Genomic DNA, 69,004 nt, shown 5'->3' on the forward strand with positions numbered 1-69,004 from the left:
AGACCTCAGATCTCATGACTAAAGCAATAAAAGCTAATTTCCCAATTGACCAGCCCTTTGATGATGATCTATGAAACACAGCTGGGTTGGACTTCAGATAACAAACAGGCCTATACTTAAAAGCCTTATTGGCAGGGCTTTCTAGAGTTTGCCAATAGCCCTTCTGAGTGCCAAGGTCCTCTTGTGTCTGTCTACATGCTCAAGAAAAAAGGGAAGGACTCAGAAGTCGTTTTCAATGATGCCGTCTCTGCCCACATGACAATTACAGTTTAGCAGTCCTTTGGCATAGTTTACTCCTAAGACCTCAGGCAGTTTTCAGCAAAGTACATGACTTGCCCAGGGCATACATAATACAACAAACACAGATGCTCAGGGAAAGTCATTCAGAAAACACCCCTGTTCTCTTTCTCTGACTGACACAAACACAAAGACACAAAGACTTGACTGGCTTTTTCTTCTTTCTGTCAAGACAACTGACTCTAGCTGCATTAGAAGGACCAGTTAAGAAATACTTTCCAGAATGTCACCTAGACCATGGCTAAGAGACTCTGCTTTTACATACTAACTCTAGGTTATCCTCAGAGTAGGAGAAAGTAGATGCCTCCTTTAAGACTATACACTTCATGCTTCCATAGTTTAGTTGCTTTGTCTCTCATATTATTGTGGTACCATCTAGAGTCCAGATTTTAAGCTTGACCTAGAAGAGGAAAAATCACCAACACAGGAGGAATTCGAGTGAGATGTGTATAATAACAATTTAAAATCTCAGTATAGGAATGTGGGACCAGAGAAAAGATGTTCAATTAAAAGTAGAAAATTACACAAAGGCCCTGGTGGAATTTTGTGAGGAACTAAAAAAGTTCTGGTGTATTATTTCATAGAAGGCTTCATAGGTTCCCATTATACACCCAAGAATGCCCAGGGTGCTGATAAAGATGTCCTTAATTATGGTGAAGGTGCTTAAACCATCCAAGGAATAGGTACAGATCTCGAGGAGAGGTGGGATGATCAGAGCCAGGACACTACAACTTGCAGAGCCCAGCAGTGCAATGACCAGCTCCATTTCAGGGATCAGCATGGCAAAGATATCTGGAAGAGGAGAATTGCAGAGGCTCAATTGCTGGTGCCAAAGAAAACAGCTACCTAAAGCATACAGTCGTCATCTATGAGTTGGCTGATAAGAATTGGCTGTTGCCATCTTCCTCCCACCTTTTTCTTGCCATTGAAGAATGCCACCAAGAAATGGACTCATTCAATAGACAGAAGATTGTGCCCTTTCCCAGGAAGAGAGGCTGTTGATTTCTATTCCACAACAATGACCACATAACCAGATGATAATTCTTGAAGGGAAGACTCCATCAACAAGGGAACAATGATAGATGCATATGTTCCACCTAGGGTGGAGCAATCAGTGCTTTGGTCCAGGGTATCAAGTTTTAGAGGCCACAAAAATTAAACACATGCACTTATGTGTTCATTCATCAGGAACAACTGAGCTTTAAGAAAAACAACTAGTTAGCAAAAAGAGTTGGCCAACTGATAATAACACATTGTTCTGTGAGCCACTAATATAACTGATTTCCCCTCTTACTTAAGTGAATTTGTTTCCTTGTATTATTTTCACATCATGAATTAAAAGGTTGATATGACTTTTACTTTTTTTACATTTTATTTAAATTTTTTTCTAATCACATGTAAATATATTTTTTTGAGTTCATTTTTTTCTCCCACACTCCCTTCCCTCCCCCTTCCTGAGGCTAGCAAGCAATCTGATATAGGTTATACATTACAATCATGTTAAACATATTTCTACATTAGGACCTGAATGATTTTTGTACTGCTTGCCTGGGGGACCAAAATAAAATTGCTCCAACTCTTTCTAAAGGTGGTAGTTCTGTTATTCACCTCACCAACCATAATCTATGTACTGTTCATTTATTACCAAATGTAAAGTGAGAGTGTGAGGCCAGGTGCTCTCTTAGGTCCTTTTTTGTTCTGCTCTTTCAGACTGTTTTAAGAAGTTCTACCAGTTATGGTTTATGGTCTAAGATCCACTTCCACCTACAACAGCCTTTGAGCTATGCGCTTCTCTAAAATTAGCCCATAAGTAGGAAGAGATTACAGTTCTGCCCCCTTGCATTTCTTCCCCATTTAATACCTATCAGCCTTTCTTGCAGGGACTACTATTGAGCCTGGAATGGGTTCATAACTCTAAATATCTGATTTTTTGAGGAAAAGGGGATCCACTGAACTAATTGTCCTCTACTGATAAAGAGCTAAATAGATTGGTGTAATGCTACCCTACTTCCCCAACTGCAGGGCAGTGCCAAGTGAAAAGGGAAATAGAGAAAAGACAAGTGCTTTCCAGTCCCCATAACAAAGGATCTTTTTGATCCACTATATGGACCTTCAGTTCAATTTTCAAAAAGGTCATCACCTATACTTTCAGCCTCTCCCCTCTACTGGTTCCTTCCCCAGTGTTTATAAACATGCTCAAGTCTTCCTATCCTTAAAAAGAAAAATTTCACTCAACTCTATCAAGCTGTCAAGCTGTCATACTATATCTCCCCTCCCTTTTACTGCTAAGTTCCTGGAAACTATGGTCTATACTTACTGACTCCATTTCCTTACTACCTACTCACTCTTCAGCTTCTCGTAATCGACTTTCTAATCTGACCACTCAGCTGAAACCACTTTCTTAAAGATTTTCTTGACTGCTGAATTAGATGGCTCTCTCTTTCTTCTTTATTTCTCTCTCTCTTTTTTCTCTTTCTTTCTTTCTTTCTTTCTTTCTTTCTTTCTTTCTTTCTTTCTTTCTTTCTTTCTTTCTTTCTTTCTTTCTTTCTTTCTTTCTTTCTTTCTTTCTTTCTTTCTTTCTTTCTTTCTTCCTTCCTTCCTTCCTTCCTTCCTTCCTTCCTTCCTTCCTTCCTTTCTTTCTTTCAATTGGGGTTAAGTGACTTGCCCAGGGTCACACAGCTAGTAATTGTTAGGTGTCTGAGGCCGGATTTAAACTCAGGTCCTCCTGAATCCAGGGTCAGTGCTCTATCCATGGCACCACCTAGCTGCCTTAGATGGCCTTTTTCTTAGTCCCCATCCTCTGACCTTTTTGCTGCTTTTGATATGAGTGATTGACCCCTTCCAATACCCTTTTCTTTGTCTCTCATGACAAGGTTCACTATTTTTCTCTATACATCTGTTTGTCACTCTCCTACACTGGATCATCATCCATATGCCACCATTTGAATGTGATTGCCTGGGCAGCTAGGTGACAGAGTGGATAGTGCCGGGGTCTGGAGTTAGGAAGATTTATCTTCTTGAGTTCAAATCTGGCCTCAGACACTTATCATCTGGATGACTTATTAGCAAATCACTTAATCCTGTTTGCCTCAGTTTCCTCATCTATAAAATGAGCTGGAGCAGGAAATGGCAAACCAATCCAGTATCTTTGCCAAGAAAATTCCATATGAGGTCATGAAGAGTTGGACATGACTGAACAACAAAAAGTATGATTGCTTTCCAAGGCTCTGAACCCATTTCTTTATTTTCTTGCTATATATATTTCTTATCTTTATGCAAAGATAACTACCAAATCTTTATGTCCAGCCCTACTCTACATCCTGAATTTCAGTCCTGCCAAATTGACTACTTGGCTTCTCTAGTTGGACATCTCAAACTCGACAGGTCCAAAATGGAATTCTTTCTACCTTAAATCCACTTCTTCTCCAAGCTATTTCTGTGCAGCTGTCATAACTTAAGTCATCTGTGACTTTTCCTTCTTTCTCACCCCCCTAAATCTATTAAGCTGCTAAACCATGTTGGTTCAATCTCCATAAATTTCTTTCTTCTGTCCAATTCTTTCCTCTCAAACTTCATCACACTACAGTTTAGGTCCCCCTCCCCCAATAGACTAGTGTAATAACTTCCTAAATGATCACATTGCCACTCTCCTCCCCAATCCAGTCTTCACATAACTATCAAAAGTATAGAATGTTAGAGCTGAAAGGGACTTAGGATCATAAGATACAATGATAATATTTGGAGAGACTTTGTAGAGATATTATAATCTAGCCCTCTCATTTTACAGGTGAAGAAAGTAAGCACCTTAAATGAAAAATACATCCTGATTTCTACTCACATGTCATACAGACCATGATTGCACGGAAAGACAAGTCAACCAACAATTCCCATGGTTCTGGTACCCAGGAGATGACAAGGGGGATGATGATCTCTGCAGGAACATAAAACTGCAGGGCATAGGTGAAAAAAATCCCAATGGAGTAGAGTATCTTGACAGACTGATACAACCTGAAAACAGAATCCAGATGGTCAGCTTCTTTCAGAAAATCCTTCCAAGATCCCTAGCATGACCCTTTAGCCTTAAAGTGACTGTATAGGTTCACATGGCAAAAATAGATTGAATTCAATGTGGTGTGATATCAGTGGGTTTACTAGTATCATCTGTGATCTTGGGAAAATTAAAAAGGGATTTCACACGTCTAATTGGATTAGGAACCAGGAGACCTGACTTCTAGTCTTAAGCAACAGAAGTCTAAGCAATAGAAGTCTGATGTCCCAAGTAAGGGATAGGCTAGTCCCATTGACCAAACCCTGGTCAGATCACAGATGGAGTATACTGTATCTAGTTCTAGGTATCACATTTTAAGAAGGACATCAACAGGCTAGAGTGTATCTAGAGGAAACTAACCATAAAGAGAAGGTGACTGAAAATGTGTCATAAAAGGAGCAAATGTTGGAACTGAGATAAGAAGAGAAGACTTAGGGAACGATGATCACACATACCTAAAACCTCGTCATGTATAAGAAGGCTTAGGCTTTTTCTGGTTGGTGGTTTCAGGAAGGGACAGGACTGGGAAGAAGGGGTTATTTACAAAAAGTTAGATCACCCCCTTTGTTCTGCCTCACTTCTAAGTTCTCCCTGTGCCACCATCACCAAACAACTTCTTGAGAAGTTAACATAATTAGTATTTATCACTCAATCTAGATCATGGTGGCCATTTTCTCTACTGGCTCCCAAGTCTTGCTCCCTTTTTTCTCAAGAAGTTCAGAAGGATCACTGTCCTCTCCTCCCCAACCCCCAGTGTTCTTATTGGAGGACTTCAAATTACATGTCCAACTCAAACGGCTTCAAACAACTTAACTTCTTGATTCCTCAGTTTCCTACTCTATGACTCCACATCACTCTCCACTGGGGTAATCACACCCTACATCTTGCCACAAGTGTTTCATATTCATGATTAAAAAATAACACACAACCTCTGACATTCTTCTATCAGGGCTTAATCTCCTATCATTCCATCTCTTCTTATGCCTCACCCCCTCTCAAACCTATTCCTTATCTTCATTTTTACTTCCAATCCCTTCAGCCTCAGTTCTTCTGTTTGTTACCCTGTTTTGACTTCACTTTCTTTACCAACCTAAACCCTACAATTAGCCACTTCAATTATATATTGTTCTCTCCTTCCCTTACCCCTTTGTCCTATCACTACTTGTTCTTGGATTATTCCTACCAATCTTCTCCATTCCTGTTTATATGCTATTGAATAGAATTAGAGGAAATGACACAATTTAGCTTATCCAGTTTCACCACACACTTCATTATTTGATCTCAAGTAGGGCTTCAGTGCCACAAAGCAATCTTTTTTCTCGCTAATTCATCATCTATCCCACTCCCCATAGACACCATTTTGAACCTTTCCTTCCTCAACCCACCCAATTCCTTCCTTACTCCTTCCCAATCACCTCTCAGCTGAGGGATTTGCCTCATACTTTACTGAGAAAATAAAGGCCATTCATAGTGATGCCAAGAGGTTTTTTGTTTTTTGGTTTTTTTTGGTGAGGCAATGGGGATTAAGTGACTTGCCCAGGGTCACACAGCTAGTGTCAAGTGTCTGAGGCTGGATTTGAACTCAGGTACTCCTGAATCCAGGGCCGGTGCTTTATCCACTGTGTCACCTAGCCGCCCTGATGCCAAGAGGTTTTAAGATGAAAAGAAGAGAATTCTCTTCTTTTCATCTTAAAACCTCTTGACATCTTTCTCACCCAGCTGTCTCCTCCTTCACTTAACTTTCTTATAATAAGGTGGTCCTTTCTCTTACCAAGATCAACCTCTTTCTAATGTCCCATCCATTTTCCTCTTCTCCAGCAGACTGACTCCTCAATCATTCCTTTCTCTAATCTTTACTCCTTCCTTATTAATCATTTTCTCCATTGTCTACAAACATGTTTGTCTCCAACATATTTTTAAAAAAAAACTTACTAGACCCTGCCACCCCCTTAAACTGTCATTTTATACCTTTCCTCCATTTCTAGACAAACTTCTAGAAATACCTGTCTGCATTGATTGTCTGTGTTCACTTTTCAGGCTTTTGCAATCTGACTTCCAACCTCATCACTCAACTGAAATTGCTTTCTCCAAAGTTGCAAATGACCTCTTGCTTGCCAAATCTGATCCTCTTTTTCCAATTCTTCACCTTTCTTTTTTGTTTGTTTGTTTGTTTGTTTTTTAGTGAGGCAATTGGGGTCAAGTGACTTGCCCAGGGTCACACAGCTAGTAAGTGTTAAGTGTCTGAGGCCGGATTTGAACTCAGGTACTCCTGACTCCAGGGCCGGTGCTCTATCCACTGCACCACCTAGCTGCCCCATTCTTCACCTTTCTTAATCTCTTTACAGCATATGACATTGTTGACCACACTATCCCTCTGGGGATTTATTCTTCCTTGGGTTTTTATGACATTATTCTATCTGAGTGTTCTTTCTCACACTCCTTTTCTGGTTCCTCATCAATATTATGCCTCTTATCTTTGGGGGTAGCCCAAAGTGCTGTCATAGGCACTCTTCTTTTTATATTCACTTGATACCTATTCAAATACTGTGGGTTTCATTATCATATCTATTCAGATTATTTCTAGATCTATATATTATCCAACCCTAGTCTCTCTCCTGAGCTTTAGTCCTTCATCACCATTTTGACATTTGAAACCATGTGTCCCAGACACATATCAAACTCACTATATCTAAAATAATCTTTTTCTTCAAACCCATTCATACTTAATTTTTCTAATCTTATGGAGAGTACTACCATCTTTCCAAGCTCCCAGTTTGAAGTTGGTATTATCTTTGACTCCTTACTCTCCCTAATCTCACATGTTCATTCCATTTCCAAAATTTACCACTTCTACAATAACATCTTATCCATTGCCTTCTCAATATTCACACAGCTCTTAGTTCAGACCCTTACCAATTCTCACTTGGTCTATTGCAATGGCCTTCTAATTGGTCTCCCTTTCTTGTCTCTATTACAATCCATCCTTCAAAAACCACCAAGGGGAGACCTGTCAATATCTAGATGGGGATTCCAGTTCTGTTGTGAAATATTCAGATATCATTTCCAACTTTGTACCTTCTATAAATTTGACAAGCATTCCATCTCTGTCTTTATCCAAGTATTTATAAAATGTTGACTAGAATTGGGCCCTGTACACTCAACTATTGATCTCCTTTTAGGCTGACATCAGTTTATTCATAAGATCACCTTAGAGGTCATCTGGTCCAACTCCCTCATTTTACATATGAGGAAACCGAAACCCAGACAGGTGAAGTGACCTCTCCAGGATCCTATGTTGATTAATCTGGTTGATTAATGGATTGGTCTCTTTTTCAATGAGAAGAACCCAACTGCAACACAGAACCCATTACTTGGCTCCATTCTCAAAGTCTTCCCCTCTTCTTATCTCAGGACATACCAGCAATTGGGCAGATTGAGGATTATGCTGGTCTGAATGTCATCTCCAAATCTCATGTAGCCCAGGGTTCCCAGACTGACATAAAGAATAATGCTGATGGGCATCACCATGTACAGGATCACAGTATAATGATTAGGATACTTCATTTGGTTTTCAAGAGGGAGAATCTGCATAAGAGTGGACAGAAAAGGGTGAAAAAAAATAAGGTTACTCGAATCATAAAATCACAGAGCTGGAAAAGACCTTGGAAGAAAGAATACAGATTTATAACCCTCATGATAGAGAGAGTCCAGGTACAATAGGAACATTATCTTATGTGGTGGGGGGCAGGGCGCGCTGAGCCTTGCTGGCCTCAGCCATTAGAAAGAACTTTTACAAAGGAGGGAAAGATGGAGAAGTGTGGCAAGAAATGCTTGAACCTCACTTTCATTGGAATTGGTTCAAAGAACAAAATGTATATATATATATATACACACACATATGTGTATATATATATACACAAACATGCATATGTATATATACAAATGTGTCTACATGTGTATATATGTACACACACACACACACACACACATATATATATGCATGTATATATGTACACACTCAGTTGTATATAGAAATGTAAGTTTCCAATAGGGAAATGGGAAAGGAAGAGGATAAGAGAAAGGGGGGAATGTTATAGGGGAGGGCAGATTAAGGGGACAGTGGTTAGAATCAAAAGAGATTTTTAAGGAGGGACATGATAAAAAGAAAGAGGAGGGAATAAACAGAAGATAATCGGATGAAGGTAAATACCCAGTTAGTAATCATAACTGAATGTGAATGGGATGAGCTCACCCATAGAATGGAAGCAGATAGCAGAATGGATTAGAAACCAGAATCCAAGAATGCGTTGTCTACAAGAGACACATTTAAAATGGAAAGACACAGAGTCAGAATAAAGGGCTGGAGCAGAATCTAATAGGCTTCAGGGAAAGTAAAAAAGGCAGGGGTAGTAATCATGACCTTAGATAAAGCAAAAGTAAAAATAAACATATTTGAGAGATAATCAGGGAAACCTGTTAAGTTATTTTTCAGTCATGTCTGACATTTTGCTGAAAGGCACTAAAGATAATGAAGTCATTTTGAAATTTTTTACTGCAAGTTTCTCTAATAAAGGCCTCATTTCTCAAATATGCAGAGAACTGAGTGAAATTTATAAAAAATAAGGTCCATTCCCCAATTGATAAATGGTCAAAGGCTATGAACAGGCAGTTTTCAGAAGAAGAAATCAAAGCTATCCATAGTCACATGAAAAAATGCTCTAAATCTCTATTGATTAAAGAAATGCAAATTAAAACAACTCTGAGGTACCACCTCACACTTATCAGAAATGACAAATGCTGGAAGGGATGAAGCCAAAATAGGTATACTAATGAACTGTTGGTACGGTTATGAACTGTTTCCAACCATTCTGGAGAACAATTCGGAATTATGCTCAAAGGGCTATAAAACTGTGCATACCCTTTGAACCAGGAAAAGCATTATTAGGTCTGTATCCCAAAGAGATCAAAGAAAAAGGAAAAGAACATACATGTATACAAATCTTTATAGCAGCTCTTTTTGTGGTGGCAAAAAATTGGAAATGGGGGGATACTCATCAAATAGGGAATGGCTGAACAAGTTGTGGCATATGATTATGATGGAGTACTATTATGCTATAAGAAATGACAAGGGAGGTGGTTTTAGGTCACTGGGTGTACTCTACACCCCCAAAATACAGTGGAAATTTTATCTAGACTAAGAACTATTTCTTCCTCAGAGGATATTTCCATTTTGAGATGCCAGATAACCACTCGAGGTGAAGCATCTCAGGATCCACGATTCTGATAACTCAGGGAACAACCTTGAAAGGCAATATTAGAGAGACTTTTGTGTTTCTTGCCAGCATTTGCTTCCAATTTTTATAAACTTCAAGATGGATAATCAGGAATTTTGAGGCACCGGACTCCTGCGCTTCCTGCTTGTTATAATCAATAAGCATTTGGAAAAGGCTTGATTTTTTTCCCCCTCCATAAAAGCAGAAACTCTAAGAATGCTACTTGGGCCAGAGCTCATCAAAGTAGCTGTGTCGATCCATTCACTAGCACCAACAACTTTCCTTGGAAGTTCCATATGCACCATGATATACTTTCTTTCACTTAGGTCACAGAGGCCCAGACCTCTCAAACTGTAAAAGCATATGACTTAAGTTTTGCTTACAGGATGACCCAAATACAATGGCCATCAGACACCAGCTGTCAAACACATCTGAACACCCTACATCTTCCTGTTCAGTCATGTCTGACTCTTTGTGACCCCATTTGGGGTTTTCTTGGCAAAGATACTGGAGTGATTTACCATTTCCTTCTCCAGCTCATTTTGCACATGAGGAAACCAAGGCAAACAGGGTTAATGACTAGACCAGGGCCACACAACTATTAAGTGTCTGAAGCCAGATTTAAACTCAGGCAGAAGAGTCTTTCTGACTTCAGGCCCAGTACTCTACACCACTAAGTTGTCCTTTCTACCTCTTTAGTCATTAAAAACAAAAAAAGATCTATTATGAATAATATTAAATATCAGTATAACCAATTAAACTCACCTTGCAACTGTCTAGAGTTAAAAAGTAAAATTAATACCATACAATAGATACTTAATAAATGCTTGTTGATTTACTCCAAGTCTCTATTAGGATTCTTTGTCCATTCATTTTCCTCTTATGGTCAAGTGTATAGTCTGCTCTTCTGTTTCTACTCCTCCACTCCCTAACACTGCACTCTTTTATAAAGGTTATTTGGGGCAGCTAGGTGGCTCAGTGGATAGAGCACTGGCCCTGGATTCAGGAGTACCTGAGTTCAAATCTGGCCTCAGACACTTAACATTTACTAGCTGTGTGACCCTGGGCAAGTCACTTAAACCCAATTGCCTCACCAAAAAAAAAAAGGGTTATGTAAGCATTTGTTCAGAGAAGTTCCCTTGTTAACTTGATGATCCTACAGGATGTTGAACCTTCTGTATCTTCCTGTGGGGGGTATAGATATTAATAAATCAATAAATCAATAAACATTTGTTAAATACCTACTATATGCCAGGAACTGTGCTAAGCACTTGGGGATACAAAAAGAGGTAAAAGACAGTCCCTGCCTTCAAGGAGCTTATAATCTATTAGGGAGGCAACATACAAATATATAGGAAGCAAGCTAGAAATAGTATAAATGGGAAATGTTTGAAAGAGAGAAAACACTGTAATTAAGAGGGTTTAGGGAAGGCTTCCTGTGGGAGATGGGATTTTAGTTGGGACTTAAAGAAAAAAGCTAGGGAGGTCAGTAGTAGTTGTGGAGGAGGGAGAGAATTTCAATGGGAGACAGCCAGAAGGAATGCCCAGATCCAAGAGATGGAGTGTCTTGTTTGTGGAACAGTCAGGAAGCCAGTGTCACTGAAACAAAGAGTAGATATTGAGGAGTAAGTTATAAGAAGACTAGAAAAGGGGGCAGCTAGTTGGCTCAGCGGATAAAGCACTAGCCTTGGATTCAGGAGGACCTGAGTTCAAAGGCAGCCTCAGATACTTGACACTAACTGTGTGACCCAGAGCAAGTCACTTAGCCCTCACTGCCCTGCAAAAAAAAAAAAAAAAAAGAATAAAAAAGAAGACTAGAAAAGGTAGAAACGGGCTAGGTTATGAAGGGCTTTGATTGCCATACAGAGCATTTTATATTTGCTCCTGTGTGCAATAGGAAGTTTATTGCAGGGGGAGGGGAAATGTTATAACCAGACTTGCACTTTTGGAAACTCACTTTAGTGCCTGAATGGAGAATGGATTGAAGTATGGAGAGATTTGAGGCAGGAAGAGCTATCAGCAGGCTATTGCAGTAATCTGTGTGTGAGGTGGTAAGGACCTACATGAGAGGGGTAGCAGTGTCAGAGGAGTTTATTTGAGACATGTTGCAAAAGTAAAATATGCAAAGGTAAAATCAAAAGGTTTTGGCAACAGCTTAGATTATTGAGGTGGCGGGGAGTGGGGAGGAGGGGATGAGAGAGAGTGAAAAGTTCAGGATGACTACTGGTTTCAAGCCTGAGTGAGAGAATAGTGTTGCCCTCTGCTGTAATAGAGAAAGCAGTGGAATGAGATGGAGGGGGGTTTAAGGGAAAAGATAATGAGTTCTGTTTTGGACATATTGAATTTGAGATTTCTACTGGAATCCCATGTGAGATTGTCTGGAAGGCAGTTAGAGATACAAGATAGGAGGTCAGCCCAAAGATTGGGACAGGAAAGGTAGATTTGAGAATCATCAGCATAGAGATAGTAATGAAATCTATGGGAGTATCACCAAATGAAATTGTATATAGACAGAAAAGAAGAGTCCTGTGGGACACTTGTTAGGAGGTTTAATCTGGAAGAGGTTCCAGCAAAGGAGACAGAAGGGGTAGTCAGATAGGTAGGAAGAAAATCAGGAGAGAGTAGCATTGAAGATGTTATTGGGAAGATTGGGGGGCAGGGGGACTCTTGGAGAATGAGCATCTCCTTAAGTCATTATTTAGGGATTAATTGATAGGCTGAAGGTTCTGTATGTCAAGGCTATCCCTTTGTACTGGTCCTATTAAAGGTCGTCAGTTGGTGAGTTTCCCATGGTCCCTCCCTCTCCCCTCTTCAGAGAGACCCTGAGAGAGTGGAGCACAGACTTGAGACAAAGAGAGCTAAGAGCAGCCTTGGGACCAAAAAGCATGTGCCCATGGCAGTTAAATGACAGAGGATAAAGTCTTGGGTTAGAATCAGGAAGTTCAGATCAAATGAAGTCAGTGAGTTCAAATCTGGTCTCAGAGGCATACTATCTATATAACCAAGAGCAAGTCATTCAACCTCTAGCTGCCTCAGTTTCTTTGCTGTAAAAGGGATAATAATGACTGCGTGACCCTGGGCAAATCTTTCCAGCATCAGCTTCCTTAAAATGTAAACTGAGGATGATAACAGTGTCTATCTCATAGGGAAGATCAAATGAGATAATATTTGAAAGTGTTTAACAGAATGTCTGGTACATAATTGTTGTTCAGTCATGTTGGATTCCTTATGACTCCATTTAAGGTTTTCTTGGTAAAGATACTAGTAGGTGCTTAATAAATGCTTATTTTCTTTCGTAATTCCCTTCCCTTTGGAACCCACTAATGGCTACATTGGGACAAAGGCACACTACAATTCCACGTTCTTTTATTTCCTCAGTCCAACAGGTGGCAGCATAAGACAGTGGTAGAGCCTTACAATCCCAAGGTAGTTTCAGAGAACCTGATTTTATGGCTACAGCCATGGCTGACTTCTCAGCCGGAGATATGGCAGTCATTGAAGGGAGAACCATGGGTCTGAGAGCTGAGATGCCTTGAGCCACTTCATCTAGCCCTATATAGAGAAAGATGAATTTTCTAGACAATAATGATTTCTTAGAGAGCTCCAGGCTCCAGCCTTCTAGAGACCAAGGGAGTTCTAAGCACACAGTCTTGGAGTTAGAAGAGCCACTACGGCCTAAGCCATGATGGCAGACAGCAAAATACTTGGACTTTGTCTTTTGCTATTACCATGAGTTATTTGGACAGGGCAGGTTCAGTGGGAAGGGGGTTTCCTCTGTGTTGAAAAGTATATTTTCCTTCTTAGGGGAGTCCAGATCTCAGGGTAGCACTTTGAATTTGTTGTTGCTCAGTTGTTTCAGTTGTGTATGACTCTTCATGAACCTATTTGGGGTTTTCCTGGCAGAGACATGGGAGTAATTTGCCTTTTCCTTCTCCAGCTCATTTTACAAATGAGGAAACTGAGGCAATCAAGATTAAGTGACTGTGGCTGGATTTGAATTTAAGATGAGTCTTCCTGACTCTAGGCTCTGAACTTTACCACCTACCTGCCCATACTTTAAATTTAGAGAACTGTATGGAAAGCCCTGGGGGGAAAACTGGGACTCACTTAAGGAGTATTCTATCAATCATTTATTGGCTACAGCAAAGCTTTCAGATATTTTCTGTGAGCTGTTACATGGAACTTGGAAAGTGTTTTACCCAAATCTGTGAAGAATTAGATATAATATTTGAGATATATACTGACATTTATTTTGGTATTTTCCAAGGGAAACTCTGAGTGGGAGCAAAACAAACCAGAAAGATATAAAAACTAAGCAAATAAAAACAATAGACACAATGTGGCCATATCTGACAGTGCTTCTCTAGTAAATCTTCGGCTTCTTCTGCTGAAAGAAGAGAGGCAGGTTTCATTATCTATTCTTTAGGGTCAAGATTGGTTTTTACAATCATTTAAATTTACAGTGTTGTGGTCCTTCTATATATCAATAGTTCACCTTTATATAGGGCTTTGAGGTTTGCAAAGTGCTTTACATATATTATCTCATTTGATCCACATAATAACCTTGTGTGGTGATGATGATGATGACGACTAACATTTATATAGTGCTTTCTATCTGCCAGGCACCGTGCTAAGCACTTTATAATTATTATCTCATTTGATCCTCACAACTTAGAGGTAGATGCCATGATCATCCTCATTTTGCAGATGAGGAAATTGAGGCAAACAGAGGTTAAGTGACTCACCCAGGGGTTACACAGCTAGTAAATTTCTAAGGCCAGATTTGAACTTAGGTCTTCCTGACTCCAGGCAGGTGCTATTATGATCTTCATTTCATAAATAAGGAAATTGAGCTTCAAAGACGTTAAATAACTTGCTCAGGTTTCCATAGCAACTTAGTATCTAAGGTAGAACTTTCTGACTTCAGGTATTAGACTCTATACTACCACATTGCCTCTTACTATTTTGTTATGACTTTACTTCACTTTACATTGGTTCATTCACATGTCAGTTCCTAAGTCTCTTGGAATTCTTTATATTCATAATTTATTGCTTCACAATAATATTCTATCATACCTCTATACTGCAGTTTGCTTATCCATTCCCTAATTAATGTGCACCTGCTTTGCTTTCACTTCTTTATTACTAAATACATAAAAATATATATATGTGTATTTAAGGATAAATATATAATTATAATGACATATTATATATTTATATTGGGTATACATTTATATCACACACATATAATATTTATAATTTACATGCATGTATATATGATACATATTTTACACATATATATTTAGCATTTCTTATAATAGGCCTAGCTAGGCCTTAAAACATTGAATTCTTCAAGAGGAGGATATAAATACACATTGAACATTCAATTCCAGTTCAAACCTTACCATGCCAATGCCTTCAAGTGAAAATATGGCGGTACCAAAGAACAGCATGTATGTCTGCCAATTTGCTGACCAGGGTAGGTTCTTTGGATTTGGTATGTCCTGCAAAAAAAGAAACAGTGATGACAAGTTGCCTTATTAAATCAGAATATAAGATCAAGTCTTTTGTAATACAGAAGATATACCAAAATGTAAATCAAACTTCAACTTAATATCCTTTAAGTGTTCAATTGGTTAAGTCACTTATCAATCAACAAGCATTTATCAAATGCCTAGTATGTGCTAGGAACTGGGGATGTAAAGTCAAAAGTGAAACTGACCCTGCCTTTGAGTAGTTGAAATATCATGTACATATACAGAGAGATAGACAGACATATAGATGGCTATATCTTTAACAGATACAAGATAATTGGGGGCAGCAGCTAGGAGGATTGGGAAAGGCTTCATGTAAAAGGTGGCACTGGAGTTGAACCTTGAAGAGAGGTAGGGAGTCTAAGAGGTAGAAATGAGGAGAATGTACAATCTAGGTATGGAAGATAGCTAGTACAAAGACTTGGAGATGGGAGATAGAGTACTATGTGTGAGAAACAATAAAAGGTCCAATTTGGCTGAATTGTAGTGTGCATGAAGGGCGATCATGTAATAAGTCTGGCAAGGTTGGATGGAGTCATGTTCAGAAGGACCTTAATGGCTAAACAGAACTGTTTATATTTGATCTTATAGGTAATAGTGAACCACTAGAATTTGTTGAGTAGAGAGGGGTGACAAAGTCAGACATGCACTTTAAGAAAATCACTTTGGTAGCTCTTTGGAGGTTGGATTAAAATAGGAAAAGACTTGAGGCAGTTAGATGAGCTAAGAGGCTACCACTTATATTACAATATTGCTTAACCTTCCTATGCCTCAGTTTCCATAACTTCAAAGTGAGTGGACTTTGGAGATCTTTTCTATCTCTGGCTCTGTGAACTTAGGATCAAACCACAGGATTGTATAAGTGGAAAAAACCCTAGGGAACATCCAGTTCAATCCCCTTATTTTAGAACTGGAAGAATTTCTATGATAGGGGTTCTTGATATAGAGGGAGACCATCAGCTTGTTTTTTACAAAATATTTAGGTGGTAGCATTCCAGTGTAACTGCTTTCCTTTTCATCTAATTTGTTTTCAGCATTTGAAAAGATTATTCTGAGAAGGAGTAAATACACTTCATCAGACTTGCAAAGAGGTCTAAAGGGCAAGACACCCCTGTTCTATGAGGGTGGCACCTAAATCTGTGTGTTTGTGATATAAATATATACACATATGTTATATATATATATATATATATATATACATGTATTATATATAGCCTTCATTCTAAGGTTACTTCCACTTCTAACATTCTATAATTCTCTGTTTTCCCCAAATTGCTCGTGAGAATGTAGTATATATCTCAATCATGATTCTTTTTTTCTTTTTCTTTTTTTTTTTTTAGTGAGGCAATTGGAGTTAAGTGATTTGCCCAGGGTCACACAGCTAGTAAGTGGTAAGTGTCTGAGGCCGGATTTGAACTCAGGTACTCCTGACTCCAAGGCCGGTGCTCTATCCACTGTGGCACCTAGCTGCCCCAACAATCATGATTCTTTTAAAAATTCATTATTAATATTTTTAATTTTTACATCTATATTTTCTTTCTCCCACATATTCCTCTCACTTCTCAGTCCCAGAGAGTCATCCCATATGATGGAGAATGTTCATTCATGATTTCTAACCCTCCTGACTTATTCTCAGTCAAAATGACCCACTTGTGGCCTTGGGAAAATACCTGCATAATGTAGCTGAAGATCAAGGTTACACTCCCTAGGATGGCAATGTTGCCCATAGTGGAGAAGATGGCCAGCATCAGGAGGTTATGGAAAAACACCAGAAGGATCAAAAAGGGTAGGAAGGTGACCATATAGAGGTGCAAATTAAGAGAAGGCAGAATCTCCGTCATTGTTGTTGTCTCATTTTGCTGGCACCTGTGGCTGATGGAAGTGATTTCTGCCACCTAAAGCAGGGGAGGAGGAGGAGGAGAAAAATGTGCCTCACAGGAGAAAGCACTGTTTGTCACCATCTTATTTCATATGCCCAGTCAGGGTTGTATCCCCAGTCATAAGGTTGTATGCAATGTCAGATTTGGTCACACTGTATCTCATTTTATTTGCTTAGTTGTTTTTCCTTGTTACAGGGAAAGATTCAATTTCAGTGGGAGATGGGAGAGCAGTACGGTGATAAAGCTAAAGGACTTGGGTAGATGGAAAAAAGATGTTAGCTCTTAGTCCAGAAAAGACATTACTAAAAGAAAAGCATGGAACTTCCTTGAGGGATAGCTATAAAAGTCAGGTGGTGGATATGTTGAAAGTTCCATGCAATCTCATCTAGAGGTAGGGCAATGTTTAGCTATTTTCCAGGTGTCCCTGTTACAGCCCTAAGACGGTGATAGGCAACAGGATGGGGTGGTAGATATAATGTAAAGGCTTAGTTCTGGATCCTTTCACTCCCTGAATCTGGGACAGAGTGTCTGAGCATTCTCCACCTGTGTGTAACTGTCCCCTGAAGGCTTTGAGCCTTCACTGTATGTAATACATGCAAGTTGACTTAGCAAACTAAATCTCTATAGGCCCTAGAGTCTTCTGACATTAGGTAGATAGGTATTTATAAAAAGTCAGCTGACTGAATAGCCTATGTTACTTTCATCTGTGTTTTACATTCTAGGCAAGTCACCTCTCTTGTCCTAATCCTAGCTCTGTCTTTCTTCACCTTTCCTCCACTTGAAAGAGACGTGCAAAAGAGAAGGTCCCTTTGTATCCCACGACCCACCCTTTCTCCTGTGCCACAGCTTTACCTGCTTAAAGTTGTCAGCCAGAAACAAAAAATACACACTGCAGAAACCCAGTTGGGTAATGATTAGCAAGGACCTCACGAGGTGCCTGTGGAGGGCAGGAACAGGTAAAGAACAGTCACTTTTTTCAGGTTTTGAAGAGGGGATTTAAGAAGTTTGATCAGTTTAGACCCTTCTTATTTGCATGGTTCATTTTTCCACGTGTTTATGATTCCCGATCCAGACTCCTCTGTTCATCCTCACACCTTCCCATCCCTCCTCACATCCAGTTGGTAGAGCCAAGTTAGCAATTGGCTGAGAGACAAAAACAATTTGGACTCAAGTCTAAGCTCTGCTGCTAATTTGCAAATGAATTTCCCTTGGTCTCAGTTTTCTCATCTGAAAAATGGGACTAGAACAATCTCTGCCCTCTTAAGGTTGTGGTGAAGAACACATATAGTAATCTAGAAAGTTCTACACATATAGGAGTTCTTAATCTGGGTTTCATGAACATATCTGAATATTTTGATAATTGTATTTCAATATAACCAGTTTTCTTTGTGATCCTATTTTATTCTCAGAAAAGTCTCATAGACTTTGTCAGACTGCCAAAGGAGTCCATGGCAAAAAAAAAAAAAGTTAAGAAACCCTGTTTGGCAGAAATGTGGATTATTATTATTAGTCCTAATTCTGCTATTAAAACATAGTGTGAGGGGCATCTAGGTGGTGCAGTGGATAGAGCACTGACCCTGGAGTCAGGAGGACCTGAGTTCAAATCCAGCCTCAGACACTTATCACTTACTAGCTGTGTGACCCTGGGCAAGTCACTTAACCCCAATTGCCTCACCCAAAAAACAAAAACAAAAACATAGTGTGACTTTTAGCAAGTCAGTCTCTGTGCCTCAGTTTCCTCCTTTAAAAATGAGTTCTGTGTAGAGGTCTATTAAAAACCCTCCTGCTTCTCAGACCATTTTCTTTTTCTTTTTCTTTTTCTTTTTTGGCAGGGCAATGAGGGTTAAATGACTTGCCCAGGGTCACACAGCTAGTAAGTGTCAAGTGTCTGAGGTTGGATTTGAACTCAGATCCTCCTGAATCTAGGGCTGGTGCTTTATCCCAGAGTGATGGCCAAATTGAACTCCCTGCTCTTCCTAAAAGTCCTAACCTCATAACAAGCTGGTTCCATCAAATCAAAGCCTCCCTTAGATACCCCTGCTTGGGTCCAAATTGATCCAGATATTCTCTGGTGTACATTCTCTCTGATTCTCTCCAGGCTTCTCCCCACTCTTCTCTACATCATGGCCAAAGAGAGAATTTCTGAGTGGGGGAGGGAAGAAGCATTTATTAAGTTCCTACTATATGTCAGGCCCTGTGCCAAGCATTTTACAGATATTATCTCATCTGATAATAGGCAACCTTTCTTACTGGGTAACACATAAATGAGGTCCTAGTGTTATTCCCAGCCCCCAGGCTCTCAAGTGAGACATCACATTCACAAGTTCCATGGCCATTATCAGAATATCTACAAGGCAGGAAGAAGGCTTTAAAGAACATCCTAGGTCAGAAGCTCTATTGTGTTTAGGAAACATTAAGTCCAGGGAGCAGCCTGGTTATCTTGCCATATAATCTAAAAGATCAACACTTAAAGAAATGCAATAAGTGGGTGTGGGGGACCTGAGAGGGTCTTCCAGTGTTAGGATACTCTGAAAAGAGGAAGAAAAAAGTTATCTTTAAGTCATATAAGTTTTTGTTCTAATGTCAATCCCTCTGCAGAGTACAATTTAATATAATATATACTTAAGTAATAATTAGGTATTATATATGATAAATATATACTTATATTAATGGAATTAATATACTGTGGAATGGCAAAACTCACATTTCTTAATTTGAGGGTCTTAATTTGTGATTTCCCCTGTGTGGGACATGCTAGCATTGGATAATTTCCTTGTCAATCAATTAATCTCCAGCTTTTGGGTTATAGGATCACAGATTTAGAACTGGAAAGGACCTTGGAAGTCCCTCATTTTACGTATGAGGAAGTTGAGGCCCAGAGAAGAAGTGGATGGTCACATAGGTTGTAAATGACATAGGCAGAATTCAATCCCAGGTCTTCTGACTCCAAATCTAGCACTTTCTTTCCCTGTGTCCAATGCCAGTCTGAGAGAATTGCCTTGGGTACTAAGAGGTTTGTGTAATTTGTCCACAGTCATAGGTATGTGGCATAGGATTGGAGCTGAAGTCAAATTCTATCCCTTCATCCAAAGCCACTTGCTGCCTGCCTCTTACCTTGCATTTATAGAGTGTTTTAAAGTTTACAAATGAAATGGAATTTGAAGGAAACATTTCACTAATGCTATCTATCATTACTGTGTTTTACCATGGTGCCTACCCTTGTGTAGCAGCCAACTTTGGCGCACACTCTCACAGTGTGCTCAGTGTCAGGGGCTGTCATGGGGCTGCTGATGAGATGAAGCAACTGGAAGAAGAGAACAGAGTTGGAGAAGACCAGCTCTGCTAACATGGCATGCTTATCCAAGGAGAGCCCAGCCAGTTCAGGACACAGCTCACCCCCCACCTCCTGGGGAATCTGCAGGGGATATGGGACCATCATAAATTGGATTCCTTCCCTTTTAATTGGCCAATGCTATAGTTTTGTTGACCTCTGTCAGTTTCTGAGACACTAAGCCAGGAAAACTCTAAAGGAAAATAAATATTCCTAATCTGGGAAGAATCCATTTGGTAGAAGAGAAAGAACACTGTAATTAGCATTAGGAGACATGGGTTCAAGTTCTGTACAGTGGCAAAAGCTCTGAGTTTGGAGTCAGAACTGGATTTGCATTGTAGCAGAGTAAGTTCTAACATATACTAGTTGTGTGACTTTGGACAAGCTGGTACAGAACCTCAGTTTCCTCGTCAATAAAATGGCTAGCATTAACTATCTCCTAGGGTTACTGTGAGGAACATCCTTTTATAAACTTGAAAGTACAAAGTGTTTATTAGTATCATTATTGATGATGATGTTCGGTTCTTTTGATGGAATTCAGATAGAAATTATCCTAGGCAACATTATTATTCTGTTACTGTTATTTTATATTTAATGTCCTGTAGACTATTGCAGAGATGCATAGAATGACTTTTTTTTTTTAAAAGAACTGAATGTCCTAGCAGGTAAGCTCATCTTCTTTATGCTCACTGAAAACATTTTCAGAATAACTTGAGTAGTAGGCAGAATGATAAGAATGACACATACCCCAGCCTATTCCAAGATGGGTTCTATTTCTTCCAGTAAATCTCTATATTTTGAAAGTTTTTTTGAGTTAGGAGTTCACTGTAAACACTAGCCTTAGATTTTTATTGATCAATGGTATGTCTGGGTAATTATGAGTAATGGTTTTATTTATCATAATGCTCCATTTCCACTACAATTTATTGATTAAATTCTCCAGTATATTTTGGGGTAGATGTGAATAACATGAGGATTTGTTCTCATTAGGCTATAAAAGGCAACAAACTTCTGTTGTATGATTCTAGCCACCTAATTATGTCTTTTGTTTTGTTTTGTTTTCGGTAGGGCAGTGAGGGTTAAGTGACTTGCCCAGGGTCACATAGCTAGTAATCATCAAGTGTCTGAGGCTGGATTTGAACTCAGGTCTTCTTGAATCCAGGGCCAGTGCTTTATCCACTTCACCACCTAGCTGCCCCCACACCTAATTATGTCTTATAGGACATTGGGTAGGTGCTAAATTCTTGCAGTCTGCAGTGACAAGTGGCATAGTTTCTTCTATGAATAATATGCTGAGGCATAATGTGTCTCCAGTGATAAGTCTAGGTTCTTTAAAGACAATTTTTCTATAATTTCTGGTAGCCAATATCTCTTCCTGAATCAGTACCCTAAACCTCTCTTCAAGCAAATCTGTATGACTCAGGCATTTGTTACATGTTACTAGTTGATTTAATGTGAATGCCACCCAGGAAACGTGGGCAATTCTCTTCCTGAATTTTAGCCATTTCATAGGCCAGAACAAATGACTTTCAGTTAAATTCCACAAATCCAATAATGTGTAGGGTTGGCTCAGATGTTGTTCAGTGGATAAATTGCTGGACCTGGAGTCAGGAAGATTCATCTTCCTGAGTTCAAATCTGGCCTCAGACACTTATTAGTTATGTGACCTTGGACAAGTCACTTAATCCTGTTTGCCTCAGTTTCCTCACTTATAAAATGAGCTGGAGAAGGAAATAGCAAACCAAATCAGTATCTTTGCCAAGAAAACCCCAAATGGGATCATGAAGAATCGGACATGACTGAAACAACTGAACAAAAATAGTATATACCTGTTGTTAACCTTTACTGTTGTTCTGTGAAGCTACACCTCTTCATTTCCTGTGTCCCTTACAGTTTTACATGTTTATCTTGAGCTCTGAGAACATCTATAAGTTCCTTATTTCCTTTTTGACAAAATAGTGTTCATCTTGCTATGGTAGTCTTGGAGTGATGACCTTACATTTTGTTAATACTGTACAGGGTTTTATCTGGATACTTTCTAAGTAATTTATTATTATTATTATTATTATTATTATTCTCATTATTAGATCACAAAATTTAGAAAAGGAAAGGACTTAAAGAATCATTTAGTCTAATCTTTTTCTTTTAGGAATGAGGAAACTGAAGCCCATAAGTGGCAGGTCTAAAGTCATACAGATTACTTTAAGTAGCAAAGCTCTGATTCAAACCTAGATTTCTGAAACCAAATGTGGTGCTCTTTCCAGTATTCCATGCTGCCCTGATTTATTAATATTAATAATGGACATTACTATTAATGATTATTGTCAAAGCCTCAAAGAAAGATTTTGGTATAATAAGCAACTGTTATTAATATTATCATCCATATTATTATTAATAATAGTTACTTGTTATGTGAAAATCCTTGAGACTTTCATTTGTTTGTTTCACATGTGGGAAAACAAGTAACCTATTGGTGGTATGATAAGAAAAGGACAATAGTCCCTCCCCCAAAACTGAAAGGCTTCCCAAGACAAAGAGTCCAGATCAGTATCTCATTTTCTGGACAGTAGACACCAAAGTTGTTTATGCTTTTCTCCTTCCTAAGATCAAGAAGCTCAACAGGTCTTTCAATGGGGCCTTAATATATGTTACCTGCCTACAGGTGGCAGGGTATTACCTTGCCCATAAGGAATGGGTCCGAAGCCAGATAAAGGGACTGGCTTCTAGTCCATACATCACAGTATCTCCATAGTCCACAAAGGGCTTTTGCATCCTGGAGGGGGACAAAAGTAGACATTAGCCATCAGCTAATTTAGTCATAACCTATAAGTTAGGGATGAAAGAGCATAGATTTGTAGAAACCTAGAACTCTGAACTCTTAGGACCATGGACTCTTAGAACTAGGGAGGCCCTCAAGAATTCATCCAGCTCAACTCTGACTTGAGCAGGAATCTTTTCTTCAGTATCCCCAGCAAATACAACATCTGGCCTCAACTGGAATTTTCCAAAGATATAGATGAACTTGGCAGAAGGCACAGAGTGCTGGAAATTCTGAGTTTGAATCCCACCTCAGATACTTATTAGGTGTATGCCTCTAGGGAAGTTCCTTAACTCAACTCAGTGTCCTCAACTATAAAATAGGCACAATAGCAACATCTATCTTCCAGAGTTGTGAGGATAGCAAATGAGATAATTTTGATAAGGTACTTTATAAATCTTAAAGTACTATTCAACATGAGCTGTTGTTATATTATTTACTACTACTACTATTATTATTATTACCACCCCCTAAGGCAGCCCATTCTACTTTTGGAAAGCTCTGCTAATGGTTATCGAATTCTCCCTTAAGTCAAGGCTGCCACCTCCCACAGTTGTCTTAGTTCTTCTCCCTGAGGCCAAGCGGAACAAATCTGGTAATTGCTCTTCTACCTGATGGCCCTTGAGGTAAGTGAAGACATTTACCTTGGCTCTCTTCCATTGTATTTCTGTATTCTTATTTTCTTTCAGAGATTCCAGCACAGATTTCATAGTTTCTAGGCCTCTTGACACTCTGATTACCTCTCTCTGGACAGCAAGGATGTCCAGAACTGAGGCTGGTATCTGACATGTGAACTTAAGAGGAGGGCGGAGCACAACTCAACTATCATCTCTCTCATATCTCTGAACTTGAGACTTTTGCTCAGGTGGCTTAAGGATACATTAATTTGTTTGGCAATCCCATCACATTTTTTATTTGTATTAAATTGGTGGTCACTAAAATCCCAAGGACTTTTTCCAGATGAATTATTATCTGGCTACATCTTTTATATTATGTAGTTGTAGAACTGATTTTGGTCATGTGCTATGCTTTACTTTTATCCTTGTTGAAGTTCATCTTGTTAGATTGTTTTGGTCTGCTGAGATCTTTTTGGATTTTGATTCTGTCTTTCAGAGCATGTGTTAGATACTCTACAGCAGTTAGGTGGCTCAGGGGATTAAGTCCTGGAGCCAGAGTTCTTACTTGCCCTTGGGAAGACTTGAGCTCAAATCTAGCCTCAAAAACTTATGAGCTGTGTGACCCTGGGCAAGTCACTTAACCATTGTCTGCTCCAGTTTCCCCATCTGTAAAAAAAAGTGTTGTTGCAAGGATCAAAGAAGATTTGTAAAGATCTTTGCAAATCTTAAAAGGCTATATAAATGCTAGTTATTATTATTGTTGTTGCTATTGTTATATCTCTTTTAATCTGATGTCAGCTGTGAATCCATTAGGTATGACATTTATGCTTTTGTCTAAGTCACTGCTAAAACTGTTGAACAGAACAGAGTTGAGGGCAGAACGGGCCCCCTCTGAATGAATAAAAAACAAGACAGGAAAGGTACAGCACAAGGATGATGCATTCTTGTTACGGGACAGGCAGTGGAAGGCATCTCTGTAAAGGGAGAATGGAAGGTCCAGAATTAAAGAGACAAAGAAGATAAGCATTGGCCTGTTCCCTCTCTATTAGTAATGCCATTGAGTGTCCTATTTTCCTAAAGCAATTGTTTTCCCATTCTTCTGGGTTAAATCTTAGAATTACTAGATAAAAGGACTAGGTGAGATGAATAAAAAGAGGAGCACAAGTCCCTCTACAGAGTTCTTAGTCAAATAAGGGATAAAATCAATCATTTCAATGACAAGAAATTGAAAAGCTTTTTTTTTTTCTGTAACAAAATCACCATAAGTAAGATCAGAAGGGAAGCTGTTGATTGTGAAAAATTTACATAAAATACCTTTGGTCATTTGATAGGTCTAATATCTAAGATATATAGGGAATTTTTTTTCCCTTCGGGGCAATGAGTGTTAAGTGACTTGCCCAGGGTCATACAGCTAGTAAGTGTCAAGTGTCTGAGGTCAAATTTGAACTTAGGTCCCCTGAATCCAGGGCTGGTGGTCTATCCACTGTGCCACCTAGCTGCCCCTATATAGGGAATTAATACACATGTATAAGACTAAGAGCCATCCTTTGATCCATAAGTGATCAAAATATATGAATAAATAGTTCTCAAAGGAAATGCAAATTATTACTAGTTATATCAAAGATTTCTGCAAATCACTAATAAAAAAATACAAATCAGAACACCGCTAGAGTTTCACCTCATGTCCAGCAAATTAGCAAAGATGGGAATAGTCAGGGTTGGAAGGGCAAGGACAAGTAAGACACATTAATATACTGTTGGTAAAGATGGGAATTGGTATAGCCATTTCTAGAAGGACATTGAGAATTAGGTTAAAAATGACTAAAATGTCCATACCCTTTGACTCAGACACTTTACTGAGCATATATCCCAAGATGGTTGAAGGCAGAAAGGTCTCATATATACATCAACATATTCATAGTAGCACTTTCTTGTGTGGTAGTAAAGAACTAGAAACAAAATAGATTCCTTTAGGTTGAGGAAAGGGCATAAAATAGCAAAACATGAAGGTTATGGAATATTAATAAACCAAAATAAATGATGAATATATAGGATTTAACGAAGTATGGGTAACCTTTGAGAGAACAACTTCAAGGAGGTAGGGGGGCTAGATGCCAGATTACAAAGGTCTGAGAAGTGAGTAGACTAGGTGGTAGAAAGAAGAGCTAGCAAATGTAGATAACTCTTCCTAGAGTTTGATAGTAGGAGATATATAGGATGATAGCTTGAGGAGTTGGCAGATTCAAGCAAAGTATTTTTTCTTTTTCCTTTCCTTTCCTTTCCTTTCCTTTCCTTTCCTTTCCTTTCCTTTCCTTTCCTTTCCTTTCCTTTCCTTTCCTTTCCTTTCCTTTCCTTTCCTTTCCTTTCCTTTCCTTCTCCTTTCCTTTCCTTTCCTTTCCTTTCCTTTCCTTTCCTTTCCTTTCCTTTCCTTTCCTTTCCTTTCCTTTCCTTTCCTTTCCTTTCCTTTCCTTTCCTTTCCTTTCCTTTTCTTCCTTCCTTCCTTCCTTTTTTGTTTTTTTCAGTTTCCCAAGTTTTATTGAAACACTGTGATGATGACAGGGAGACACCAAGGAGATAAATGTCTCCCCCTTTTTTTTTCTTTTTTTCTTTTTCTTTTTTTTACAATGAGGCAGCATGGTACATTAAAAAGAATACTAGCTCTAGAGTCAGAGATTTGTGTTCTCCTATGAGTTTACTACTTTGGGCAAATCCCTTAATCTCCCTGGGCCTCAACTTCCTCATTTATAAAATGAAGCAGTTGAACTAGATGGTCCCTGAGGCTCTTTACAATTCCAGATTTATGATCCAAGACTGTATGTATCTGGGTACATTTGTAGCCAATAACAAAAGAGTCAGTATATACAAATTAATTAAAGATCAAAAAGGTTGAGATAATAACTGATGGGACAAGCACCAAGAGGAAATGAAGTCAAGATCAAGGGTATAAATAGAAGGACTAGCCTCAACAGGTTGAAAAGAACTCCCTCTTCCTTGGGGAAAAAGGGGAGGTCAGCTAAAGATGTATAAGGTTTTGAGGTGTGAAGTAGCAGCAAAGAGCACTACGAGAGATGGATTTTATTTTCTTATTAAAGGCAGAAATGAGGTTTTCTCTGGTGAAAGAGTTTTATGAGTGAGATTGGGGACATGAGGAGAGAGGAGATAGTCTGAACAACCACTGAAGTGACTGTGATGAAAACCCAACCATGGAAGAATAAATGTGCATCAGCAAGAGCCCAGTTGAGATGACATAACACAAGTTGGTAATGACTGGAGTCAGCATGGCTTCATGACTTCTTTCAGTACCATTCAGGAGCATAAGAGTAGGAGTGGAAAGGATATATGATAGGGGTGGAAGACTAGCAGGGCAAGTGTAGGACAAAGAGATAGAATATTCAAAGGTGGAGGTTGATGCACAGAAGCAGTAGTTAACTACTGGGTTAAGATTTTTAAAAGGAAAAAAATTCAAGAAAAAGGTGGATAAAACTTCATGCAGCTATAAAATAAGCCAATCCACTGATCCTACTTGGGTAGTTGATTCTCAGGCTAGAGTCCCCGGGGTAGAAAACCTAAGGGTTGTTGATGTCTTTGTCATGTCAGTATGGTCTCTGGCCACATAAATATGACAACCATAGTGACAACAAGCCACTGATAGAATTAAATCTATAACATGGAATTCCCTATCTATAAGTCCAAGATCATCAACAGGAACTATCTTTCTTTTTTGTATTTGTATCTCTCGCACTTAGCATAATGCCTGGCACATAGTAGGCACATAATAAATGTTTACTAACCATACTACTCTGGTGGTACAAAATCTGCCCCACTTAGAATTTAGGGAGGACACAGAGAGTCCAGGGGACATCACCTAGGATGTTGAAGGGCCTTGAATCCATGTCATATGACAGATGACTGAAGAATTTGGGATGGTTAGATTGGAAGAGGACAGGAAGGGGGGATATGACATTGATCTTGAAGAAAGGGCAGAGGAGGACAGAGACCGAGCAGAGATAGAGCTGATCTGAACTAGACTGCGGTTTCCATTGATCATTGTAAAAGGGGAAAGTCATTTTTGTTTTGGTAGGCCATCACTCTGAAACACAGAGTTTAAGGGAGGAGGGGGTAGCAGTTTGACAGGCTTAGGAGAGAAGAAATATTAGCAGTGACAGGTCTGGAAGGGAGGACATTAGCAGCTGGTGGGTGAGGTTAGGAAAGGCTTCATACAGAAGGTGTTGGATGAGCAGAGTTTTTAAGGAAGCAAAGAATTCTAAGAGGAAGAGGTGAGGGGGAAGCCACATAAATGTTTCTTAAATTAATGAATGAAGGTATTAGGGGACTAAAGATTCCAGAGACTGGACCAGTTTTGAAGTGAAGGCTTCCATAGCTTATGAGAGCTGCCAGCTTGGATAAAGCAAACATTGGAATTTGGATATTATATGTAAAGACAAAGGTCATAAGAAGTAGTGTCTTGGCAAGGGGGAAACACTGAATGTATCAGAAGACCTGGACTGGAGTCCCAGTTCTACCTCTTACAAGCCATGTGAACTGTGGGAAGATCACTCAACCTTTCCTGATTGTCTATTTCTTCATCTCTAAAATGGGGATAATAATACTTTTTTTTTTTTTAGTGAGGCAATTGGGGTGAAGTGACTGATAATAATACTTTTACTCCTGCTTTACAGGGATTTTTGTGAGAAGAGCACTTTGCAAACTGTAAAACGTTTTAGAGTTATCAGTTGCTGCCAATATTATGATTATTTTAATCTATACTTCCTACTCTAGCCCTTAAAAAATAGACCAAACAATTCACAGGAAGGAAGCCACTTGTTCAAGAGAAGCAACACCAAGTCAGTGTGACTGCCCTGGAACATAGCAAAATGCAAGGAATGGTGTCATCATCATTACTATTTATGGTAGTAAAAATAGTTCTAATTGGCATCTAGGAATGTTTCTGTTGTCTAATGATAGCGTAGTGACATGGCAAATTGTGTAATGAAGGAGATACATGAGGATAAAATAATTCTATTCTGGGCAAGAGTATACCCCGGTTTTGAAAAGACATGAGTTTTTTTGTTTGTTTGTTTGTTTTGTTTTGTTTTGTTTTGCTGGGCAATGGGGGTTAAGTGACTTGCCCAGGGTCACACGGCTAGTAAGTCAAGTGTCTAAGGCCGGACTTGAACTCAGGTACTCTTGAATCCAGGGCTGGTGCTTTATCCACTGCGCCACCTAGCCGCCCCCGAAAAGACATGAGTTTTGAAAGACATATGAGGGGGCAGCTAGGTGGTGCAGTGGATAAAGCACCGACCCTGGATTCAGGAGGACCTGAGTTCAAATCTGGCCTCAGACACTTGACACTTACTAGCTGTGTGACCCTGGGCAAGTCACTTAACCCTCATTGCCCTAAAAAAAAAAGAAAGACATACGAGAATAACAAGTAATAGACAAGTGTGATCAGGAACTAGATGGATAGATTGATTGATAGATCGATCAATCAATAGATTGACAGATAGATAGTTCTGAAAATGTTGCATCAATTAGTAGGCACCTTTTTCCTTGGGCTCTTAACACCTTCACCTATAGCAAAACCATTAAAAGATCTTATTTTTTGACTAATGAGCCTCAGGGAGGTCAAGTGGATTTCCCTGGTCATATAGCTAGCAAGTATGAGTGGTGAGATTCAAAAGCAGGTTTTTCTTATTCCAAATCTAGCACTCTATTCACTGTACCATGCTGCTTCTCTCTAAGGGAGTTATGTGTTTCAGCGGATAATGCTCTGGACTTGGAATCAGGAATATCTAAGTTCAAATCTCATCTCAGACACTTAATAGTTGTGTGACTCTGGGAAAAATCACTAACCTCTGTCTCAGTTTATTTAACTGTAAAATTAGGATAACAATCCCAGGGTCGTGAAGATACAATAAGATCTAAAAAGGGCTTAAAACAGTCTGGCACATACTGGGTGCTTAGTAAATCCTTATTTCTTTCTTTCCTTTCTCCTTCTCTAAAGGAAATTAATTTTTGCCACTGACACAGCTAGGTGGTACAGTGGCTTGAACACTGAACCTGGAGTCAGGAAGTAGTTGTTTTTGGCCAGTCATTTCAGGTGTGTCTGAATCTTTGAGATGTCATTTGAACCTAGGAAGATATCTTCCTGACTCCAGGCCTGGCACTCTATCTGCTGCGCCAACTAGCTGCCTTGAGTCAGGAAGACCTGAGTTCAATTTCAGCTTCAGATGCTTAATAGCTGTGTAATGCTGGTCAAGTCATTTAACCCTATTTGTCTTAGTTTCCTCATTTGTCAAATGAGTTTCAGAAGGAAATAGAAAATCACTCTGGCATCTTTGCCAAGAAAACCCTAAAAGGGTCACAGAGAGTCCCACGTGACTGAAAGTGACTAAACAACAACAAAATTCCCCAAATCTCTCTCTCTCTCTCTCTCTCTCTCTCTCTCTCTCTCTCTCTCTCTCTCTCTCTCTCTCTCTCTCTCTCTCTCTTTCCCTCTCTCCAGTGAATTGATATGCTTTCCATATTCACCACCAATTAAGCCAGAACTTGACTACATATTTTAGTCAATCTGATCCAGAGTAATCACACAAGTAGTTAGAGTAGGTGGCTTTCTATGTGGTGTGGTTTTAGAATGTGCTTCAAAGGTCCTCCCTTGGCACAACCTTATGAGAGAGGTAGAGGATAAATTATTCCACCCATTTTGTAGATGAGGAAACTAAAACTCAGGTTAAATGAGTAAGTGGCAGAGCTAGGACTTACACTGAGCCCTTTAACCCCAAATTTGATGTTCTTTTTATTACACGAAATATTTGAAGGACTGTTACGTGGACTAGGGAATGACTATTTCTGCTTGGCTGAAGAGCCAATACAGAATCAAGAAGAAGATGTTATTGTAGCTCATAGTAAGGAAGACCTTCCTAAAGATCACTGCTGTCCAACAATGGAATGGGCTGCCTTGGGAGATAGCTTATTATTTCTGGAAGTATTCAATGGTTGGATGACTGTCAGGGATCTAGTAGAGGATATTCCTGCTTTAAGTAGGGGTGGGACTAGATAACTTCTGTGGTTCTTTCTACATCAACTACTATTCAACCAGTTTTTATTAAGGTACCTGTTATGTACAAGTCATTGGGGATAAGAGTGCAAAGAATGACACAGCCCTTGAACTCATTGCACTTAAATTCTAATGAGTGAGGGAGTTAGGCACATGCAAAAATATAAGCAGTATAAGCCAAAAAAGATCAGGACTGGGAAAAGCCCATCTGCTCTGGCAGTTAGGAGACCACTGGTCACTTTGAAGTGAGTAATTTCAGTTAAGTGATGAGGCTGAGGCTAGAATCAGATTGCAAGAGGTGAAAAGTGGATGTATGCATGAAGGGTAGACCCCTTTTTAAAGGAATTTGATTCTAATGGAAAATAAATCAGAATCATTAGCTCTAAGACCTTTGTAAAAGTCATTAAAACTCTCTAGATCTCAATTCTCTCACCTTTGAAATGGGAATAATAATTCTTTGCTCAACCTCACATGGATCATAGGAGATAATATAATGTAGAAGCATATTGAAAGAAAGAAACCACTATCTAAAAATACCTCATCATTTTATACAGAACACAAATTAGATTTCTCTGCCCAGGGGCATCAAATCAATTTAGACAGATTGCTGTTAAAAAGGAAATGTTTAGAAGGTACTTAGGAGAATGTAGTGTGATATTGATTCCAGTTCTCTTGAGGGAGTTTTCCATCAGTGGGATTATGCTATAGAAGTGAGTATGGACTAAATGAGCAGCCATTTTAATAAAGTCCATCAGTTAATGATAAGTGAACCCAGGGAGCAAACCATTTATTCACTCATAATTGGGGTGCTATTCAATAAAACTAACCAATACACTGAAAGCACCTGACATTAAAGGCAACATTCCACACCCATTGCCAATTGCCCTTCGACCTCAACAAAGAAAGAATGTCAAATGTCTTCTCACAGTCTCCTCTTTAGAATCACCCATGGTTGACTGGGAAGTTCACAACCTTCAGTTTCTATTGTTTTGTTGTTCTGTGTACATTGTTGTAGTCACCATATAAATTGTTTTACTGGTTCTGTTTACCTCATATTGCAACAGTTCATAGATACATTTCCATGCTTCCCTGTATTCATCAGTCATTTCTTATAGCATAGAACTATTATATAACATTGATATATTTGGTGGGGTTTTTTTTGGTGGGACAATGAGGGTTAAGTGACTTGTCAGGGGTCATACAGCTAGTAAGTGTCAAGTGTCTGAGGCTTTATTCACTTTGCCACCTAGCCCATATTATACCTTGTTAAGCCATTCCCCAATCAATGGACATTTACTATGGTTCCAATTATTTGCTAATACAAAATGTGCTGCTATAGCTATTTTTATTTATATGAAACCCTTCTTTTTATCACTGACTCCCTTAGGTTACATATCTAGTAATTTCTGTGTTGGAGATTATTGATAGTTCAGTCCCTTATTTTTTTTAAGCCAGCTCTAACATTGTTTGCACCTGTGATTCTATACTCTTTCTTTCATGGAAAACAGGGATAAGCAGGGCTTACCTCTGGCAGAAGTGGTGAGCACACTTCACCAAGATGCCCATACAGTGTACAACCATGATGCCCAACACCAGCAAACTGAGAGGACCCACCTTGGGGAAAAGGATGGGGAGAGGAAGGAGAGATTTCATTTGCAAATTATCAAAATCCAGCTATGTCTGGCGAGGAACAAACTTGTAAAATGTAACTCTGGGGGAGACACCATGGATATGAAGGGGCAGTAAAGATAGAAAATGCTCTGAATCAATGATCTTATTTATCTTTCTCCTCAAACCCTTCACTCTTTCTACCTTTTCTATTATTGTCAAGGGTACCACTATCCTCCCTCACCCAGGCTCACAACCTAGGTGTCATCATTGATTCCTCACTCTCCTTCACCCTTCACCCCTATATCCAGTCAGTGGTCAAGTTCTGTCATTTTTTTGCAGGGCAATGAGGATTAAGTGACTTTCCCAGGGTCACACAGCTAGTAAGTGTCAAGTGTCTGAGGTCGGATTTGAACTCAGGTTCTCCTGAATCCAGGGCTGGTGCTTTATCCATGGCACCACCTAGCTGCCCCAAAGTTCTGTCATTTCTAACCTTCATAACATCTCTCAGAACATCTTCTTTTCAGAAACTGCCACTACTATGGTACCAGGCCCTCTTCATTTTATTCCTGAAGATGAATACCCTCATTTCTCCCTTGCAGGCAGAGTTATAGAATAGAAAACTGTCCTGGTCTTGGAGTCCTGGCTCTGACACTAACACGCTCTATAACATTCAATGAGTCCCTTCCCTTCTCTGAGCCTCAGCTCCCACTTTTGTAAAATGGGAATAACAATATCGATACCACCACCATCACAAGGTTTTCCTAAGGACAAAATGAGGTGATAGACAAAAGTGCTTTGTAAAAGTGTTATTTGCTTAAAAAAAAAAAAAGAATCCATGATTTTATTGGCGTGTATACTACTTTTATGAAGAAAGATCACAATCCTTTCATCTCTTAGCATCTTTCAGACTTGTTGTGGCATCCAAGCTGAATGATAAACTTCTCCAACTTAACTAAGTTGATTCTCCTCCAACTGACAAAGGCTTAGTACCTTGCCTAAATTCAAAGTGCTTCTTCCAGGCTATAGGATATGCTAGGGTTTATGTTCTACTTGAGATTTGAGAGCTCAGAATTACCTCCTCACTATGATGTGGCATTGGAAGATGACATTTCTGGGGAGCTATAAATATTACTTGTGATTATTGATTCTAATAAACAAAGCTTATCTGGTAAAGCAGCCTTCTGATTTCTAAGTAATTTAATAGTATGTGAAAGCCCTCTCACATCTCCTTTCAAATTGGTGATACTAGGACAAGTTTTATAGCCCTCTCCCCACCAACTTACAATGATGCCTGCATTCTTCATGGCCAGAGGCAGTCCCAGAAGACCTATGCCAATATTTGCTTTGAACAGATGGATCAAGGCCTGAAGTCCTCTGAGGATGGAGGGAAACACAAAAGGAATGTTAGTATAGAGGTGTGTTCTGATCACTTATATTAAACATCTATACAATATAAAAAAAGGTACCTGTCAGTGGGCTCTGACTGCTCTGACACCAAGGGGACAAAGTAAAAGAACTGTTTTAGGTGGTACCTGTGGGGTCTTTTAGCTTCAACATCCTCCCTTGGAAAATCTAGGGTCTATGCCAATGACTGAGCTAAAAGTTTTAATTTTTTTTTGTGGGGCAATGGGGGTTAAGTGACTTGCCCAGGGTCACACAGCTAGTAAATGTCAAGTGTCTGAGGCCAGATTTGAACTCAGGAACTCCTGAATCCAGGGCCAGTGCTTTATCCACTGTGCTACCTAGCTGCCCCCCTGAGCTAAAAGTTTTAGAGGGGTTTTTTTCTCATAACTGCAGCATAAACAGTCCAAAACTGGATTGGAATACAGGGAGAATAAGAAGAAGACAGAAAAGAACCCGAAATGAGCACCTTCCCTCAGCCTTAACTGGCCTGAAGTCTACATGCAAACCAATAAACATTTTTCCTCTTGAAATTTCAAAAGGAAATCATAGAATATAGAATTATGAGGGACCTTGAATATGATCTTTTTCAAACACCTTCATTTTATAGATGAGGAAACTGAGGCTCAGAAAGAAGTAATCCATCTAAGGCCACACAGTAAATGGCACAGCTGGTATTCAAATCTAGGTGCCATCACATATAATCTATGTCAAATTGTTAACATATCAGGGAGGAGAGAGGAGAGGGAGAACATTTGGAACTCAAAATTTTGTAAAAACTGAATGTCAAAAATTATCTTTACATGGAGTTGGAAAAAAATAAAATACTATTAAGAATAAATTCAGAAAGACTACAACAACAACAACAACAACAACAACAAATCCAGGTGCTTCATTGTACCACACTAATGAAATAAAAGGATTTGTTAAATACATTTTCACATTTTAAATGCTGGGGATATAAATACAAATATAAGAAAATCTCTGCCCTCAAGAAGCTTAATGGCAGAAGGAGACACACATATCAGTCAGTCAGTCAACAAGCATTTATTAAATGCCCATTATGTGCTGGGCATGGTGCTAAGTAATTGGGATACAAAGAAAGCCAAAAGATAGCCCCGGCTCTAAAGCAGAGCTTCTTAAACTTTTTCCACTTGTGACCCCTTTTCTCCCAAGAAATTTTTATGTGAACCCAGGTATATAGGCATATACATAACCTTTTACTGTTGCCAAATTATTTGTGACCCCCACATTCAGTTATGTGACCCCATATGGGGTCGAGACCCACAGTTAAAAGAAGCTTTGCTCTAAAGGAGCTCACATATAAGGGATTGTTTTATTTCCAGGGAAGAGTATTTTTTTACTTTATAGAATCATAGGGATGGTCAAGAGAGCCAATTGACACACCATTTTCCAGAAGCAATGGTAGTATGTATTTAATTACCTAGAATAAATGGAAGGGGGTGGTGGTGAAGTGGATATGCACATGGTGGCATGTCAGGAACATATCTGGGAAGCATTGTGGTCAGGGGTCTGGAACTGGACAAATATAATAGGCTCTCACTAATCAGGGCCACACAACCCCATGGCAGGGGTTCCAAAGCTCAGTGGATTAAATGTCAGGAAGCCCAATGGTGGAGAAACATTGGCAGGGCAGATGACAAGGAGAGGGCTGGAGGGGATGGCTAAATGGAATATGAAGCATGCCCTAGGGTCTGGGGTTGGGTAGGTACAGCCTGACGCCCCAGTCAGCAACATGGTCCTATGCCAGATGGCTAGATGGAATATGAAGCGTGCCCTAGGGTCTGGGGTTGGGTAGGTACAGCCTGACGCCCCAGTCAGCAACATGGCCCTATGCCAATGTTTACTTTGAGTAGGTAGTTCCAAAACTGAATAGATTAAATCACCCAAGGTGTGATCTCAGGAGGTCCACTGATTCAGGCAAAGGTGAAGCAGAGTGTATGGCAAATAGATGGCCAAGACAGACAGTCAAATGGGATGTAAAGCATGATATGGTATCTGGGGCTGACTTGATAGAGTGGGCCTATCAATTAAGCACATTGGCTATCATTAGGGGCATGAGAAAATGAAGCCCTTAGCATGAAAGAAGACATTATCAATCTTGCCTGAGACTTTCACCTTTCTTGCTTTGCTCTGATATACCTCATCAACTGGCTGGTCCCCATACCACAAAATTATGTCTCTCTTCTGTGCAACTTATTGCTATTAGATGACTCTTGCTTCAGCAAATGACCTGTTTCTTCCTTAGTTTAATATGGAAACAAGAGGTTGTGTTTTTTTAGGCACTAATTGCCTTTAATTCAAAAAGTGTCAACTTATAATGATTACATTGAATTATGGAGGTAGGATACCTTGCCCTAAGATTTCTCTCTATTCTTTCTTTCTTTCTTTTTTTTTTGGTGAGGCAATTGGGGTTAAATGACTTGCCCAAGGTCACACAGCTAATGTCAAGTGTCTGAGGCAGGATTTGAACTCAGGTCCTCCTGACTCCAGGGCCCGTGCTCTATCCACTGTGCTACCTAGCTGGCCCACTCTCTATTCTTTATATAGGTTGATGAATACAAGCTTTCATCCTATTTTTATCACTTATTTTTATGGCTCACCATGGCCAAAGAACTCATCATCTACTTATCAGCCTTCTGGTGCCTCTCTAGCAAGAGTGGTCCTCAGGCATAAGATCCTGTTATTTAAGGTTAGCTTAGTTAAATCTCATAGACTTTGTGTATCGCCTTTGTGAGCTCAACCTTTGTGAGCCTACCATGTTTCCACAATGAGGTGTAGGAATGGGATTTCATGGAGATCATAGTATATGAAGCTAGAGTGGATGTTAAAAATCATCTAGCACAACCCTCTCATTTTATAGCTGAGGAAATTGAAGTGCAGAGGAGTTAAATGACTTACTTAAGGTGTGTAGAAGAGCCAGGTTTGGAATCGATGTCTTCTGACTCCAAATATGCTAAATCTGTGACAATCAACATGACTAATATGGAAATATGTTTTACATGATTGCACTTATATAACATATATCAAATTGGTTACTGTCTTAGGGAGGAGGAAAGGGAAAGGGAGAAAAATTTGCAACTCAAAATCTTCTTTAAAAAATGAATGTTAAAAATTGTCTTTGCATATAATTGAAAAAAATACCATTAAAAATAAAAATTGTGACAGTGCAAACTACCACCTGAGGGCCAAATGCCAAAAGTTTCCTGTTTTTTGTATGGCCAACAAGCTAAGGATGGTTTTTCTGTTTTTTATTTTGTTGATTTTTGTTGGTTTTTTTTGTGAGGCAATTGGGGTTAAGTGACTTGCCTAGGGTCACACAGCTAGTAAGTGTTAAGTGTCTGAGGATGAATTTGAACTCAGGCACTCCTGAATTCAGGGCCGGTGCTCTATACACTGTGCCACCTAGCTGCCCCTGATTTTTCTGTTTTTTAAATAAAGTTTTATTCCATTCAAAATGTAACAAAAACATATTTTAGCTCCTGGGGTTGTACAAAACCAGATAGATGGTCTAATTAGGTTCTTAGGTTATAGTTTGCTGACCCCCTACATGATACATATAGCCTTCTGTCTCTAAATTTACCTAATAAATTGGCAGCCCAGAGCTCTAACCCGGATCTCCTGACCTCTAATGCAGTGCTGTTGTTGATGGTTTTGCTTGTTTGTTGTTGGTTTTTTGCCATTCACTGCACAAGGCAATCAAGCTTTGCTTGGAGTGTGACCTTTTTTTGTTAGAAAGTCACAGCACAGAGAGTAACCACCTCTTCCTGGCCCAAGCCCAAAGGACTCTTCGTCTCAGGAAATCCTTTTCTTTGTCTTGGCCATATATATTGTATATATCTCTTTATCAGATTTCATGGATGATTTGTAAAACAGTGAGTGGCCATGACTCTGCCCCACCAATTTGTTCCACCCACAAAGTTGCCCAATTGGGCAATTAGGTAGGATTATTTCACCTTAACATTATATCACCATTCAGCCAAATCCTCCCAAAGTTCCCAGGAGGGATCGTTTCTTTACAAATACATTAAATTGGGAAGGATAACTAATAGAAGGAATGATAGTCAGTCAATAAGTATTTATTAAGCACTTACGATGTGCCAGGCATTGTGCTGGGAATAGAAAGAAAGGCTCCTTTCTTCATGGCTCTTGCCTTCAAGGAGCTCACATTCCAATGGGGGAGACAACATGCAAATAACTACATAAATACAAAATATATACCATGTAAATGGGAGGTAATCTCAAAGAGAAGGCATAAGCAACAGGCAGAGGAACAAGAGTAGTGCAGAGGAAGGGTAAGGAGGGTCTCTTGAAGAAGATGGGATTTGAACTGAAACAGAATTGGGATCTAAAAGCAATTGTAAAATCTGAAAATGATGGACTATATCAAAAAATGTAATGGGGGATGAATGTAAAGTTTTACAATTTGGCTCAAAGGATCAACAAATTGCACAAATACATTGTGGCATTATGGAAAGATGAAAACAAGCAGAAAAGAGACCAGAGGAGCAGTGGAACAAGAAGACATTGTTGGTCTTCCAGTGTTGGAATAGAACATATGCCAAATCTGGAGTCATAAGACTTGGGATCAAATCCTCCCTCTGAAACTTACCACCTTTTGGACCTTGGGCAAGTCTCAACTCCTTTCAGCATCAGTTTTCCCATTTGTAAAATGAGGGGATTTGGACTAGGTGACATCTGAAGTCCCTTCTAGCTCTAAATCTATGATCCCATTAGTCATGAGTTTCCCTTTCCTACATGTGTCCTGGTCATACTGGTTTCCTAATTAATGGTTGTTCTTTTTTTAAAATAATAAACATTTTAATTTAAAGTCTTGAGTTCCAAATTTTATCCCTCTTTCCCTCCGTCCCCTCATTCCCCCCACCCAGGCACTAAGAAATGAGATATAGGTTATACATGTGCAATCATGTAAAACATTACCATATTAGTCATTTTGTATAAGAAAACTTAAATAAAGGAAAAAAATGAAAGAAAGCAAAAAATAACATTCTTCACTCTGTGTTCCATCAATATCAGTTCTTTCTTTGGAGGTGGATAGTATGCTTCATCATTAGTCCTTTGGAATTGTCTTGGATCATTGCATTGCTGAGAATAGTTAAGTTGAAGAATGTTACTGTCACTGTGCACAAAGTTCTTGTGGTTCTGCTCACTTACATGAGTTCACACAAGTCTTTCCAGGCCTTTTTGAAATCACTCTGCTTGTCATTTCTTATAGAACAAGAATATTTCATCACTATCATATACCACAGCTTATTTAGCCATTCCCTGATTGATGGGCATTCCTTTGATTTCCAATTCTCAGCCACCACAAAAAGAGCTGCTATAAATATTGGGATATAAACCTAGCAGTGGTATTGCTGGATCAAAGGGTACGCCCTTTGGGCATGGTTCCAAATTGCTTTATAGAATGGTTGGATCGGGGCAGAGCCAAGATGGTGGAGGACAGGCAGTGAGTCCTCAGAGCTCTCCCCCCAATCCCTCCAAATCTCTTCAAATAATGGCATAAGACAATACCAGAATGGTTGAATCTGTTCACAACTCCACCAACAGTGGATTAGCATCCCAGTTTTCCCACATCCCCTCAAACATCCAATATTTTCCTTTTTTGTTATATTTGCCACTCTGATAGGTGTGAGGTGATGCTTCAGAGTTGTTTTAATTTGCATTTCTCTGATCAATAGTGATTTAGAGCATTTTTTTCATATGACCATAGATAGCTTTGATTTCTTTGTCTGAAAACTGCCTGTTCATATCCTTTGACCATTTATCAATTGGGGAATGAGTTGTATTTTTATAAATTTGACTCAGTTCTCTATACCTAATAAATGCTTGTTGAATTGAATTCATTCCATATGTGTTCCTGAATACAGGTTCCCTACATGTGTCCCCCTCCATATATTTATCCCATTGTATACCCCTCTGTAGGTGTTCTCTTTGCGTGGCCACACTTTCCCTCCTCCACTGATCCACTGATCTGAGAAAGTGTCATCTAGAAACTGTTGTACATGCAATGCATGATGATAGGGTACCTTATCTTGTTAAAATTTAAAAAGTAAACATTCAAAATTCACAAAACTATTTTGAATAATTACTAAATAAAACTTGATTTAAATTAGGCTTTCAAATGATATTTTCAGTAAGTCTGTAGCATTCATCTTCTGAAATTTTTTTTTTTTAGTGAGGCAATTGGGGTTAAGTGACTTGCCCAGGGTCACACAGCTAGTAAGTGTTAAGTGTCTGAGGCTGGATTTGAACTCAGGTACTCCTGACTCCAGGGCTGGTGCTCTATCCACTGCACCACCTAGCTGCCCCCATCTTCTGAAATTATTAATGCCTAAAGCTCTACTAAGACTTCCATGATGTCCTGTCTTTTTAGAAAAATGTGCCCCAGGCATATGGGGGAAGGGTTTTTCTTACTATATTTTTGATATTGTTGTTGTTTAGTTGTTTCAGTTGTGTCTGATTCTTTGTGATCCCATTTGGAGTTTTCTTAGCAAAGATACTGGAACAATTTGCCATTTCCTTCTCCAGCTCATTTTACAGATGAGGAAACTGAGGCAAACAGGGTTGAGTGACTTGCCCAGGGTCACACATCTTGTAAGTGTCTGAGACTAGATTTGAACTCAGGTTTTCCTAACTCCAGCACTTTATCCACTGCCCCACCTAGTTATTTCATTTAGTATTGTTGTTTTGAACTAATTATGACCACTGCCTAATTATAAAAGCAAAACCATGAGTAGCATCTCATGAGCTATAGTTTTGAGTGGATATGGACCCACAGATTACTTTGAATCTAAGGTATTTTTATCTGGGTCACCCAATGTGAAAGTTTATAAATTCTTTTGTGAGAGCAGTGTGTAAGAATGGGCTCTCTTTTCCTTGATATCCCTCCTCTATTTCTATTAAGAACATAATGGTTCTTCTAGTCACCTTGGATCCTGACCTCAGAGTCATCCTGGACTCCTCCCTCTCCCTCAACCCCTATACCCAATCGTGTGCCAGGTCTTGTTAATTCTGCTTCTAGGAGGGTACTGTTAAATAGTAACTGGCTCTCAAAAAAAAAAAGTATTCAAGACCCACTTTTGAGTTCAATCTTCATTGTTTTTGTTTCTTCTTTTTAGTGAGGCAATTGGTGTTAAGTGACTTGACCAGGGTCACACAGCTAGTAAGTGTCAAGTGTCTGAGGCCAGATTTGAACTCAGGTCCTCCTGACTCCAGGGCCCATGCTCTATCCACTGCACCACTTAGCTGCCCCTTCAATTTTCATTGTTAACATTCTCTTAATAGTTTTCTTAAGTCTAGACAGTCAACAAAATAAATCAAGCCCTGATTTATGGTGTTCGTTCATTTTCAAGGTGCAAATGCTAACACTGAAAATTTAACAATTGACTCTCACTAGCCAGTTTAAGCTGGCTCCCATACATCCCTGTGATCACCTCCATATTTTTTGCATCCATTCTCTCTCTTTTTTAAACGCTCTTGCTGAAGCCAAAAGCATAGAATAGTTCCATAACTTTGACCAGCAGTGCCCATGGGGGTCTGTGCAACAATGCTGAGTGGAGAGCAGTAGGGAGCAGGCTAAATGAGAGTCAGGTGATGGCCCTACCAGAAGTCCTCACCAGCCCTGCACTGTTGGGTTGCCAGAAGGAGCCATGGGAAGCTAGCAAAGATGCAGATGGGCAAGTTGCAGGCTGTGGTTGGAATGGTAAGGCAAGCTCCTATCCTTGACACCTCTCACTTAAGACCTGTACCGCACTAGACTTCTAATAGGTCTCCCTGTTTACAGGCTCTCCCTGTTCCAATCCACGGTCCCCATATCTGCCCAAATCATCTTCCTAAGGTGCAGGTCTGATCGTGACCCTTCCTTGCTCAAAAAAAGTACAAAGGCTCCACACTGCTTCTAGGATCAAATACAAACTATTCTTAGCATGAAATTCCTCAAAAATCTGGCTCCAAAGTACTTTTCCAACCATGTTTCATACTCTTCCCTTTTACTCATTTTACATTTTAGCCAAACTGGCCTGAGAGCTCCTTTGGGAACCTTGTGAATCGTCTGGTTTCATATCTTTGCATGAGCTATGTCCTTCATACTGGGGATACTCTCTCTCCTTAGCTCCACTTAGAATCCTTGACTTCTTTCAAGGCTCAGTTTGGGTATCAATTACCTCCTATACAAAGCCTTTCCTCAAACCCCTTATTTATTAGTATTCTCTACTTCTTTGAATTATTTTGTATTTCTTTCATAAGTCCATAGATTTAGAGATGAAAGGGACTTTAGAGCTCATCCAGTCCAATCCTTTCATTTTACACAAGAGTAAACTCTAATCCCCAGAGAAGGGAAGGGACTTGTCCAGTGTCATACAGGTAGTAAATAATAGAATTAGGATTTGAACCCAGGTCCTTGATTCCAAGTTCAATTGTGTTTTTTCAAAGAACCATACTGGCTATTGTTTGTATGCATGTTATAGCCTCCCAATAGAATAGAAGTTCTTTGAAGACAGTTTCATTCATTTCCTTGTAACCCTAGTGCTATTTATACTATGTCTTATGCATAAAGTAAGTATTTTAAAATATTATTTGAGGGGCAGCTAGGTGGCACAGTGCATAGAGCACCGGTCCTAGATTCAGGAGGACCTGAGTTCAAATCAGACCTCAGACACCTGATACTTACTAGCTGTGTGACCCTGGGCAAGTCACTTAACCCCAATTGCCTCACCCCCCCAAAAAAAAACCACAACAACAACCCAAAATATTATTTGAATTGACTTCCAGATCTTCTAGTTACTACAATGAATGAGCTTGGTAAATCTACCTCTCTAGGTTTCAGTAAAGCTAGTTAGAAGATCTCCAAGGATCCTTCCAACTCTGAATTCTGTGATGTGCCATAATCCTTGATGTAAAAAGACCTAAGAGTTATATATAGACTGCAATCTCAATATGATTCACCAGTGCTATAGTAATAAGTGACATTTATATAATGCTATAAAGTTTGCGAAACACAGAGGGTAGTATTATATAATCATGACAGGAGAAGATTTAAAAAAAAGATGGGGGCAGCTAGGTGGTGCAGTGCATAGAGCACAGGCCCTGGATTCAGGAGTACCTGAGTTCAAATCCAGCCCCAGACACTTGACACTTACTGGGTGTATGACCCTGGGCAAGTCACTTAACCCCCATTTCCCTGCAAAAAAAAAAAAAAAAGATGAATTCACCTCACTGGGGGAATTTGACCTAGATTAATTTGAGTCACAAAACAATTCTGTAAGGCACGGTGTTATAGGTATTTTCATCCCCATGTCACAAATAAGGATGCAGAGAGAGGCTGGAAAAGATAATAATACTTGCCCATGGTCACACAACTAGTAAGTGGCTAAAGCAGGTTTTGAATTCAGGTCTTCTAAATCCAAGTCTAATCCTCTACTACAGGTGGCAATAATAATAAAAAAAAACAACAACAAAAAACTAATGAGACTTCCAGCTATAATAACACTGAGATCCTGACAACTCAGAACTCTAGCTTTGGAGATCTTGTTATTTTTAAAAAATATATGTACTTTTATTTTTCTAAGTAATATATTTTTTATTTTTATTATTATTATTATTTTTTTTGGTGAGGCAATTGGGGTTAAGTGACTTGCCCAGGGTCACACAGCTAGTAAGTGTTAAGTGTCTGAGGCCAGATTTGAACTCAGGTCCTCCTGAATCCAGGGCCAGTGCTCCATCCACTGCGCCACCTAGCTGCCCCCTAAGTAATAAATTTTTTAAAATTAACCTATCCCTCCCACTACTTTCTACCTTGTCGCTTAGTGAGTTTAAAGCAGCAACAAGAATAAATGAGATCCTTTAATAGTCAGCTGAATGGTTCAGGAAAGCAAATTTCCACATTAGTCATGTCCAACCCCCCACCCCCATTCTCTCTCTTTCTCTATCTCTGTCTCTCTCTGTCTCTCTGTCTCTCTCTCTCTCCATCATTACACTGACATGACATGAGTGCCATGTTTCATTTTCATTCTTTTGGACTTGTAGTTGATAATTATGTTGATAAAAATACTAATGTCTTTCAAAGTTGTTTTTCTGAATGTTATCATTTTTAAAATTGTTCTCCTGGTTCTGTTTACTTTTCTCTGCATCAATTCATAAAGGTCTTCCCAGTTTCCTATGAAATTGTCCATTTCACCATTTCTTTTTTGTGTGTGTGTGTGAGGCAATTGGGGTTAAGTGACTTGCCCAAGGTCACACAGCTAGTAAGTGTTAAGTGTCTGAGGCCAGATTTGAACTCAGGTACTCCTGACTCCAGGGCCAGTGCTCTATCCACTGCGCCACCTAGCTGCCCCCATTTCACCATTTCTTGTGGCAGTATATATCCCATATACCATAGTTTGGTTAGTCATTATCCAATATCCCTTAGTTTCCAATTTTTAGCTACCACCAAAAGAGTTGCTCTAAATATCCATGTACATATAGCTCATTTACCTCTGATTTATTTGGGGTATAAGCCTACTACTAGTATAGCTAGGTCAAAGGGTAACTTTTTGGGCATAGTTTCAAATTGCTTTCCAGAGTAGCTAGATAATTCACAGCTCTACCAATAGCACACTAGTATACCAGTTTTCCAATAGCTCTCTCCCCTCAACATTTGTGATCTTCCTCTTTTATTATCTTTCCCAGTCTGACAGGTGTAAGGTAGAACCTCAGTTATTTTAATTTGTATTCTCTAATTATTGATAATTTACAACATTTTAAAAAAGATTTGTGTTTACTTGGATTTCTTCCTTTGAAAATCATTCATATCCTTTGACCATTTATCTATTGGGGAATGGCTTTTAATTTTATAAATTTGAGTCTCAGAGAGACTTTATAATACCTCTTTTCCAGTTACCTTCTAATTTTTATTACATTAGATTTGTATGTGCAAAACCTTTTCAATTTTGTACAGTCAAAATGGCCCATTTTATCTTGTATGATCCTCTCTATCATTTGTTTAGTCATGAACTTTTATACATACTTCAGAAAGTAATGTCTTACTTTCTCTTCTAATTTGTTTATGATGTTACTTTTATATTTAGGTCACATATCCATTTGGGGCTTATCATGATATATGGAATGAGGTACTTGTCTAAACCAAACTTTTGCCAATTTCTGTTCCATTTTCCTAGGAGTTTTTTGTCAAACAATGAGTCTTTCCTCATAGGGACAGGAGGCTTCACATTTATTATTGCTATTATTATCATCAACAAAAACAACAATAGCTAGTGCACATGTATGTATGTATAACTTTCTTATCAGGTATTGTGCTATTTTCTATATAAATACAAATCAAGCACTATGCAACTATGTTTATTTGCTTTTTAATGTTATATTCCTAATTTGTTCCACTGATTGACCTTTTTTTAACTTTTACAAATTATTTTAATGATTACTATACTATAGTCATTTTTATATCTGGGACTAATAGATACGCTTCTTTCCCACTTTTTTCATTATTATCCTTTGATATTTTTTGCTTTTTTTTTTCTTCATATGCATTTTGTATGTTTCCAGCTTTATAAAAATTCTTTGGGGTGGGGTCTGATTGGGACCAAAAATTAAATTAATTTAGTAGTATTGCAATTTTCATTCTATTGACTTAGCCTACATATGAACAATTAATACCTCTTTAATTAATTGTCTATATTTCTACAAAGTACTTTATGGTGAGATTCATATAGTCCCTGAGTGAATCTTGGTAGATACGGTTGTTTTGAATGGAATTTCTCTTTTTATATCTTTTTGCTGGTTTTTGTTAATGATATAGCTATGTGACCCAGGGCAAGTCACTTAACCTCTTTCTGTTTTAGTTTCGCCGATTGTAAAATAATAATATTAATGACAAGAACAAGAACAAGAACACCTATCCCCCAAGTAATACTTGTAAAGCACTTAGCACAGTGCCTGGCACATAATTAGCACTACATAAATGTTAGCTATTTTAATTATTATATCTAAAATTGTTGATTTTCTACGTGGACATATATACCCTGCAACTTCACTGAAATGATTTTTTTCCATTAAGTTTTTATTTCATTCTCTAGATTTCTCTAAATACACTATCATATCATCTACAAAAATGGATAATTTTGTTTCCAATGTGTCTATGCTTATTCCTTCGATTTCTCTTTTTGGTATTATTGTATTAACTTGCACTTTTAGCATTGTGTTAAATAGTATGAATAATAATGGACATCCTCACTTTACCCTTTATCTTAATGGAAAACCTCTAACTTCTCTTATTATATATAACATTTGTTCTTGGATTTAAATAAATATGGTTTACTATATTATGGGAAAATCCACTTATTTCTTTCATTTCTTTTTTTTTAAGTGAGGCAATTGGGGTTAAGTGACTTGCCAAGGGTCACACAGCTAGTAAGTGTTAAGTGTCTGAGGCCGGATTTGAACTCAGGTACTCCTGACTCCAGGGCTGGTGCTCTATCCACTGTGCCACCTAGCTGCCCCTTATTCCTTTCATTTCTAAAGTTTATTTTTTTTATGGAAATGAATATTGAATTTTGCCAAATGCCTTTTGGTTTCTACTGATAAAATCATGTTTTTTATTATTTACATTATTAATATTGAAACTGAAATTACTTTCAAAACAGAAAATCAGTCCAAGGTATGCAAACCTCCCAACGAAACTGATAGCGTGGGATTCAATAAATGGAGGAGGGACATTCCTATTTCATTTAATTAAATCTCTCATTCTCTCTCATACATATACATGTATGTATATTTATTATATTCCAAGCATATTACTGTGGTAAGTTTACAGAATCAATATAGAGACATGTCATATCATTTTTACAAGTTCTTTTTTTTTTTTTTTTTTTTTGGTGAGGCAATTGGGGTTAAGTGACTTGCCTAGAGTCACACAGCTAGTAAGTGTTAAGTGTCTGAGTCCCGATTTGAACTCAGGTCCTCCTGACTTCAGGGCCGGTGCTCTATCTACTGTGCTACCTAGCTGCCCCTATGTCATATCATTTTAGCAGAGTATAAACAATTTTTCCTTATTTGAATTCTAGAAGTGGTAGTTTAGCTTATATAGAATGTTTACATAGTCATCATGCTTTTGTTTATCATTGTTTCTACATTATTAGAATAATTTATTTTATTTATGGCCTTCCTTATATTTGTTTGTTTGTTTTTGGCGGGGCAATGGGGGTTAAATGACTTGCCCAGGGTCACACAGCTAGGTAGTGTCAAGTGTCTGAGGCCAGATTTGAATTCAGGTACTCCTGAATCCAGGGCCAGTGCTTTATCCACTGCGCCACCTAGCTGTCCCCCTATGGCCTTCCTTATATTAAACCTACTCTGTATTCTTGATATAAACCCAACCTGGTCAGAGTGTATATTCTTTCTAATATATTGTTGTAGCCTATTTGATAAAATTTTATTTATAATTTTTGCAACATTCATTAAGGATGTTGATGTGTAGTTGTGTTTCTATCTGGATTAGGCATCATGATCATATTTGTATCATAGAAAGAGGTTAGAAGGGTACTTCTTTTTTTTTTTTAATTGCAGCCAGTTTATGTAGTTATCAGAATTGTTCTTAGACTTGTAGTTGTTTTTTTCTTTAGGCATTCAGTTATGGCTTGTTCAATTTCATTTTCTCATATTGGATTAAATAGTCCATTTCTTCTTTTGTTAATCTAGATATTTTATATTTGTATATTTATTCACCTAGCTTCTCTAAGCAATAGTTTTGTTAGCACATTATTGGATAAAATAGTGTCATAACTTCTTTTATTTCCTCTTTGACTATTGTAAGTTCTCCTTTTTCATTTCTGACATGAATAATTTTATTTCCTCTCTATTTTTAAACATGAGGTTAGCTATTTATTTATTATTTTTAACAGCTTCTAGAGTTTTGTCACTCAGTATTTTTCTCAGATTCAGTGTGAAGTGTTTTGAGTACTATGGAAGAATATTTAGAAGTTCATTTTTTTTTCCTGCGGGCCAATGAGGGTTGAGTGACTTGCCCAGGGTCACACAGCTAGTAAGTGTCAAGTGTCTGAGGCTGGATTCGAACTCAGGTCCTCCTGAATCCAGGGCCAGTGCTTTATCCACTGTGCCACCTAGCTGCCCCCCTAAAAGTTCATTTTTAATGAAATTCAAAATCTTAAGGGATAAAATTTCTTTAGCCTAAAACTCTTCCCAGACTTTCTCCTTTAGGTAAGATAAAAACTAGTCATTCTTATGTAAATGGATTAATGGAGATAACAAAATTTAACTGTATATGAGATATGACTATTCCCTCCCAACTTGATTGAAATGTTTGGTGCCTTAAACTGTCTTTTTCCATTGAGAAAGGATTAAGTGGCACAGTGATCACTGGGCCTAGAGTCAGGTAGACTCATCTTCCTGAGTTTAAATCTGGCCTCAGACACTTGCTAGCTGTGTGATCATGGGCAAGTCACTTAACCCTGTTTTCCTCAGTTTCCCCAAATGAGCTGGAGAAGAGAATGGCAAAACACTTCGGGATCTTTGTCAAGAAAACCCCAAATGGGGTTACAAAGAATCAGACACAACTGAAACAACTGAACAACAATAACAATTGCTGGAAGAGAGGAGGCCACTTTGTTTGACTCCAGGAGTGAGAAAAGTGATTCAGGATAATTTCCACAACTAATCCACAGATTAGTAAGTAATGTCTTTCCTTCTCTTCTAATTTGTTTATGATATTACTGTTTATATTTAGGTCATGTATCCATTTGGGGCTTATCTTGATATATGGAACGAGATGTTGGTCTAAACCTAACTTCTGCCAATTTCTGTTCCATTTTCCCAGGAGTTTTTGTCAAATAGTGAGTCTTTCCCTTGGAAGGGAAATGGAATTGTGACTTCCTTACTCAACTACTCTAAAATGTTATATTTTTTATATATATTATGATCTTTTCCATATTTAAGATATCTCTAAATGTTACCTGAAACCATCTTGCGTTAGAGCAACAATGTCACTAAATTAAAGAATCCTGTAGGCTACACAGTGACTAAGTTTTAAAATGTAGCATTGTCTGTGTATTATTATATTTTTATTTATTTTATTCAATATTTTCCCAGTTGCCTTTTTATTTGGTTTCAACCACACTCAGAACTGTTGTGGACCACTTAAAGTCCATGTCTGACATTTCTAGTGTAGAGAGTCACCTTAGAGAGTATAGGCCATGCCATCTTGGAGATCTCTCTTCCTATGCTAGAAGGAGGTTGGATATAGATCAATGCTCAATTAAATTGTTTCTGATAGGTGAATCAAAATTGCAGAATATAGTATTAGCATTAATATTGTAATAGAGCCATCTAGGTAATGGAGAGGATGGAGTCCTGGGCCTAGAATCAAGAAGACCTGAGTTCAAATCCAGCTTCAGACACTTGCTAGCTATGTGTGACTGTGAGCAAGTCATTTCACTATTTGCCTCAGTTTCCTTTACTGTAAAATGGAGATAATAATACCACCTACCTTGCAGGGTTACAGTGAGGAGCAAGTGAGAATATTTGTAAAGCACTTAGCACAGTGCCTAGCACATAGTAGGTGCTCTATAAATGCTCATTCTCTTTCTGCTTCCTTAAAATTTTTCCATCAACAATACTCAAGTTTGAAAATCATGGCCCAACCCCCAACCAACAAAAGGCTCCTTATTTACAGATCATGCAAACTACAAGTCCAGTGGCAAAAACCTTTAAAATGTAGAAATTAAGTTTTTATTTAAAAACTTAAATAAAAGGGAAGAGTAATAAGGGGGAGTAACAAGAGTAACAGAATATTCTTATTCTGTGACCTTGTATGCAAGTGGTACTACCTCAGAGAAGTTCCAAGGAGAATATAATCTAATCTCTATTTAATCCCCTAGGCATACCAGGAGAGATAGGTGTTTTGCCTTCTTTCTGGCTTCAACCATAGCCTCCAGCTATGTAAAAAAAAATCTCACTTAAAAATTTTTCTATAATTTATCCAAGCTACTCAGCTTTCTCTTTTCTTCCTTTCCCCAAATGTGTACCTCCCAATGCCACTACCAAGTACAAGGGATTTTAGCTGCTGGAATGTTCCCCAATAAATAGCAGTTTCCTTGATTTGGCCCTAATAAGTACCTGAAGTGCTGGAGGGCTCCATTAAGGGTGAGAACAAATCTCTATTGTGGCATTATTAATGAAAGCATGGTATTCTGATTGTCCTCTCCCCTAATTAGGCCATACCCTGGGATATATTGTCCAATTCTGGGTAATACCTTTAAGGAGGGAATAACAAGCCTGAATGTATATCTAGAGAAGAGTAAACAGGAGAGTGAAGAGATTTGAATACATGATATATAAGGATATGTTGAAGGAACTAGGATATGTATTTTTTAATCATAAAAGTATTTTTGTTATTTTCCAGTTACATGTAAAATAGTTTTCAACATGTGTTTTCATAAGATTTTTAGTTCCAAATTTTTTCTCCCTCCCTCCCCTTCCTCTTTCCCAAGACAGAAAGTAATCTGATATAGGTTATATGTGTACAATCACATTAAACATATTTCTGCATTAGTCATGTTGTGAAAGAAGAATCAGAACAAAAGGGAAAAACCTCAAAAGAGAAAAAGTAGAGAAACAGTATGGTTCAATATGCATCCAGAATCCATAGTTCTTTTTTCTGGATGTGGAGAACATTTTCCATCAGGAGTTCTTTGGAATTGTCCTGGATCATTGTATTGCCGAGAAGAGCTGTCTATCACAGTTGATCATCAGACAATATTGCTGTTACTGTGTACAATGTTCTCCTGGTTCTGCTCATTTCACTCAGCATCAGTCCAATTAAGTCTTTCCAGGTTTTTCTGAAATCTGCCTGCTCATTATTTCTTATAGCACAATAGTATTCCATTACATTCATATACCACAACTTGTTCAACAATTCCTCAGCTGATGGGCATTCCCTTTATGTCCAATTCTTTGCCACCACAAAGAGAGCTGCTAGAAACATTTTTCTTCATGTGGGTCCTTTTCCCTTTTGTATGATCTCTTTAGGATACAGACCTAGTAGTAGTATTACTGGGTCACAGGGTATATACAGTCCCATAGCCCTTTGGGCATAGGAGCTGGGATGTTTAAAGTGGAGACTGTTTTCAATATTTCAGGCACTATCATGGGAAAGGGGGGTTATACTTGCTTTTCTTAGTTTGGTCCCAAAGGGCAAAACAAAGTAAAAAATCAAATAGAGAAGCAGACCAGTTAAGTAGAAGGAAAAATTCTCTAACAATTATCATTTTCTCACTACTCGAATGAACTACTTTGGGAGATATTGACTTTACCATTAGTGATAGCTCCATTTTTGCATCACTACTTTCAGAGATGTTATAGGGAGACTCCCTACTCAAGGACAAGTTGGCTAGATGCATTTGGGGTTCTCTTTCAATCCTAATTTTGATTCTCTATTTAGACTTTTTGGAGTGAGGGGCTAGTCCATATATAGCTCCCTTCTTTCCTTTCCCTTCCAATGTGAGGGGTGGTGGTGGGAAGAGACGGAGAAAGTGAGACAGAAAGACAGAGAGAGGGAGAGACAGAGAGAGAAAGACAGAAAAAGATAATCATTGTATCTTCAAGGGACCAATGAATACATTTTCACACCAAAATTGAGGATGGTCATTCTTGCCTTATTCTCAGTTGGGGGTGGGAAGGAGTTACAACAGAAGATTTTTTTTCAAATTCAAGTTCTCTGGACAACCAGTGATTCTCAGTGTTGTTTCCACACAGAGCATACTATAGATCCTGATGGCAGAGGGAGATCATGAAAAGACAAAATTCATTTGTCCAGTAGGATCGTATCAGTTTAAGTGGAAGGCCATCCCCCCTCCCCCCAACCTCAGGAGTTTCTGCTACACTCACCCATTTTTCATGGAAAAATAAATTAGTGAGATAAAGACATGGAGGCAGTGGAAGATGATTGCACTGAATTTTGAAAAATGAAAGCATGAAAAAAGGTTGTTGATAGGATCCAGAACCAATGTTTTAGGAATTGTTGTTTAGCATTTTTTTCTTGGAGGCTTTGCATTGTTGTTTTCTTCTGGGTTTATATCTTGGTTTTTTCCTGCAGTAGCTTTTTGTGGTCAAGTTCTTTTTTGTTTGTTTGTTTGAAAATTTTTCTATTCTATTTCTTGACTTTAAACTTTATATTAAAGCTGGTCTCTGTTCACCTGGGGAAGGAGCTGTCAATCAGCAAATGCCATTTCTTTAGAGTTTTAATTATGGGGGTTCAAGTAATATCTCAGCAAGGAAGTGAATAATGATCCTAAGATTCTAAGATGTGATAATAAGAAGATAGAAGCATCTTTCACTTGGCAAGGTCCAAAGAATCAAGAGTTAAAGATATAGAGAGGTAGAGCCAAGGTGATGGATTAGAGGCAGCGACTTGACTGAACTCTCCTCCAAACAACTTTAAAATAACATATCAAATACAATTTTGGCGTGGTAGAGCCAACAAAAGGTCAGATTAGGCATTTTTTCAAGCCCAAGAAAACTTAGAAGGTCAGCAGGAGAGGTCTGCGACACTGGTATGGAGGCCTATCCAGAGCACAGCACAAACCATGCCAGGGAAGGTCTTGGAGGTGGCTGTAACAGCAACTGCAACAGCAACAGTAACAGCAGCAGCTTCAGGAATTTTCATCCCAGAAACAGATTATAAAGGACCTTTTGCTGGCAGTGGGTAGAGCTGGCACTGATTGGCAACTATTAGCCATAGCAATTCTGGGTCACTGTTCCAGGGTGGAGAGAAGCATTTGTGGTTGATTACAAGGGAATAGAAGCCCTGGTCTTAGTCCAAGGCAAAGAGGAGCACTAGCATGTGTGATTGCAGGAGAGCAGGGGTCCTTCCTAGGTGAAGATCAGAAGCAGACCAAGAAAATAGTGACCACATCACTCCCAGGATAACACCACCTTGGAAGCACCAAAAACTTGCAGACTCCCAGAACTAGTTCTGAAAACAACAGGACAAAATAAGCCTGAAGCTTGGGATAGGGGCACCTCATTCCCAGAGGAACAAAGCCCTACTTTACCATAAAGTTCAAAGTCAAGAAATAGGCTAAAAATGAGCAAACAACATCAGAAACAACAAAAGGAACCTGACCATAAAAAGCTACTATGGTAGCAGAGAAGACCAAGATGCAATCCTAAAGAAGGTAACAATGTGAAAATAGCTACAAACAAAGCCTCAAAGAAAAATGTTAATTTGATACAAACAAAACAAGAATTCCTGGAAGAGTTAAAGAAAGAAGTAAGAGTGGTAGAAAAAAAATGGGCAAGGAAATCAGAGTGATATAAGAAAATTATGAAAAGAGAATTAGCAACCTGGTAAAAGAGGCACAAAAATACTGAAGAAAATAACACTTTAAGAGGAAGAATTGATGTAATGATAAATAAGGCACAAAAATTCACCAAAGCACTCCTTAAAAAGCAGAATTGGCCAAATGGAAAAGGAGATACAAAAATCTCTCTGAAGAAAATCCTAAAAAATTAGAATCGGGCAAGTGGAAGCTAATGATTCCATGGGACATCAAGAAACAATAAAACAGAGTCAAAAGAATGAAAAAAAAATGTAAAATATCTCATCAGAAATCCAGTTGACCTGGAAAATAGACTGAGGAGAGATAATTTAAGAATTATTGGGCAATCTGAAATCCATGATCAAAAAAATGTCTAGACATCATATTTCATGAAATTGTACTGAAAACTGCCCTGATATCTTAGATCCAGAGGATAAGATAGAAATAGAAAGAATATACCAATCACCCCCTGAAAGAGATCCCAAAATGAAAACTTTGAGGAATATTAGAAGCAAATTCCAGAGCTTCCTGGTTACAGAGAAAATATTACAAACAGCTAGAAATAAACAATTCAAATATGATGAAGCTATAGTCAGAATCAGACAAGCTTTAATGGTTTCCACATTAAAGGAGCAGAGAGCTTAGAATGTGATATTCTAGAAGACAAATGAGTTAGGATTACAGCCAATAATAACCTCCCCAGAAAAACAGTATAAATCCTTAGGGGGGGAATTAATGTAATAGGGGATTTTCAAGCATTCCTAATGAAAAGACTAGAGCTAAATACAAAATTTGACATCCAAACACAAGATTCAAGAGATACATAAAAAGATAAACATGAAAGAATAATCAATAAAGTTAAACTATTAATATTCTTATATGGGAAGATAATAATGTAACTCTTAAGAACTTTATAATTTTAAGACAGTTAGGAGTTTACATAGGCAGAGAGTATGGATGTGATTTGGTTATGTTGGGATAATGTCCAAAAAAAATGAAGGAGTAAGAAGAAGGAATGCATTGGAAGAAAGGGGAAAGGAGAGGCAGAATGGGGAAATTTTTCTCACGTAAAAGAGGTACAGAAGGAAGAGCTTTTACAGTGGAAGGGAAATGGGGGTGGGGGTGGGCAATGCTTGAACATCTCATTGGAATTGGTCCAAATGGGGAAGAATATACACACACATATGTATATACATATACATGTGCACATACATATGCATATACATATATACATGCACATATGTATGTATACACAAACTCAGTTTGGTATAGAAATCTATCTTATCCAATAGGGAAATAGAAGGGGAAGGAGAGAAGAGAAAGAGGAGAATGATAAAAGAGAAGATAGATCAAGGGAAACAGTGGTCAGAAGCAAAACAGACTTTTGAGGGGGGACAAAATAAAAAGAGAAAGAGAAGAAAAAACAGAAGAAAATGGGTTAGAGGGAAACACACAGTAATCATAACTGTGAATGTGAATAGGATGAGCTTACCTGTAAAACAAAGCACAAATTAGAAACCAGATCCAACAATATGTTGTCTATAAGAGACACACTTGAAATAGAAAGACACACACAGAGTTAAAGAGCTGTAGCAGAATCTATTATGCTTCATTTGGAGCAAAAAAGGTAGGGATAGCAATCATGATCTCAGACAAAGCAAGAGCAAAAATAGACCTAATTGAAAGAGATAATCAGGGAAAGTACATTTTGCTAAATAGACAATGAAGTAATATAAAACATTTTTACAGCAAATTTCTCTAATAAAGGTCTCATTTCTCTAATATACAGGGAACTGAATCCAATTTATAAAAATAAGTACCATTCCCCAATTGATAAATGGTCAAAGGCAAGAAGAGGCAGTTTTCAGAAGAAGAAATCAAACCTATCTATAGTTATATGAAAAAATATTCTAACTCACTATTGATTAAAGGAAAATTATACATTTATCAGAAATTACAAATGCTGTGAAGATGAGGGGAAAATAGGTATATGAATGAACTACTGATATAATAGTGAACTGGTCCAACTATTTTGTAGAACAGTCTGGAACCATACCCCACAGGCATATAAAACTGTGCATACCCTTTGAATTAGCAATACCACTACTAGTTCTATACCTAAAAGAGATCAAAGGAAAAGGGAAAGTACTTATGTGTACAAAAATATTTATAGCAGCTCTTTTTTGTAGTAGTAAAGAATTGGAAATCAAGGGGATATTTACCAATTGGGGATGGCTGAACAAGTTGTGGCATGTGATTATGATGGAGTCCTATTGTGCTATAAGAAATGATGAAGGGGTAGTTTTAGAAAAAGCATGGCAAAACCTATATGAATTAAGGCAAAGTGAAGTGAGAAGAACCAAGAGATCATTGTGCATAGTTAACAGCAATGTTGTAAACGATGATCAACTGTGAAAGACTTGACTATGCTGATCAATACAATGATCCAAGACAATACCAAAGGACTCCTGATGAAAAACTGCTATTCACCTCCAGAGAAAGCAATGAGGAACTCTGAGTACAAATTGAAGTATAATTCTCTCTCTTTCTTTCTCTTTTTTTGCAATTTGGCCACTATGGAAATATATTTTGCATGATTTCACATGTATAATTGATATTCTGTTGCTTGCCTTCTCAGTAGGTAGGGGAGAAATGGGAAGGAGGGAGAGAATTTGGAACTCAAAATATAAAAAGAAAAGAATGTTTAAAATAAATAAATAATGCATTTATTTTTTAAAAATAGAGTTAAAGATATTTCTGGGGCTTAGTGACCACTATCTTAAACTGATAAGAACCACTATCTTAAATTGATAAGAACTATGTTGTTATCTCAAAGCTCCTTAAGGATCTAACCCTTAGGACACATGGAAGAGAAGAACCAAAAGTAGAAGGGAAAACAAGAAACAATCTGACCTGACCCCTCTGGTGTGTTGGAGATTGTTGAGATGAGAAATGTTAGTAAGTCCTTAAGGACCTGGTTAGCCTTCTCATACACCAGTCATACACAGGCCAAAGCAACATCTTTGTGCAACTCACAGACACCAGCCTGAAGGGTTTAGAGAAAGTTTTATACCAAAAGCCCATTTCATTTTTTGGTAGTGAGAAACTCTACCCTATTTGGATATCCTGATTGGAGTTCTTGGCTTTGAAAGGGACTATCACTAGAGGCACAAAGAAAAAGTACAAACCATCCACCAGTTGCAGGTGAACAGTTGGCTCCAGGTGATGGGCCAGATGGGGAGAATCTGAGTTAAGCTCTGAATGAAAAGGATAACATGTTTTGTTACCCTCTTAAGTGATGGGGAAGTCTGTCAAGACTGTTCCAAGGCTGAGGGGAATCTCTGTCTAGGTATCAGATGGAAAGGAGAGAGACTGAATCAAGTGAGGTCATCATTTTCTTGCTTAACTATTGGAAGATTAAGGGAACAGAGGCCATGAAGAGAGCCTGACTTATTAGAGAGATGAGATAACATCATTTGGCCTAGGCTGTCCATGAACCCAGAAATAAGATTGTAGGCCTGCAAGCCTGAAGATACTAATCTACCCATATGGGTTATAAAAGTGACAGTGGGTCACCATACAAGTTCCCAGAGTATCCAACTAGAGATCAGGCTGACATAGCATCCACACTAATCAGTGTAGAGGCGTCCTGTGTATGGGGTCAGACAGTGTCCAGTGGAGTATATGTAATGTGTACTTTACATGAAACCTCAAGATTTGCTATTATGTATTTAACTACCATATTTGCATAAGACCTATGTATCTTTTATAATTTGACAGTGATTGTGCTGTACTCCATAAACTTCATTTGCTCCCAATTGCCTGCTAGATCAAATACAAAAAAGCTCTGTTTGATGTCAGAATCCTTTCTAGTGTCTTCACACTTCCCTGACAAATACCCTTTGATCCAGTGATACTGGCTTCCTGGACATTCCATGAATAAGACACACCATCTCTTGGCTCTGGGCATTTTCTCTAGCTTTTCCCTTTGCCTGAAATGCTCTCCCTCTTCCACTCTGCCTATTCAACCTATCTGGGTTCCTTTGTCTTAACTAAAATTCCATCTTTTACTGGAAGTTTTTCCTAACCCCTCTTAATTATAGTGTCTTTTCTCTGTTAATTATTTCCTATTTATCATCCACATTGTCTGCATTTTGTACATATTTGTTTGCAGGTTGTCTCCCTCATTAGATCGTAAGCTCCTTGAGGGCAGGAATTATCTTTCCCTGCTTTTTGTATCCTCAGAGCTCAGTACATAGAAGATAGATACTTAATAAATGTTTCTTGACTGACTGATATGGATAATAGGCTGAATTTGGAGTTAAGAAGGCTCTTTTTGAATGTAATGGAATACTATTGTGTTGTAAGAATTGACAAAAGAATGGTTTCAGAGAAACCTAGGGAAATTTAAATGGATTGATATATAGAGTGAAGTGAGAAGAACTTAATGTTTACTGATTGATTGATTATATGTAAATTAGTAGATGTGTATAGGTAGTAGGTATATATTGCACATAAACCTGGTGCAGTTTGTGTGAACTGGAAATTTTTTTTAATTGGGGAAAGAATCTAGTAGCCCCTTGGACCATATGTCTTGCCCAAGAGGTGGAAGAGATACTTGAGGCACCTGTGTAAGAAGAGTTAAGTTTTCCTGCTATATTTCAGAAGGACTGTTCTTACTTTCCTCTCAAGGAGATGGCCAAAGGGAAGAGTTGTGTGGGGTTTTTTTGTTTTTTGTTTTTTTGGTTGCTGCTAAGATGATGAAGAGAGCATAACTGGTTGGCTGTCGTCTTTTTTTCTCAAAGATCAAAATGACATCGTTATGTTGGAGTAAAGGTACAGTGTGTCCGACTGTGGCTGATCAGACCAATACAAACTTGGAAGGGTCTACCACAGGTTGGGCATAAATAATCCATATGAACATTTGGAGTGGAGATGTCTCTAAATTTGTGTAACTCACATTTCTTTCAAGCTACTGAAATACTGCTTCACTAATAGAGCACAGTACCTTTTTTGATGCAGGCACTCCATGCAGGGCAATCTTTTGCCAACATCTCCCATATCATACAATCAAATCCAAAATTCTTCAGAGAGACCTTGAGAATGTCCTTGTATTGCTTCTTCTGACCACCATGTAAGTGCTTTCCTTGTGTGAGTTCTCTATAGTCTTTTTTAGCATTCAAAAAACATGGCCAGCTCATAATAGTTATGCTCTCCACAGTAGACTTTGAACACTTGGCAGTTTTGCTTGAGAAGAGACCTCAGTGTCCAGTACTTTATCTTTTACATTTTGTTTTTTGGTTTTGGTTTTTTGGTTTTTTGCAGTCAATGGGGGTTAAGTGACTTGCCCAGGGTCACACAGCTAGTAAGTGTCAAGTGTCTGAGGCTGAATTTGAACTCAGGTACTCCTGAATCCAGGGTCGGTGCTTTATCCACTGGACCACCTAGTTGCCCCCCAGTACTTTATCTTGCCAGGTGATCTTCAGAATCTTCCTAAGAAAATTCAAAAGGAAGCAATTAAGTTTCCTGACATGGTGCTGGTAGACTGTCCAGATTTCACAAGCATATAACAATGAGGTCAGCACTCTGAGTGAAACAAGGCTGGCAAGAGGAGGCCATAGCTTACCAAAGTTGGAACTGGATACACATATTTTTGGAATGGCCACAGTGAAGGGGAGCACTGTGAAATCAAAACTAATCTGGTCAACAAGCTTGTATGTCTATCAAAAGAACTGAATGACAGGCTAATGACAATGCAATTGCCACCTTTAGGAAAGTGCCATGTCACCATCCTCAGTGCATATACTCCTACTATGATGATCCCTGATGAGATCAAAGAAAAATTTTGTGAAGACCTGGACACCCTCTTCATCAATGTATCAGAAGAAGATGAGTTTATAATTCTGGGTGATGTTAATACTAGAATATGCATAGACTATTAGACATGGTAGAGTCCTTGGGAGGAAAGGAGTCAGAAACAGCAACAGCAATGGTTGGTCACTTACTACTGAAGACTTGTGCATTTCATGACCTTCTCATCACCAGAACTATCTTCCACTGACCTAAATACAACAAAACTTCATGGATGCCCCCTTGCAGCAAACACTGGCATTTAATAGACTATGTCATTATAAGAAGAGATAGACAGGATGTGAGAGTGACAAAGGCAATGTGTGGCACAGATGCTGGACTGATCATAGACTTATCCTCTTCAGGCATGATTATGATAAACTGGTTGAGGGATAAGTATTATAACACAATCCAGAACCAGCATGAAAATGGCACGGCTGGAAAACATATGAAAAGAGATGATATTGAAGCATAGACAGTAGGAGAGGCTGACCTAGGCATTAATTCAATTCTTTACTGAAATCTTCAGTCTTGGGGCTATCCAGAGGTACCTTCTGGCTACAAAGATTAAATCTGTGACTATACCAAGGAGTCGTGAGTTTGGTAGAGTCTCAAATTATTCTGGGGGAAAAGTGTAAGGATGTTGGGATGGTATGGGTAAATGGCTGATATTTTCCTTCAATATTAATTTATATCCTAATTAAATGTTTATTTTTTATTGTTTATTGTTTGAATCTGTCAACATGTTGAGCAATGGAATACATGTCTTGATAAGCAGAAGTTCCTAGGTTTCAATTTGGATAAGGGCAAGTGAGCCAAGATTTCAAGATCTGATCCAATGTGGAAGATACCTGCCTAATTACATAGAAAAAGATCATATATTCACAAGGGCCATATCTCTCCTCCCCTCTTATAGGAGGAATTTTCCACTCAGCTTGACCTTTCTGATTATGAGTGATCCTAATCAAAGCAAGATCTACACCATACTTTAGCTACCATCCAGTCATCTACCCTGGGTACTGTACCATCTGCATTGGCATTGCAAAGCTCAACCAATCAGTCAATATTCAGGGTCTACTATGTGCCAAGCACCAGGGATACAAAAAGAGTCAAAAGACAGTCCCAGACCTCAAGGAGCTTACAATCCAATGGAATAGACAACAAGTAAACAAATATGTATAAAAGAGCTAAATAGAGGATAAAAAGGAAATAATTAAAATAGGGAGGGCACTAGGATAAAGAGGGGTTGGGGAAGGCTCCCTTTAGAAGATGGGATTTTATTTGGGACTTGGAAAGAAGACAAGGAAGCCAGTAGGTGAAGAGGAGGGAAGAAAGCATTTCAAGCATTGGGCACAGCCAAAGAAGGTGTCCAAAGCCAAGAGATAAAGTATCTTGTTCATGGAACAGCGAGGAGGGCAACACCACTGGGACAAAGAGTACACCTTAAAGAGGAGGGTACAAGAAGACTACCATGGTGTGCACAGAATTCCAACACTTTCTTCTTTGTGCTCTGGGAGGAATGATCAATCAGTACTGCTGTTTTCAGAAAGGGTGAGATGACCATTTAATGCTCTTCTCACAATTCTTGTGACTCTCTAGACCAAAATTCTCTTTCCTGGTGACCAGTCTCATATATTTGCTTTCTTTCCACTACAATAGAAGTTCTTTGAGGGGAAGGATTATCTTCCTCATCTCTTCAGATCCCAGTGCCCATTACATGTAATGAGAATCTGGTGCATGCTTAGAGTGTCTGGGATGGGGAGCCTGGGGAGCCTGCTGCCAGGAGAATCATGATGATGGAGAAAGGAAGAGAGATTGTGGAGCATGTCTAGACATCCTGTAAAGGGTCCTAATCGGCTAAACATGTATTGAGGAGGAGACTGTTGGCTGAGGAGGCATTCAAACACTACAGCTCATTATTCTGTGTTCTCTTTCTGGATTCATTTGGTGACTACTTGACTTACGGCATTTGATGAGAGACCATGCTGATCTTGGGAATTTCAAAAGATCAGGAGAACAACCCAGGGGAATCTGGGAATTAGAATCCAGCCAGGTTTCTCAGTTCACAGAGCATTAATGTCATAGGGAGCAAGGAATAACCCTTGGGAGTGACCTTCAGGACTCCAACTCTACTGTGGCTGAGCTGTTCATATAGCTTTGATGCTGCATCTGGATGTGAATTTGGTGAGACCAATGTTATATAAAAACTGAGACAAGTTTTGAACCCACTCTCCCAGAGACCCCATGTATTGTAGGCAAGAGTATGTGCTGGAGATATTGGGGGAAATGTTTGTACATTTGTTCTCACTGTATGTTTGAAATAATTTTTTAACCAGATGTTAAGCAGTTTAATGAATGCTAAATAGTTAAATGTTTTTTCATCCATTTATTTATTGTCTAAATCTCCACCCCTTTTAACCTAGGGAGATGACATAAAGAAGGTGCAGTTCTTATGAGAAGTGGGGCTGTGATTGTGTTCCTAGGTTTAGAGAACATCCTGCCCCACTGGTACCCACACGTCCTTTAGGTTTAGCACAGCCAGATAAACCAAGTGCAGGCACAGAACAGTTACTTGAGGAAGAGGAATTCTAATCTTGGCTTTGCTACTACTACTATGTCCCCCATGTCAATCTTCCCATACATACAAAGAACTTACTAGTAACTCACCTCACAGTGCTATGCCAAAGGAAGAGGAAGAAATAGTAGTAACTTACATTTCTGGAGTACTTTATGGTTTAAAAAACAGTTCTCTCACAACAGCCAAAAGGGTGCCATCCAAGGAGTTCAACCTTCATTGGCCACATTTTTCAGTGGGGCAAACTGATGCCCAGAGAGAAGAAGGGACTTGCCGAAAATCTCAGTATTATGTGACTGAGCTAGAACTCAGATCCACACCTTTTGATAGTCTAGTTTTTTGGGGGGGGTTATTCTGGGTTTGTTTTGGTTTATCTAGCTAATTCAATTCAGTTCCAGAAGAAGCAAGATATCCAGTGGCGGGGGATAGAGCATGGGGCCTGGAGTCGAAAGACCCAGTGTCAAAGCTGGCCTTAGACACTTACTCCAGGCAAGTTATTTAACCACTTATCTGCCTCAGTTTCCTCCTTTGTAAAATGGGGGTCAAAATAGCACCTACCTCCCAGGATTGTTGTGAGGATCACATGAGATAAAATTTTTTTTTTTTGGGTGAGGCAATTGGGGTTAAGTGACTTGCCTAGGATCACACAGCTAGTAAGTGTTAAGTGTCTGAGGCTGGATTTGAACTCAGGTCCTCCTGACTCCAGGGCCAGTGCTCTATGCACTGTACCACCTAGCTGACTAGAGATAATATTTGTAAAGCTCTCTGTCAACCCTAAGGTATCATGCAAGTGATAGCTATGATGATAATGACCAAAAGCCCCAGAGAAGCAAAGACAAAATAAAAAACAATGCCTGTCCTCAAAGAGCTCGTGTTGTTCCAGGATGGTATTAAACTACCCTCAGTGATCCAAACACATCTCCATCGAGCATCACAGGGGACAAAGAAGAGTTTACTCACGTTAAGTTCTTGGACTCCCTGGTCCACTGGAAGGAATCTGAATTTTTGAAGCTGGACAAACTACAAAAGATACTACTTGGGTCTAGCTTAATTCCAGAGTCAAGGTCTTCAGAGCTGGGTCCTCTAGTAAGCAGTTTCTTAGAGGACATGATGGCTGTGGAAACAAGATTATAATATACATTTCTCTAGTGGCTTATGGGATGCAAAGTGCTTTCAGTACGACAAACTTTGGAGGTGTTGATGTTCAGTCATTTCAGTCATGTGACCCTATTTGGGGTTTTCCTGGCAGAGATACTGGAGTGGTTTGCCATTTCCTTCTCCAGCTCATTTCACAGATGAGAGAATTGAGGCTAACAGGGTGAAGTGACTTGCCCAGAGTCACCCAAGCTTGTAAGTATCTGAGGCAGGATTAGAACTCAGGTCTTCCTGATTCCAAGCCTGGCACTCTATCTACTGTACTACCTAGCTGCCCAACTAGAAAGTACAAATATATTATCCTCATTTTACAGTTAACAGAATTGGGTCACAGAAAGGAAATGACTTACCCAAATCACCCAGTAAGTGGCAGAGCTGAAATTTAGACCAAAGAACTCTGACTCCAGTATCCAAGCCTTTTGTTCCTGTACTATATAGGCTGTACCCCAAGATTAATCATTCCAAGGAGTATCAAGGGCCTATGGGCTTTTCAATGCCCAATAGACTTGGTCAGGGACACAGCTGTCAATCCTCAAGTAACTAGTAATATAATTTAGCACACAAGCCTTCACAATGGCACATATGGTCCAAGGGAACATAAAGATAGACACAGATGAAAAGGCTCTCAGGAACTCTGAGTCCCAGAAGCCATTCTGATCTGATATGAAGATGTTTCATTGGATGCCCAAATCTTCTTTCTCCTCTCTCTTTTTTCCTTCCTCCTTCTCAGGCCATCAATTTGACAATTGTGATTTGAGTGTATGGTCCAACCCCTAATAAAAGGCAACCCAGGTGCTCTGGGTGCCATGGGTCCCCATGGACACTTATCTGCTTGCTACAGGCAATCTTAGTGAAGGAAAGAATTTATTGCCCTCCTCAAGGCTATTTGCAAGCAGGTGCTATCTTCCTTACGCATGTCTCTCCTTCCCAGTCTCCCTGTCCATGATAATAAAAACCTTTGAACTATTTTTTTATAGAAATTCCAGGGAGGTTATGGCTACAGTCCCTGACAATAATTATTAAAGTTGGGGTAGTGGAAATGAGTGACTAGCCTTATAGAGAGTGTCATGAAGTCTTGGTGGATAGACAGCCTACTGCAATAGTGCTCACAGAGACTCATGAAAGGTTTAATAAGTTCAGCTTACCTTTTGTAGGTGCATTCCCCTGTCTCAGACTCTTGACTACTCCTAACACTTTCCCAGGAACTCAGACCTGATTGGATTTGGAAGTCCTGATGCCTGGGCTCTTGCCCAGGCTCAGTGATCTGGAGTGAATCCCGCTTGTCTGTCTCACAGTGGCCTTCTATCTCTAGGGAGAGGAGAACTCTGAGCCACCTCACAATGGCCACTGCCATAGCCAATAGAGCTGTGAGAGCCTGGGATGAGAGACAAATCCTAATAGGAGAGGATGAATTTATTGTACAGTGACCAAAGCCTTTTAACCTTCATCATTTGCCATGCTCCCTCTTTCAGCTTTGTAGCAACATGGACTTATAGGCTCTAAAGGTGAAAGGGACCTTTTGTTCAATTGTTTTTCAATCATGTCCTAGTCTCCATGACCCCACCTTTTGTTCTCTTCATAGAGGTACTAGAGTGTTTGGCCATTTCCTTCTCCAGCTCATTTTACAGATGAGGAAACTGAGGCAAGCAAACAACGTGAAATGACTTGCTCAGGGTTACACAGCTAGTAAGTGTCTGAAAGCCAGATTTTAATTCAGGAAGAATGGTCTTCCTAACTGCAGGCCCAACATTCTATCCATGGTGCCACCTACCTATCCAAAAGGGACCTTAGAGATCAACCAAGTAGACCCCCAAAACTTATACGAGCCTCTATACTTGTGAATTATCTGCAAATATAAAAATGGATATGACACAGCCCCTGCTGCCAAGATGTTAAAGGCAGTGAAAGACATGCAGAGACCAAACTGTGATGTAAAAGAGAGAAAATGCATAGAAAGCATCCAATTTCTCCAGTCTTTTTATACCTGACTCCCCAACCCATCCTCTGGTCCAGTAACACTGGCCTCCTGGCTGTTCCACAAACAAGTCTCTCCATTACTGGGCTCTGGGCATTTTCTCTAGCTGTCTATCTCATACCTGGAGTGCTCACCCCTCCTCATCTTTGTTTCCAACCTTTCTTTAAAAGCCAACTAAAATTCCATCTTCTACAGGAAGCCTTCCCCAATCCCTCTTAATTCTAGTACATTCCTTCTTTTAATTATTTCCCACTTATTCCATGTATATCTTGTTGGTATATAGTTGTTCATTTGTCTCTCTGTTTAGATCGAGAATCCCTTGTGGGAAGGACTGTCTTTTGCCTCTTTTTGTATCTCCAGTGCTTAGCACAACATGTGGCACATAGCAGGCCCTTAATAAATGTTTATTGACTGACTGACTGAGACTAGTCTAATTTGATTAAATTTTAGTCTGCAGGAAGGGGAATATTATGAAAGAACACTGGGAGGATAGGTTGGAGCCAGCCTTGAAATGGCTGGGTCAGGGCTGCTGTTAGGAATGCAAATTCTTCTCTAAGTAGGGAAGAGATGAATGGGTTCAGTTAATCAGTTTAGATGCTTTACTTCATTTTTGATTGAAGAACTAGAGCTATTTCACCTGGAGGAAAGGGCATGATTACATTCCTCAGGTGTGGGAGAAGGAAATGAGTTACACTGAAAGGATCATTTTCTATGTGTTCAGAGGACCTAAGTTCCCTTTGCTCCTCTTATGCTATCTATGCCATCTATGCCTCAGGCAAACCACTTCACCTACTTGGGACTCAGTTTCCTGATCTGTAAGATGAAGAGGCATAATGGTGCATATCAGTATAGCTGCTGAGATTGGTGGATTGATTGAGCTCAGGAGTTCTGGGCTGTGGTGGACTAAAACCATTCACCTGCACCAACAGGTGGAGCCAGGGTTGGAGGGAGGGGGCACCGGCCTGCCTAAGGAGGGGCAAAAAGGCTCAAGTCAGAAATGGATCAGGACAAAATTCCTGTTGTGATCAATGGTGGGGTTGAGGCCATGAATGGCCACTGGGTAAGATAGGATCTCAAAAACAAACAACCCACTAACAAAGAAACAAAGAATGAATGGATGGATGAAAGGAAGAGGATGGTTTAGATCAGTGATGTTAAACACAAGGCCTATGGGCAGCATGTAGCCTGCAACACTCCCAATTGTGGCCTGAATCAGATTAAAATGTAATTGGGAGGGGCAGCTAGGTGGTGCAGTGGATAAAGCGCTGGCTCTGGATTCAGGAGTACCTGAGTTCAACTCCAGCCTCAGACACTTGACACTTACTAGCTGTGTGACCCTGGCCAAGTCACTTGACCCCAATTGTCCCACCCACCAAAAATGTAATTAGGAACTATTTAAAAAAATACATGAAAAAGTACAATAGAATATAGATAATGTTAATATGTTGTTTTATAAGTCACAATACAGGAATCCTTGAGTGTGGTTGAATAGCTTCCTTTCTATTTGGGTGTGACACCATTGGTCTAGATGGCCTCTGAGGTCTCTTCCAGCTCTAGGTCTATGATCCTAAGTATCTGAGGGGCTCTCCAGTTAGAAGAGATAGATTTGTCCTGCTTGGCTCCAGAGGGAAGAACTGGGAAGTCATAAAGGGGCAAATTTCGGCATGATACGAAGAAAAAGTTCCTGAAGCTTTCCTAGAGTTCCAGAGTTTTCCAAAAATGGGATGAGTTGGCTCAGGGTATAAGATGTTCTTATCCTAATTTTTTTTGGGGGGGGGTGAGGCAATTGGGGTTAAGTGACTTGCCCAGGGTCACACAGCTAGTAATTGTCCAGTGTCTGAGGCTGGATTTGAACTCAGGTCCTCCTGAATCCAGGGCCAGTGCTTTACCCACTGTGCCACCTAGCTGACCCATCAAATGTCACATTTATTAATGAAGCTTCTCTTCCGTCTTGATTCCACATATGGTCTCATAAAACTTTATAGGTCTTCTTGGGCAGTTAAATTCATGTTTCTATAATTATAGAACCCCAGAGCTATCAGGGACCTTGGTGAGCATCTACACCAATCCGTACCTGAACTTGGTATAGTGGATTGAGTTTTGGAGTTGGAGTTGGGATGCTTAAATTGCACTATATATACTTGTTGCTTGTGTGACTGTGCTCAAGTAACAATCTTTCAGAGCCTCATTTCTAAATTGGAGATAATAGTACTAGTGTATTGGAGGCTGAATTGGAGTACAGTTCATGGAGCATGCAGGTGCCTGGGGATGAGTCTTCAGGGCCTGGTAACTTCCAGTGACATCTATGACAATGCTGAAGGGCTTGTCACTTTGGAAAGATGAAACAAACCAGGGATTGTTGTGATCCCTTCTCCATAATGGCTGAAGTGGGGGGAGGCTATGTCAAAGCTGCATTAGAGTAGCCACTCAGTGTTTTTTTTAATTCTATTTATTTTATTTTAAATTTATGTAATAAAATAAGCATTTCCATAATACTATAATTTTTAAATGATTGTACATGAAACTGCAAATCTGTTATGTGGATCTTAAAAGGAGTAACTGCTTGCTCTGTCTCTGTCTCCTTCCTATCCTCTCCTCCCCTCCTTTTCCTCTCCCTTCTCTCCTCCCCTCTCCCTTCTCCCCTGTCTCTCCCCTGCCCTTTTCTCTCTTCTCTCTCTTCTCTCTCTCCCTCCCTCTTTCTCTCTCCCTCCCTCCCTCCTCTCTCTCCCTCCCTCTCTCTCCCTCCCTCCCTCCTCTCTCTTCCTCCCCCCTCTCTCCCTCCATCCCTCCCTCCCTCTCTCTCTCCCTCCCTCCTTCTCTCCCTCTCTATCTCTCCCTCTCTCTGACTCTCTCCCTCCCCCTCCCTTTCTCTTTTTCTTCCCTATCTTTCCCTCCCTCCCCTTCTTTCTCCTCCCACTATTCTCTTTTGTCTCTCTTTCTCTCCTGCTCCCCCTCTCTCCCCTATCTGGGAGATAGAGACAGAACTCTATCTCCTACCCCAGCAACATGATGGCTGCAAAGTATATGGGAGAAGGCCCATGAGCTGCTTAGGTGAACCTCTTCTTGTTTCTTTCCTAAGTATAGGTGACTAAGTGGTAATCCCAAAATGGATGTTTTCAACCTTGAAGGCAGACTTTCGAGTTTGAAAGGAACCTCAGTCAGTGCCAGCTTCACTTCAGATAACGCCCTGCCAACTATTTCAGTATTTCTTGGAGATGATCTTCCATAGAAAGATGAGCCCAGCCCTGGCCAGAAGACATGGACCTTGAAGGTGTTGCTTGGACAATGTAGATAAAAGGTAAAATGTGAAATGCTGATTCAGCAGTCCCACAGGCTGCTTTATGTTTTGACATTTTAGGTCTCAGCATCCTGGGAGACTATTAACAGTAGTTAGTTATTGCTGCTTGCTTAAGCCTTTGTTGATGAGCACTGGTGGATCATTTGCGTTAATCAGTTCTTTCTCAGGAGAAAATGAATAGCTGTCCTTTAACCTGATTTTCTTTTTTTTTTCTACACCAAGTAGTACTTTTCCACTCTGCCCTTTGGGAAAGGCCCTAGACACACAGGAGCCAAAATTAAGTTTTAAGTGATTCTTTCCAGGGCCCCAGGGTGAATGTGTAAAGAGCCCCAAAATCCCAGAACCTGATCTCTCTCTTCAGACACCCCTAGTACACAATCTGGTCAGCAAGTCTGAATCCAGAGCAGAGCTAAGGGCTCCATAGTAGGGAAAGGGTATGAGAGTCCCTTTGCCCCCCAGAGGCAATGTTATTTTTCTATTGTCAGCAAGGTTGCAGGAAAAATGCTTTGTAAACCTTCAAGTGCTATTATTAATTCTCCTCTGCAGTATGTATCCCTGACAAATGACCATACAATCTCTCCTTAAAGACCTCTTATGATAGGGAACTGTTTCATGAGGCAGCCCATTCCTCTTTTTTGGGGGGGGGCGGGGCAATGAAGGTTAAGTGACTTGCCCAGGGTCACACAGCTAGTAGGTGTCAAGTGTCTGAGGCTGGATTTGAACTCAGGTCCTCCTGAATCCAGGGCCGGTGCTTTTTCCACTGTGCCACCTAGCTGCCCCCTAGCCCATTCCTCTTTTTGAAATGCTTAAGTTGTAAGGCAGTTTTTCTTCTGATTGTGGCCAAACCTTCCTTCTTCCTTTTCTCCTCTGGGTTCAACCAGAATCCACATAATCCCTTTCAGAAATGAGTGCTT

At 39.2% G+C, this 69,004-nt stretch overlaps 1 protein-coding gene across 1 annotated transcript; it reads right to left on the reverse strand.

Annotated features, from left to right (window-relative positions):
- Positions 1–817: 817 nt before the first annotated feature.
- On the reverse strand, positions 818–33,830 carry LOC122742561 (proton-coupled amino acid transporter 1-like). Its single transcript, XM_043986867.1, has 9 exons — positions 33,750–33,830; positions 32,381–32,469; positions 23,041–23,136; positions 17,885–17,969; positions 16,823–17,047; positions 15,024–15,122; positions 7,764–7,930; positions 4,136–4,305; positions 818–1,089 (listed from the first exon to the last, which is right to left on the reverse strand). Exons 1-9 carry the CDS (start codon positions 33,768–33,770, stop codon positions 818–820), a joined length of 1,224 nt encoding a protein of 407 aa, XP_043842802.1. The 5' UTR covers positions 33,771–33,830.
- Between the last annotated feature and the right edge of the window lie 35,174 nt (positions 33,831–69,004).

This window comes from Dromiciops gliroides, chromosome 2 (assembly GCF_019393635.1).
Source record: "Dromiciops gliroides isolate mDroGli1 chromosome 2, mDroGli1.pri, whole genome shotgun sequence".
Classification (NCBI taxonomy): Eukaryota; Metazoa; Chordata; class Mammalia; order Microbiotheria; family Microbiotheriidae; genus Dromiciops; species Dromiciops gliroides.

Bases quoted from the DNA above. Each gene is read 5' to 3' on its own strand.
- LOC122742561 (XM_043986867.1), bottom strand. From the start codon at position 33,770: ATGAAGAATGCAGGCATCATT. The intron at 32,470-33,749 runs GTAAGTTGGTGG...CTTTTCCCCAAG, and splicing joins TGAAGAATGCAGGCATCATT to GTGGGTCCTCTCAGTTTGCT. The intron at 4,306-7,763 runs GTATGTCCTGAG...TTCTGTTTTCAG, and splicing joins CTCAATCTGCCCAATTGCTG to GTTGTATCAGTCTGTCAAGA.